Source organism: Pongo abelii, chromosome 20, assembly GCF_028885655.2.
Source record: "Pongo abelii isolate AG06213 chromosome 20, NHGRI_mPonAbe1-v2.0_pri, whole genome shotgun sequence".
NCBI lineage: Eukaryota > Metazoa > Chordata > Mammalia > Primates > Hominidae > Pongo > Pongo abelii.
In genome coordinates, this window is record NC_072005.2 from 60,757,666 (window position 1) to 60,822,408 (window position 64,743).

Consider the following 64,743-nt stretch of genomic DNA (forward strand, 5'->3'; position numbering starts at 1 on the left):
ACTAAAGAAACAATGGTTTGTGCAAACATTTGTGGACGGGGCTTCTTGGACTGAAGAGCCTGCAGACACCTAGATAGGCCTGGGATGGTGGTGGATTCTGGTCGGTGCCCTGACGGGCTTCCCTTGCCCATTTATGGTACAGAACATGGATTCTGTGAGTAGGGAAGGGTGGCCTCCTAGCCCCGTCCCTGAAGACTGGGAATCTTTTCACCATTTCCTCTTTCTGTGCATTCATGGAAGTCTACACTTTACTCTCAGGCCACTCTTAAGAGCTCCTTTTATAGCACTGAAAGACTTTACGTTTCTGTAGATCTTCATTCTTTTTGTATTTTCTATTTGCCGCAGTGCTTCCAGATAGGTAAAGGCGTGCCTTGGATCCTGAAATCTGCAGTGGCCTGCTTTGAAATTCACCTGCTCACGCTGGGGAGGAAGCTGAGAACTCCACCTCACTCTGGGGCTCCTGAGGTCATGGTGACCTCCCAGGCAAGGGGCCATCACCAAGAAGAGGAGATGGACCAAGGAATCAGGGCATGGAGTTGAGCCCGAGACTTCTCCAAATCACAGGCAAGGGAATTGCCAGTAGAAGCCAGGGCACCAGGGGGCTCCCAGGTAGAGCTAAGGTCCTGGAGAAGTTTCTTTTTTCGGGTTCTTTGGGTCAGCAAGATGTGGTCTGATAGAGAGGAAGGAGAGGTCCACAGTGTTGGCTGTAGTGTCCTCCTGGTACCAGGTGGACTCAGCCTCTCCAAGGGCGCAGATTTGTGAGTTTCCCCAGACTTCATTCTCCAGCTCAAGAGAGAGAGCCGCACTGATCACACTTCTTCAGTAAAAAGAGAATAAGATTTTCGGGTCTGTGATCTCACCATGAATGAAGGCCCATGTGCTTTATGGTTCTTGGCCTGAACTCCCCACACTCACTCACCCAACACTTGCCCAGGCTCCATGTTCTCCCTTCACAAAGATGCTCTCCTTGATCATGCTCATCTCAGGCACTTCTGAGCTCTTTTCCAACTAGCCCTGACTTCTGGGCTTCTGTGTTTGTCTCTTCCTTGTCCGACTGCAGCAAGAATCCTGCTAAGTCAGTTTAACCCTAGTTATCTGCTTACCGTTGATATGTGATCAGGTTCCTCATCCTCTACCATCCCCAGGTGATGTCTGGTCACCCTTGCTTGCCTTCAGCAAGAATCCTGGTTTAGCCAGAATCCCCATACCTATGAGGTTTCCTGATTGTAATGTTTCATCCACTGACCTCTCCCTCCCTGCTCCTTGGAATAAATTCTCCCTTGTTCATGCTGTATTTGAGGTTGAACCCATTTTATTTCCCACACTGCAAAATCCCATCACCATGGTCCCTCCATCCACAGTGATGGTCCTGAATAAAGTCCTCCTTACTATGATTTAACAAAGACCATTGGAAAATCTTTTCTTCAATACCCTGCCCAGCTGACACAGGGCTCTGAGAAAGGGAAGTCTGGACCCTTGGCATCTGTGGTGGACAGAACTCAGGAAGTGGCCCTGGAGGTTTGGGTGCTGTGGATGCCACCCATAGCATCCCTCACGTGCTCAGGGTATCTCAGCTTTGTGGTTAGAATCACTGTCCTCGGGAAAAACTCTTCTCTTTCTGTGTGAAAACAACCACCCTCAATTCCCAAAGAAACAGGAAGAAAAAGCAGCAATCAAATACCTGTGAAAACTCACCATATGCAGGGACACTAAAGCATGGTGAATACGGTAGTGCCAGGGACTAACAACGGGCGTGGTGAATAAGTAGTGCCAGGGGCTGCCTAAAAACAGGCACAGGGAATACGGTAGTGCCAAGGACCGTCTAAAAATAGGCGCGGTGAATACGGTAGGTGCCAGGGACTGCCTAAAAATAGGCACGGTGAATATGGTAGTGCCAAGGACTGTCTAAAAACAGGCACGGTGAATACGGTAGTGCCAAGGACTGTCTAAAAATAGGCGCGGTTAATACGATAGTTCCAGGGACTGCCTAAAAATAGGCATGGTGAATACGGTAGTGCCAAGGACTGTCTAAAAATAGGCGCGGTGAATACGTCGTGCCGGGGACTGCCTAAAAATAGTGAAACATTTTAAACTGTCTCTCCACGTGGGAAAGGCTGGCAGGGAGAGAGCGAGGGCACATTATCACACAAAGCGAAGGTTTTCAAGGAAGGCGTGTGCTGAGTGGGATGTGCGACAACCTATGAGTGGTTGTTGCAGGAGGGTAACGGGGCAGGCTAACTTCATAGAATATTTAAGTGAACATGCAGTTTACAAAAGGGCCTGTAAATTATTTTTTATGTTAGGAAAAAAAAAGCCAAAATATATATACATCGAAAACAGAGAGAAACGATAACAACAGTCAGCATTTATCTGGCATTTTCTATGGAACAAACTGTTTTATTTCATTGAAGCATCATTAAAAACCCAATGAGGTGTACTCCACCCCTTAAGAAATTAACAACTGAAAAATTAAATAGTACTGCGTGCAAGTGAAGGTATATGAGGTATGTGTTAGTGTGTGTGAGTGTATGTGTGTGTGTGGGTACAGGTATGTGTATGTGTGTGTGTGAGGGTGTGCATTTGTGTGGGTATATGTGTGTGTGTGAGAGTGCATGTGTGTGAGCACGTGTGTGTGTGTGGGTATATATGTGGGTGTGTGCATGGGCGTGTGTGGGTATATATGTGTGTGGGTGTATATATGTGAGTGTGTGCACATGAGTGCATGTGTGTGTGTGGGTGTATATATGTGAGTGTGTGCATGTGTGTGGGTGTGTGAGCATGTGCATGAGTGTGGGGGTGTGTGCGTGTGTATAGCTATGCATGTACGTGTGTGCACATGTGGGTATGTGTGTGTGCATGTGCATGTGTGTGAGTATATGTGTGTGCGTGTGTGCATGTGTGTGGGTGTGTATGTGCATGGGTGTGGGTATATATGTGTGTGCACGTGTGTGCACATGTGTGCATGTGTGTGGGTATATATACGTGAGTGTGTGCATGTGTGTGGGTGTGTGAGCATGTGCATGAGTGTGGGTATATGTGTGTGTGCATGTATATATGTGCATATGCGTGTGTGTATGTGTGGGTATATGTGTCTGTGTGTGCATGTGTGTGGGTATATGTGTGTGCACAAGTGCATGTGTGTGGGTAATGTATGTGCGTGTGTGGGTGTGTGTGTGCACATGTGCATGCTTGTGGGTATATGTGTGTGAGAGCATGTGCATGTGTGTGGATATATATGTGTGTACATGTGTGCGTGTGTGTGGGATATATGTGTGTGCACGTGTGTGTATATGTGTGTGCCCATGTATGCACGTGTGTGTGGGTATATATGTGTGTGCATGTGTGTGGGTATATAGGTGTGTGCATATGTGTGTGTATACATGTGTGCGCCCATGTGTGCATGTGTGTGAGTATATATGTGCATGTGCATATGTGTATGTGTGCGTGTTTATGTGTGCATGCCCATGTGGGCCTGTGTGTGGGTATGTGTGTGTGCATGTGTGTGTATATGTGTGTGTGCATGTGTGCATGTGTGTGTGGGTATATATGTGTGTGTGTGCATGTGTGTGGGGGGTGTGTGTGTGTGTGCATGTGTGTGTGGGTATGTGTGCGCATGTGTGCATGTGTGTGGGGGTATATATGTGTGCACATATGCCACATATGCGTGCATGTATGGGTATATACATGAGCACATGAGCGTTACTGTTTCTTTTTAGAAGACATGCACACAAATTAAGCTAAATGAGATGATCTTGCTCCCTAGTGTCTCACAGAGTGATTTTCTGTTTTAGTCTAAGTAGGGACAGCATCTGATGCTGTGAGTGTAGTGGGGATACCAACATGTCCCAGCTTGTGGCGGACTTGGGGCTCTCCTGATGTGTGTGTGTGTGCATGTGTGTGCATGTGGGTGTGTGCATATGTGTGCAAATGTGCATGTGTGAATGTGAGTGTATGCATACTCGTGCATGTGTGTGCAGGTGTGAGTAGGTGGGTCAACTCTCGGCCTTCACCCAGCCACACTTTACCCAGATGCCTCCTTCATTAGTCAAATATAAGTAAATTCTACTAAACTAAACCAATAGGGCAAGAATAAGAACGACAAAATTATGGTAAATAAAGGAGACAAGAAAATATTTGTGAATCCTAGATTAGCTGTGATGATGGGTCTTACATGTCCTTTTTTTTTGAGACGGAGTCTCACTGTTACCCAGGCTGGAGTGCAGTGGCGCGATCTGGGCTCACTGCAACCTCCCCGGGTTCAGGCGATTCTCCTGCCTCAGCCTCCCGAGTAGCTGGGATTACAGGCATGTGCCACCATGCCAGGCTAATTTTTGTATTTTTAGTAGAGACAGGGTTTCACCATCTTGGCCAGGCTGGTCTTAAACTCCTGATCTCGTGATCCACCCACATCAGCACCCGCCTCGGCCTCCCAAAGTACTGGGATTACAGGCGTTGAGCCACTGCGCCCACCTTACGTGTGCTTTTATAACTGCAATCATTCATGAAAAAACAAAGGCATTTTCTTTTTTCTTTTGTCAAAGTGATTTTTATGGAGGCACAATTAGAAGCTAGCTGAGGCACATCTTACTCTCTGGGAGAGTGACAGGAAAATCCTTATCCTCTGTGGCTGGGATCTTAGCCATCAGAACAAACCATGTGTTCAATGCTTAAGGGCTGAGAGGAGCAACAGTTTTGAAAAGCTCTGGCTTTAGATCCCAATGGATCGGGAACGGATGAAAAGGGACAGGGGCTAAGAAAGCACTTTTAAATATGGTTAAGTTTCAGAGTTGCTTTTATTGGACATGAATGCATTTATAATTCCTGATTATTCCTGCTCCCTAAGCCTTGACAACTCTTAGTCACCTTTTGTAAGAAGGATATTTCTCTCTCTCTAAATAGAAGGTAGAGTTTACTTTCTTCACACTGATCTCAGAAATTGTCTAGAGACATAAATTATTGGGAAATAAAGTGCATCCTGTTCCCCAGAGTGCATAAGAGAGGAGATGAAAGTGTACGGTTTTGCTTGCATTACAGAAAGTTTTCAGAGGTGTACAGCCATGGCCAGCCAAAGCACTACATGCTACCACCATGGATCCTTTAAATGTCCTAAGCAGCAGTTGCCATTAGACCACAGGTATGTGAGCAGGAGCCAGGAGCTGAGCATACTCTTACCCCTCTGATAAGCAGGAGAGCTAAGACTGTGAGGCTTGGCATATTCATTCAGAGAGCCCATTTCAGATGCGCCATGACAGAGAAGGTAAGCAAGACATGCCCTTAGCCCTGGGTGGGAAGGTTGGAGTTATTCTGTCCCAGGAACTCCCAGAAAATATCCCTGCCACATGTCTGGTTTTTTTTTTAAGTTCTGTTCATAAGAATGTGTACATTTCGTCTAATTTAAAGAATTCTTCAACTACTTTAATTATTTTTAAATGAAGTCTTTGATTCATTTATATTTCTTTTTTATTTTTATTTTTTATTTATTTTTATTTTTATTTTTGAGACGGAGTCTTGCTCTGTCGCCCAGTCTGGAGTGCAGTGGCACAATCTCGGCTCACTGCAAGCTCCACCTCCCAGGTTCACGCCATTCTCCTGCCTCAGCCTCCTGAGTAGCTGGGACTACAGGCGCCCGCCACCACGCCCGGTTAATTTTTTTGTATTTTTTTAGTAGAGACGGGGTTTCACTGTGTTAGCCAGGATGGTCTCGATCTCCTGATCTCATAATCCACCTGCCTCGGCCTCCCAAAGTGCTGGAATTACAGGCATGAGCCACTGCGCCCGGTCAACCACATGTCTGTTTTTTCTATGCTCAGTTTTGACGGCAGGAGAAACATACTGACATGTCCACACAATACTTTTTGTAACAAATATTCTACTTCTCTAAGCATATAGTTCTCTGCCTAAAAAGAAGGCCCACTTACCAAATGCCTTTCCTTGATGGGGCAGTAGCTGCTGTGGTCACGGTCTGAGCACTGTGCAAAAGGAGGCATCTTATCCTTGAGATAAAGGTTTGGGACACCATGAGGTCATCTTTTTGCTGGTAAGTGATTATCATTTCATCAGTAAGTACAGTAACAGTGTTTCCGTAGGGATTTGAGATGATCTCAGAAAAACATTTGCGAAAGGTTCAAATTACTGAAAACTACTTAGTAGCTATCAGTTATAATTGACTGAAAAGGTTTGGGCAAGAGAGAGAAGCAGAAACAGAGAGATAGAGATAGAGAAAAACAGAAAGATAGAAACAGAGAGAGACAGTAAGATTATGCGAGGGAAATAAGCAAGGGAACACTTATCTGAGATGCCTGGGGAAGACCAGGTAGATATAGCAGATTAGGATGCTGAGGTCTGCAGGGGGGCAAAAGGTGGGTGAGAATAAGGCTGTGTTAACAGTGGAGGGTGTCCAGGTTCTTGGCATCTTGAGCAAAGAACTGGACAAAATGCACAAACAAAGCAAGGAAAGAATGAAGTAACAAAAGCAGAGATGTATTGAAAACGAAGATACAGTCCACAGGGTGGGAGCAGACCTGAGCACAGGGGGCTCAAGAGCCCAGTTTCAGAATTTTCAGGGGTTAAAATATCCTCTAGAGGTTTCCACTGGTTACTTGGTGAACACCCTATGTAAATGAAGAGGATGAATTAAAGTTACAAAGTCATTTACTCAGGGTGCACCCTATGTAAATAAGGGGGATGAAGTAAAGTTACAAAGTCATTTACTCAGTGTACACCCTATGTAAATAAAGAAGATAAAGTTACAAAGTCATTTGCTAAGTGTATCTCATATGTAAGTGAAGAGGATGAAGTAAAGTTACAAAATCATTTACTCAGGGTACACCCTGTGTAAATGAAGACGCTGAAGTTACAAAGTCATTTACTCAGTGAACACCCTATATAAATGAAGAGGCTGAAGTTACAAAGTCATTTACTCAATGTACACCCCATGTAAATGAAGAGGCTATTTCCTGTCATAGCTGAAGTGTTTCCATTTGATTTAGTTCTAGGAAGTCCTTAGGTTCCCTGCCTTCAGGCCCTATTCTCCTGCCTCAGCTGGGATTTGTTTCTTGACAGCCTTAGGGTTTTGACTCCCAGATAATATTATTCAATTCTGAGAACTTTTCACAAAAGGCAGGCTGGAAAGGAGAAGAAAAGGAAGAACAAAGCAGAAACAATTTGCCCCAGTGTTAGAAGTGAATTTGGAGGAAGTGAGCTGTTACAGTTAATGGTGCATCTTGAGGAGCTAGAAGTGGTTTCAACAGTGTAAACTAAACTAAGCTTCTACACCCCCTCAACCATCTAAATGAACTTCCTCCTCAGCCAGGGCTCTTAAAATTTAACCTGACGCTGGGTGCAGTGGCTCATCTCTGTAATCCCAGCACTTTGGGAGGCCGAGGCAGGTGGATCACCTGAGGTCAGGAGTTCGAGACCAGCCTGGCCAACATGGCGAAACCCTCTCTACTAAAAACAGAAAAATTAGCCGGGCATGGTGGTGCATGCCTGTAATCCCAGCTACTCCAGAGGCTGAGGCAGGAGAATCACTTGAACCTGGGAGGTGGAGGTTGAGATGAGCCGAGATTGTGCTGCGGCACTCCAGCCTGGGCGACAGAGTGAGACTCTGTCTCAAAAATAAAAATAAAAATAAAAATAATGTAACCTGAGAGACTGTTTCAGGCCATGACGGGAAGTGTGCCTCTCCAGCATTAATGTCAGCAGACTTTATGTCTGATAAGAAACACTTTGCATCCTCTTCTCTCTGAAGCCTATTACATGAAGGCTTTCTCTGCAAAAGAGAACTTGTATCTCCACAATCCTTTATTTTTATTTTGTTCTATTTTTATTTTATTTTATTTTTTTGAGGTGGAGTCTTGCTCTGTCACCAGGCTGGAGTGCAGTGGCACGATTTCGTCTCACAGCAGCCTCTGCCTCCTGGGTTCAAGTGATTCTCCTGCCTCAGCCTCCCGAGTAGCTGGGACTACAGGCGCCCGCCACCACGCCTGGCGAATTTTTGTATTTTTAGTAGAGACGGCGTTTCATCATGTTGACCAGGATTGTCTTGATCTCTTCATCTCATGATCTGCCCACCTCAGCCTCCCAAAGTGCTGGGATTACAGGTGTGAGCCACCGCGCCCGGCCCACAATCCTTTATCTTAACCAAGACATTCCTTTCTATCCTTCCCAGTTCTTTAGATAAACTCAACCAATTTTCAACCAGAAAAAATTTTAAATCTACCTATAAGCTGGAAGCCCCGCACCCTGCCTGCTGCTTCGAGTTGTCCCACCTTTCTGAGACAAACCAATGTATTTCTTAAATGTATTTGATTGAGGTCTCATGCCTCCCTAAAATGTATAAAACCAAGCTGTACCCCTGTAATGCCCAACCTCGTTTTTACTAACCCTGTTTTTAGACTCCTTTTCCTTTAATCACCTAGCCTTGTTTCCACCTGAATGGACTCTCCCTTAGCTAAGAGAACCAGACAGACTCCATCTTGGCAATTTCACTGGCAGCCCCTTCCTCAAGGACTTAACTTTTGCAAGCTGACTCCCAAGAATGCAATTAACTGATAAGATATTGTGGCAACCTATATCCTCAGTTCCCAAGAATTCGTCTGGTTGATAATGCCCAAAGCCCCGCGTCTATCACCTTGTAATTGACTTAGAGCCCCTGCACCTGGAACTATTTACTTTCCTGTAACCATTTATCCTTTTAACCTTTTTGCCTACTTTACTTCTGTAAAATTGTTTTAACTAGACCCCCTTTCCCCTTTCTAAACCAAAGTATAAAAGAAAATCTAGCCCCTTCTTCGTGGCCAAGAGAATTTTGAACGTTAGCCATCTCTTGGTCGCCGGCTAATAAACGGACTCTTAATTCGTCTTAAAGTGTGGTGTTTTCTCTAACTCGCTCAGGTGCAACACCCCAACCACCTTGGATACATGTTCTCAAGACCTCCTGAGGGCTGTGTCATGAGCCATGGTCACTCATATTTGGCTCAGAATAAATCTCTTAAAATATTTTATAGGGTCCGACACTTTTCGTTGACTGCGGGTTTCTGGTTGATTGGCTGAGACACGGAGCCAAAGGTGGCCCACAGTCAATGAACTCAGAGGGCCATACTTGACTTGTTTTACTGTAGAAGAAGGAGTTTAAGGTCTCAGGGATCTTGGAATGTGAGAGAGAAGTTTTCATTCAAGACTGACTTATCCACCATCAGTCTTCCACTCAACACTGTTTCTGATCGAGAAACTCACTTCACTGCAGCTGAAGCGCAGCAGTGGGCCCTTGCTCATGAGTTCACTGATCTCACATGTCATCCATCATCCTGAAGCAGGTGGTGCGACAGAGCAGTGGGATGGTTCCCAGGCTGAACAGAGAGTCGGGCTGCTTATTCTCATGGCCCAGTAACAAGATGCAGATGAAATGAGAAAGAAGAGAGTTTCAGTGAGAACACACGGACACGGGGAGGGAACATCACACACTGGGGCCTTTTGGAGGGTGGGGGTTTGGGGGAGGGGTAGCATTAGGAGAAATACCTCATGTAGATGATGAGTTGATGGTTCAGCAAACCACCATGGCACGTGTGTATCTGTGTAACAAACCTGCACGTTCTGCACGTGTATCCCAGAACTTAAATTATAATAAAAAAATTTTTTGGCCAGGCGCAGTGGCTCACGCCTGTAATCCCAGCACTTTGGGAGGCCGAGGCGGGCAGATCACGAGGTCAGGAGATCGACACTATCCTGGCCAACACGGTGAAACCCTATCACTACAAGCCGGGTGCGGTGGCTCACGCCTATAATCCCAGTACTTTGGGAGGCCAAGGTGGGCAGATCACGAGGTCAGGAGATCGAGACTATCCTGGCCAACATGATGAAACCCAATCACTATATGCCGGGCGCGGTGGCTCACGCCTGTAATCCCAGCACTTTGGGAGGCTGTGGCGGGCAGATCATGAGGTCATGAGATCGAGACTATCCTGGCCAACATGGTGAAACCCTGTCACTACTAAAAATACAAACATTAGCTTGGCATGGTGGCGTGCACCTGTAGTCCCAGCTACTTGGGAGGCTGAGGCAGGAGAGTCACTTGAACTCGGGAAGTGGAGGTTGCAGTGAGCCGAGATCGCGCCACTACACTCCAGCCTGGGTGACAAAGCGAGACTCCATCTCAAAAAAAAAAAAAAAAGAGTGAATGGGGCTTGAAGGCTGCAGACAGGAGGTTAGGATGCCATTTTGGATTTATCTTTTCCTGGAGGGGATGTGATCTTCTCCCATGGATTTAGTTACTGGTTCAGGTGTGGAACTCTGAACTGAAGAGATGGAGGCTCAGTAAAGCACACAGGGAGTGTGATAATGAGAAGTGAAGTGGACTGTGTGACACGCCAAGGACCAGAGCATGCAGGTGTGCGGAGATGTGGACCCAGCGCTGCCTGCCATGTGGGATGTAGCCTCATGTCTCGGGCTGGGAAGAGAAGGGAACCCAACAAAGGGAAGTCAACATTAATAGAAAGGAAAGGTGTCATATTTTAATGGTCCTCCATGGATCACCCCAGACCAGTGTCCCCGCACTCAAACACCCATTCCTCCCTCTAGAAATTGCCAGAGGCTGAGGCAGGAGAATCACTTGAACCCGAGAGGCGGAGGTTGCACTGAGCCCAGATTGCGCCACTGCATTCCAGCCTGGCGACAGAGCAAGACTCCGTCTCAAAAAAAAGAAAGAAAGAAATTGCCGGCAGACAGTCCAGATGGCATAGGCCTCAGATGGTCTTCCCGAACCTCCTAGGACCATCAGATTCACTTCCAAGGCTCCAGCATTCAATGGTGCATTGTCCTTTCTTCTGTTCACCTCCCAGCTGCAGCTTGGGGGCTTCTCTGGCTGTACCAATCCTGAAATATCAGAATCCCAAGGACCACCAGGATCAAGCCGGCCACGCCCATGCGGATGAGATTCTCTACTGTGTAATCCCGGGGGTGTGAGGCTGGGGATGGTGGACAAAGAGGTCGCAGAGGTCAGGGTGGATCAATATCACCCAGGACCCCTAGATGTCCCCCCAGGGCACCCGCATCATCTTGACAGGACCTGACCCTCTGTGCCAGTTCCATAACTGAGAGCATCTCCTCACTCACCAGTCCCAGAGTCAGACTTGTTTTGTGACGGGCTGAGGTTATCAGCTGCTCCTGAAAATCAAAACAGGGGAATGGGAAGGAGAAGTTCTTGAAGAGATCTGGGCCCAGCCTCTCCCCTGCGCTCTGCATTCTCCTAGTTCCCTATGCCTCTCAACGTGACTTTTATGGAGTTCCTCCATAAACCATCCCTCTGCTGGAGCAGGGTTCCCTCCAGTCTCCTCACTGAATTATTTCAGCTTTCCTTTGTTCTTTGAATTTAAACTTTGCTCCTGAGTCATTTGGGAAAGAGCTTTCCTGCACCATGAAAGCTCAGGATCTGCAAGGAAAGTGGCCCCCAGAAGTTACTGAGCGCTTTGTGCTCCTACATGCAGCCTGGGACACAGGAGCACATAAGCCAATTCCCCCAGAGACGAGAGTTTCACGGATCCACCAGCTGAGGACCCAGGCTCCATGGAGGAGGGGTTGGTCCTCAGGGGCTCCTGAATGTCAGAAGCACAAACAGCTGCCTCCCCTTCATGCCACCTCAACCACCTCACCTGGTGTTTCATCATACAGTAAGTCTCTAGTCAGCTAATTATTCATATAGTCAGTCATATAGATATGTATGTATATAAGTGTGTGTGTGTGTGTGTGTGTGTATGGTGTTACAGAGGCTCATAAAACAATTTCTGCTTTTAGGGCCAGGCGTGGTGGCTCATGCCTGTAATCCCAGCACTTTGGGAGGCCAAGGCAGGCAGATCACGAGGTCAGGAGTTCGAGACCAGCCTGGCCAACATGGTGAAACCCCGTCTCTACTAAAAATAAAAAAATGAGCTGGGCATGGTGGCACCTGCCTGTAATCCCAGCTACTTGGGAGGCTGAGACAGGAGAATCGCTTGAACCTAGGAGGCAGAGGTTGCAGTGAGCCCAGGTAATGACATTGCACTCCAGCTTGGGCAACAGGGCAAGAGACTCCATCTCAAACAAACAAACAAACAAACAAAAATTTCTGCTTTTATAAAGTGTGAATCTAGGTGAGAAGACCAATAACAAACATGTAAAAGCCCTCCATGTCAAATATATTAAGCATGTAGATATACATATAAAAAATATATGCAGATATACCTACAGTTATATTCAGACGTAACATATAACCATACATAAATATGTATATATGTAAAACTTTAGATATTTATTTAAGATGCAGTTACATGCATATTAATACTTGAAGTGACAAAAATTGATATGCAGTTTAGAAATAAAAAATAAAATTTCAATTTTCTTATAGTTAATATAAATTTTATCAGTAAATTTGGGGAGATCAGTTGAAAGATAATTGAAAGGGAAAAATGTTATAGCAAGCTAAAATGAAATTAAATGAATATACTCAAACTAAAAGCTTTCTCATGTGTATATCTTACTTAGAAATATAAATGAATCAGGCTGGGCACAGTGGCTCACGCCTGTAATCCCAGCACTTTGGGAGGCCGAGGTGGGTGGATCACGAGGTCAGGAGATCGAGACCATCCTGGCTAACACAGTGAAACCCCATCGCTACTAAAAATACAAAAAAATTAGCCGGGCATGGTGGCGGGCGCCTGTAGTCCCAGCTATTCGGGAGGCTGAGGCAGGACAATGGCGTGAACCCAGGAGGCGGAGCTTGCAGTGAGCCGAGATCGCGCCACTGCACTCCAGGCTGGGCGACAGAGCAAGACTCCATCTCAAAAACAAAAACAAACAAACAAAAAAAAGAAATATACATGAATCAAATACTTCACTTAAAAATAATTAAAGTAGTTGAAGAATTATTTAAATTAGACTAAATGTACACATTCTTATGAACGGAACTTGAAAACACTTATTAACTTCATTAATAAACTTCAATTTTATATATTAATAATAGAAATACTTGCTATTAACAACTAATTTTATACAGCAAATGTAAATATTGAATTATGACCCCAGGACAATGGGAGTGGAATTACTCATTTTTAAATCATAAATCCATATATCTTAAAGAGACAAATTTAAATATTCAAATATTGTTTTAAAAGATTCAGAAGAACAGAGAAAAAATAGACAAGTATGCCCAGAAAATGCAGAGTAGCAATGAACAGCAGACAAGATGTGCTGTGAATAAGTTCCTAACTTCCTCCAGGGAGCAGGTGCGCGGCCCCTCCTTTGTCTCAGGGGTGTCCTGAGCACAGAGGCCTCCAGGTGAGCACAAGAGGGGCCTTGTGAGTGGCACCCACAGCAGGGGTGCTTCTCTCTAAAGGAGCAGGTCTGGCGTGGACTCCAGCCTCATCACAGTCAGATCCCACTGAGGCCTGAGCGGCCTCCTCCCCTGTCCTGAGTGGGCTCAGGGACCCCGCAGGTGTGGGTGAGGGGCTCCATCCTCAGGTTCTCATGGAAATGAGAAGTGAGAGCTGCCAAGGGAGCGTCCGTCTGTCCTCTGTCCAACTCGCCTGCCTCTCTTCCTCCTCCATCAGCCCCAGCATCTTCCCCATGTTCCAAGTCAGGCCTGGACCCCAAATCCTGCTGACCAGGTCTGTTCTCCTTCCTCTACTCATCACTCATCCCACAGGACAGGGTAGGGGCCTGGGAGTCTTGTAAAGCTGCATGGTTTTTAGTAGAAAATCTGAAACACTCCGTGTGATGTGTGAGAGAGGGGAGATTCTAAACAGTGGGGTTTTTACACGTCTTTGCTTTCTCATAATATTGTGACTTCATCTCACGAATCTCAGACCCCAGCACTGATGGATACGATTACATGTACCTGCAGCTGCCCCTCTTGGCTTTCTAGACCTTGCGAGGCATAGCTATTGGCAAGAGCAGACCAGGTCTTAGGGTTAGTGATGGGAGCTGCTTTTCTAGGTCTAGGATGAGCCACATCTCAGATGCCCCACAAGGTCAGAAATCAGGGGGATTTGGGGGTCACTTCCAAGCTCAGGGGGAAGTCAGCCTGGAAGAGCCCAGCCTGGGGCTGCCGGCCAGTGGAGGAGGTCATGTCTGTCCTCTTTGTATAGAGCAAACCTGTCATAGCCAACATCAGAGTGACACTGGAGGGTCAGGTTCTCTCCAGGGACCACAACAGGGCCCTGTGGGGTCAGGAGGGAGGGCTTTCTAGACACACCTGGAAGGAAAAAGGAGCCGGGACTGCAGGGGCTGGTTCCTCCTATAAACCTCCTTCTGGAGTCTCCGTTGCTCTGTTTTTCTTTGTCTTTGTCTTTTTTTTTTTTTTTGAGACAGAGTCTCGCTCTGTCACCCAGGCCAGAGTGCAATGACACAATCTTGGCTCACTGCAACCTCCGCCTCCCGGGTTTGAGCGATTCTCCTGCCTCAGCCTCCCAAGTAGCTGGGATTACAGGTGTGTGCCACCACGCCCAGCTAATTTTTGTATTTTTAGTAGAAATGGGGTTTCACCATGTTGGCCAGGCTGGTCTTGAACTCCTGACATCAGGTGATCCACCTGCCTCGGCCTCCCAAAGTGCTGAGATTACAGGCGTGAGCCACTGCGCCTGGCCCTTGCTCTGTTTTTCTCAACCTGAATTTGTGTCCCTAGGATTTCTGTGTTCTCCTTCCCCTTTTTTTCTTTCTTAGCAGGGGCTGCCCTGCAGGTAAGGCTCTCCACAACCTGTCTGGCTTCCCTAAATTGTACTAGAGAAGGCTGTGGCTTCCTCACCTGACACCAGAATCTCCAGGAGGTCACTGGGTTCTGACCACACCTGCAGGATATGCCTGCGAGAGCCATAGCATCTGAGCATCCACCTGTGGCTGGGGGTGACGGGGCCCACAGGGAACAGGGCCTGGAACTGCCCACTGGGGGTCAGCTGTGAGTCCAGGGTCCAGGAGAGCTTGTGGTCTCCTTCCTCAGTCAGAATGAACCTGTCGAATCTCAGCCGTGAGCCACACTGGAGGGTCACATTCTCTCCTGAGGTCACCACAGGGCTGGGCACGGCTGAGAGGGTGGGTTTGTTGTAGAATCCTAGGAGAGAAGGATGCACCGTGTTAAATGGGGCTCACACCTCCCACATCATCCTCACGGCTGGGCTGTGAGAGGGAGACGCCCCTGAGAGCCGACCCCCTTCCCGAGGGCAGAGCCTGGGGCTGGGACCCTGGAGTGTCCTCTCACCTGTCACCACCAGCTCCAGGGGGTCGCTGGGCTCTGACCAGCCTGCAGGGCTGACATAGTAACAGCAGTATCTCCCTGCATGGTGCTCTGTCATGGATGGGATGGAGAATCTGGCCTTGTTCTTGGGCTCCAGTGGGTTCTGTGTGTCCCGGGGTTCTGGGCTTCCCTCTTTATCCAGATGGTATTCCTGGGCCTCCAGGGTCCCCTGACACCAGATGGTCACAGAGTTCCCCCGGCTGATCACAGAGCCTGGCTCAGCCCAGAGGATGGGTTTGGAGAGGTTCCCTGGATGGAAATCAGAGTCTGGGCTCTAAGACCTCCCCACCCCTCAGATCCCAGCTCTCAGCCCCAGGACCCTCCAGACATCCCCATCAGTCACCCAGAACTGCGGTCTCCACTCCCAGCTGCCCATGGGTGGCCCTTTGTCCCCAGTGAGGAGGAGGGACCTGGGACAGCTGGGGACAGACTCACCTGCCTGCACGTGGGTCCTGGGGCCCAGACTCAGCCCTGGAAGAGAGTTCCCTGTGAGGGATTTGCCTCTGAAGCCTGGGCAGGCCCTCCCCTGCCTGGGAACCTCCTAACACCCTGGAGTTTCCTGATAGACGAGGGCCTGGTTATGGGGTGGGGTCCCTCCCAGACTAGGGTGCCCCTTCCCTGAGGCTTCCAATCTCACCGAGGCAGAGCAGCGCCATGAGGGCAGGGCTCACGGCATCTCCTCCCACTGGCTGCAGCTGTGCAGATGGATGAGACCATGGTGCCTGGCAGGACAGAGAGACACAGAGAGTGTGGCCGCTCGGAGGCTGGGTTCTTCTTGTCATAGGATTTTCTCATTCTCAGCCCACAGAAAGGGGAACGGCCCTCCCCAGGAGCCTGGCTCTCATTTCCTCAGGGCTGAAGTGAAGTAGCTGGGACTACAGGCACCAGGCTCTCTGCAGACATTTCAGACAGAAATGGGGTCTCCCTTCCCCCGGGCCACTGTCGCCTGATTTATCTTTATCTCACTGAGAGCCGGGACACAACAGCAAATAGACCCGGTGCCTTCCTGAGTCAGCCCCTTTCAGGCGAGGGTGACCTCCTCCCTCTCAGAGCCTCCCCATGGGGTCTCCCTCCCTCCTTCAGCCCGTCCATGAGCTCAGCATTGCGGGGTCCTTACCATGGTCAGTGATTCTTCAGCCCTGGAGATGCTTCAGGGAAGATGCAGGTCCATGCTGCAGGCAGACTCAGATCAGCAGAGACGCACCTGACACCTGGCTGTGTAGCCCAGGCTGAGCTGCGTGTGGCAATGAGCACAGAGGAGTGATGCAGGGAAATAGGGGAGGAAATCATGACCCTTTAGTGGCCCTGGAGTGTTTTCTTTCTAACCAATAGTACTCTGTTTCTTGTACTTCCCTTAATTTTTTTTTTTTTTTTTTTTTTTTTTGCAACAGTGTCCACCTCCACCCCACCTCCAGTAACAAACCTCTGAATCGTTTCTGCCTCCACTGTGCCTTCTGTTTCTTTGGGCTTCCCTCTACACCTCAATCCGTGTTCAACATTTTCAGAGTAATTACTTAGGCTTTGTTTTAAAATTTTCATTCTTATGTATCTATTTATTTTTTAATTTTTGTGGGTACATTACTTAGGTTTGGGCTCTGGTTTGCTGAGTGAGGAGTTGATTTCTTCCTTTTTTTTTTTTTTTTTTTTTTGAGACAGAGTCTCATTCTGTTGCCCAGGCTGGAGTGCAGTGGCGCAATCTTGGCTCACTGCAAGCTCTGCCTCCCAGGTTCATGCCATTCTCCTGCCTCAGCCTCCCGAGTAGCTGGGACTACAGGCACCCGCCACCATGCCTGGCTAATTTTTTTGTATTTTTATTAGAGACAGGGTTTCACCATGTTAGCCAGGATGGTCTCGATCTCCTGACCTCATGATCCACCCGCGTCAGCCTCCCAAAGTGCTGGGATTACAGGCGTGAGCCACCGCACCCGGCCAGTGGGGAGGTGATTTCTATGTCATTCCTGATTATTATCTACGGCTTGTGTGATCTTGGGCAGTACTGTCTCATCTCTGAGCCTCAGTTTCCCTGTGTGGAGCCTGTTGTCATGAACCTCTCTCATCACAGCGGTTGTGAGGGCCAGCCATGCTTGGGTCATGGGACAGGCTCAGTCACGGTTCATGTCTAGACTAGATTAAGACATGAGGGGTTGGGACATGAGAGGATTCTGGTTTCAGACTAGATTAAGACATGAGGGGTTGGGACATGAGAGGATTCTGGTTTCAGTCTCTATGATTATGTCATAGAGGTGCAGAAAAAGCATTTGATAAAATCCTGCATCCCTTCATGATAAAAATTCTCAACAAACAAGGCACAGAGGGACATACCTCAAACTACTAAAGGCCAAAGGTGATGAAATCCCAGCCAATATAGCAAACAGGGAAAAGTAGAAAGCATTCCCCCTAAGAACTGGAGCACGACGAAGATGTGCATCATCACCACTCTTCAGCGTAGTACTGGAGGTCCTCGCCCAGAGCAATCAGGCGAGACAAAGAAATAAAACACATCTAAATTGGAAAAAAAAAGTGAAATTATTTCTGTTCGTGATGATATTATCTTATACCTCAAAAACCCTAAAGACTCAGCCAAAACACTCTTAGATTTGATAAAGAAATCCAGTAAAGTTTCAGGATATAAAATCAACGTACAGAAATCAGTAGCATTTCTGTACACCAATAATGACGAAGCTGAGAACCAAGTCAAGAAGGCAATCCCATTGACAGTGGGTGCACAAAAATAAAATACCTGGGAATATATTTAACCAAGGAGGTGAAAGATTTCTACAAGGAAAACTTCAAACCAGTGATGAAAGAAATTGTAGATGACACAAACAGATGGAAAAATATCCCATTCTCATAAATCAGAATAATTACTATGATTAAAATGAGCACACTGCCCAAAGCAATCTACAGATTTAATGCAATCCTTACAAAAATACCTTCATTTTTCACAGACTTAGAAAAAGAAACCTTAAAAGTTACATTGAGCCAAAAAAAGAGCCCAAACAGCCATAGCAATCCTAAGCAAAAAGAGCAAAGCTAGAGACATCACATTAACTCACTCAAAGTTTACAAGGCTATACTAACCAAAAAAGCATGACACTGGTATAAAAATACACATACAGGCTGGGTGCAGTGGCTCATGCCTCTAATCCCAGCACTTTGGGAGGCTGAGGCAGGTGGATTATGAGGTGTCAGGAGTTCAAGACCAGCTTGGCCAACATGGTGAAACCCCGTCTCTGCTAAAAAAACAAAAAAATTAGCCAGGCATGGTGATGGGTGCCTGTAATTCCAACTACTCAGGAGGCTGAGGCAGGAGAATTGCTTGAACCTGGGCAGCAGAGGTTGCAGTGAGCCGAGATTGCACCACTGCACTCCCGCCTGGGTAACAGAGTGAGACTCCAACTCAGAAAAAAAAAAAAGACATATAAACCAATGGAACAGAATAAAGAACCCCAAAATGAAGCCACATATCTACAGCCAGCTGATCTTTGACAAATCTGACAAGAACATACACTGGGGAAAGGGCACCCTTATCAATAAATGCTGCTGGGAAGATTGGCTGGCCGTATGCAGAAGAATAAACCTGGACCCCTATTTTTCACCATATATGAAAATGAATTCATGATGCATTAAACACTTATACGTAAGACGTGAAACTATTTTTTTAAGAAACTAGAAAAAAAACTATGGAAAATTGTTTTGGACATTGGCTGAGGCAAGGAATTTATGACTAAGACCTCAAAAGAACAAGTGTCAAAACAGAGAAATGGAACTTAATTAAACTAAAAGTTTTCTTCACAGCAAAAGAAATAATCAAACTGAGTGAGTGAACAGAAAACCTGCAGAATGGGAGAAAGTATTTGCAAACTATGCATCCAACATCGGACTAATATACAATATTTACGAGGAACTCGACTCAAAAAACAGCAATGAAGAACACCATTAAAAAGTGGGCAAAGAGCCCTATTTGCAATAGCAAAGACTTGGAACCAACCCAAATGCCCATCAATGTTAGACTGGATAAAGAAAATGTGGCACATATACACCATGGAATATTATGCAGCCATAAAGAAGAATGAATTCATGTCCTTTGCAGGGACATGGATGAAGCTGGAAACCATCATCCTCTGTGAACTAACACAAGAACAGAAAACCAAACACCTCATGCTCTCACTCATAAGTGGGAGTTGAACAATGAGATCACATGGACACAGGGAGGGGAACACCACACACCGGGGCCTGTTGGGGGATGGGGGCAAGAAGAGGGAAGCATTAGGACAAATACCTAATGCATGTGGGGCTTAAAACTTAGATGATGGGTTGATGGATGCAGCAAACCACCATGGCACATGTATACCTATGTAACAAACCTGCACATTCAGCACATCTATCTAGGAACTCAAAGTTAAATTTAAAAAAAGAAAAGAAATGAACAAAATCTCTAAGAAATATGGGATTATATAAAGAGACTGAATCTACAACTCATTGGCATCCCTGAAAGAGATGGGGAGAAGGGAAGCAACTTGGAAAACATATTTTAGGATATAATCCATGAGAACTTCCCTAGTCTAGCTAGAGAATTCAACATTAAAATTTAAGAAATATAGAAAACCCTTATGAAATAATTCAAAAGAAGATCATCCATGAAACACATAATCATCAGATTCTCGAAGGTCAAAATGAAACAGAAAAATGTTAAAGGCAGCTAGAGAGAAGGGGCAGATCACCTACAAAGGGAAACCTATTAGACTAACAGCAGATCATTCAGCAGAAACCCTACAAGCCAGAAGAAATTGGAAGCCTATATTCAGCATTCTGAAATTCCAACCAAGAATTTCATATCTGGCCAAACTAAGCTTCATAATCATGGGAGAAATAAGAGCCTTATCACACAAACAAATGCTGAGGAAATTTGCTATTAGACCTGCCTTACAAGAGCTCCTGAAAGAAGCACTAAATATGGAAAGGAAAGACCATTACCAGCCACCACAAAACACACTTAAGTGCACAAACCAGTGACACTATAAGCAATTGCACAATCATGTTGGCATAATAAACAGCTAATGACACAAAGACAGGATCAAATGCACATTATAACAATACTAACCTCAAATGTAAATGGGCTAAATGCTCCAATTAAAAGGCACAGAATGGCAAGGTAGATAAAGCAGCAAGACCCATTGGTATGCCGTCTTCAAGAGACCCATCTCACATGCAATGACATCCATAGGCTCAAAATAAAGAGATGGAGAAAAATCTACCAAGTAAATAGAAAACAGAAAGAAGCAGGCATTGCAATTCTAATTTCAGGCAAAACAGAGTTTGAACCAACAAAGATCAAAAAAGGCAAAGAAGGGCATTATATAATGGTAAAGGATTCAATTCAAGAAGAAGACCTAACTATTCTAAATATATATGCACCCAATACAGGGGGACCCAGATTTATAAAGCAAGTTCTTGGAGACTTACAAAGAGACTTAGACTCATACACAATAACAATGTGAGACTTCAACACCCCAATGAAAGTATTAGATGGAGCATTGAGGCAGAAAATTACCAAAGATATTCAGGACCTGAACTCAACACTGGACCAAATGGATCTGATCGATACTTACAGAACTCTTTACCCAAAAAACAAGAAAATATACATTCCTATCATCTGTACGTGGCCCATACTCTAAAACTGACCACACAAGCAGACATAAAACAATCCTCAGTGAATACAAAAGAACCAAAATCATAACAACTACTTGTATAGACCACAGCACAATACAAATAAAATTCAAAACTAAGATAATCACTCACTCAAAAAACATATGATTACATAGAAATTAAACAACCTGCTCTTGAATGACTTTTGGGTAAATAATGAAATGAAAGCAGAAAAAAGAAGTTATCTGAGACTAATGAAAACCAAGTTACAATCTACCAGAATCTCTGGGACACAGCTAAGACAGTGTTAAGATAGAAATTTATAACAGCAGACACTCACATCGAAGAGTTAGAAAGATCTCAAATTAACAACCTAACATCACAACTAAAAGAACTAGGGAAGAATCAGCCTGGTGTGGTGGCTCACACGTGTAATTCCAGCACTTTGGGAGGCTGAGGCGGGTGGATCACAAGGTCAGGAGATCGAGACCATCTTGGCTAACATGGTGAAACCCTGTCTCTACTGAAAACACAAAAAATTAGCCGGGCATGTTGGCGGGCGCCTGTAGTCCCAGCTACTCGAGAGGCTGAGGCAGGAGAATGGCGTGAACCTGGGAGGCGGAGCTTGCAGTGAGCTGAGATCACACCACTGCACTCCAGCCTGGGAGACAGCAATTGGCATGCAATTTAGAAATACAGTGAAATTTCAACTTTCTTGTGAGTTATGTACATTTTATTAGTAAATTAGAGGGATCAATTGAAAATAATTGGAATTAAGAAATTCTGTAGTAAGTTGGTATAAAATAAAATAAATGTACTCAAACCAATTACTGTATCATGTATACCTAGCTTTTATTTATAAGGAATCAAAGGCCTCATTTACAGATTATTCAAGTGATTGAATAATTGTTTAAACTGAAATAAATATATAAAATTCTTATAAATAAAATTTCAAGACACTTCTTAGGTTCATCAATAAACCTCAATTTTAAAATTTAGGAAAACTTAACATAAATAAGAAACTATTTCCTAAAGCAAATATATAAATGAAATCAAGTCCCAAATTAAAACGATAAGTTTATGTATTTATGTATTGCTTTAAATGTTTCAGAAGAACAGAGAGTAACAATAGACAGGTGTGCACAGAAAAGGCAGGGTAGAAATGAATGACACACAAGCCGCACTGTGAATAATTCCCTAACTCATCCAAGGAGCAGGTGCGCGGCCCCTCCTTACTCTCAGGGGTTCCCTGAGCACAGAGGCCTCCAGGTGAGCACAGGAGGAGCTGTGTGAGTGGCACCCACAGCTGGGATGCTTCTCTCTAAAGGAGCACGTCTGGGGTGGACTCCAGCCTCATCACAGTCAGATCCCACTGAGGCTGGAGCAGCCTGCTCTCTTGTCTTGAGATGGCCCAGGGACCCCGCAGGTGTGGGTGAGGGGCTCATACTCAGGGGCTCTTGGAAATGAGAAATGAGAGCTGCCAATAGACTGCCCATCTGTCCTCTCTCCAACTTGCCTGCCTCTCTTCCTCCTCCATCAGTCCCAGCATCTTCCCCACGTCCAAGTCAGGCTGGACCCCAAAGCCTCCTGATCCAGCCTGTTCTCCTTCCTCTACTCATCACACATCCTGCAGGACAGGGTAGGGGTCTGGGAGTCAAGCATAGCTGTGCTGGGTGTTGCTTTTAGTAGAAAATCTGCAACACTGTGTGATGTGTGAGAGAGGGGAGATTCTAAACAGTGGGGTTTTTACAAATCTTTGACTTCTCATAATACTGTGGCTTCGTCTCACGAATCTCAGACCCCAACATTGATGGATACAATTACAATTACACGTACCTGCAGCTGCCTCTCCTGGCTTTCTAACCCTTGCAACACAGTTATTGGTAGGAGCCGACCAGGCCAAGGGAGGGCTGGAGATGGAACAGGTCTAGGATGAGCCACAACCCAGATGCCCCAGAAGGTCAGAAATGAAAGGGCTTTGGGGGTCACTTCCAGGCAGCTCCTTCTTATTCAGATGGGAAAGCCCAGGGTGGAAGGGGAAAAGGCTTTCTCAGAAGTTCTGAGGTAGGATGTGGGACTTTGGAGGCGGGGACTCAGACACCACACCAGATTGAAAACTAGCTAAAACAGGGCGGGGGGTGGAAGCAGCTCTTCTTAAGACACCCCCACCAGTGTGGCATCCCAGTTTACCTTTGCCATGGTAACCCCTGGAAGGTACCGCCCTTTTCCACAGCAATGACCCACTGACTCGAAGTTACTGCCCTTTTTCTAGGAATTTCTGCATACCTGACCTTTAATTTGCATATAATTAGAAGCAGGTACAAGTGTGGCTGCAGCTGTGTTTCTGAGCTGCTATTCTGGGTACACTGCCTGTGGGGCAGCCCTGCTACCCTAGGAGCAGCACCTCTGCTGCTGCTGTGCACAGCCATTTGACTAGAGGTTGGCGTAACCCTTAAGGGGTTATGTAACACCAGCTCACCCTTACATTTTTTTTTTTTTTTTTTTTTTGAGACGGAGTTTCACTCTGTCACCCAGGCTGAAGTGCAATGGCGCCATCTCGGCTTGCTGCAATCTCCGCCTCCGGGGTTCAAGCGATTCTCCTGCCTCAGCTCCTAAGGAGCTGGGATTACAGGCACCCACCACCACGCCCTGCTAATTTTTGTAGTCTTTAGTAGAGACGGGGTTTCACCGTGTTGGCCAGGTTGGTCTCGGACTCCTGACCTCAAGTGATCTGCCCGCCTCAGCCTCCCAAAGTGCTGGGATGACAGGTGTGAACCACTGCGACCGGCCTAAATTCTTTCTTAGGCAAAGCCAAGAACTCTTCTGGGCTATGCCCCGATTTGGGAGCTCACCATCCCCGCATCATCTAGTTACCAGGAAGGGGTGATGAGGACAGCGAGTGAGAGGCAGCGAGACTTTCCGCAGAGGCAGGGACAATTAGCAGAGAGGCGAGATAGCTAGACAGCAGAGATGGTGACAGTCAGTGATCAGCGGAGGGGTGGCAATGGGTGAAAGACATGGAGAGGTGGCACTGGGCTAGACAGCAAGAGGTTGCTGAGATAGTTGGAGAGACAGCAGGGCGGGGCAGTCTGTGATCAGGGCTCAAAGAGTGGTCACACTGAGGCTGTAATAATAAACAGCTGCTAATACTGCAGAGCTGTCATACTAACAAAAGGCTTTGCTTTTGGCGCCTTCATCTTTCCTTGGATAGTGGTGGAGCTCAGCGATGGGCAAGGAGGTGAGACCCCCGCTCCAACCGACAGGCCCATGGGTTACCAGTCCCTGCACTGGACCCCTGGGTGACAGCTGAGCCCACCCAAGCTGGGGGATCCTGCAGAGACCTTCACCTGGGCCCCAGGTGAAGATTTTCAATGTTATTTAGGCTTTTGGGGATGGGGGAGTGTCCCCTCTGCCTCCCCCATAATATCTGATAAGCTGTATGGGTAATGCGAGCACTAGACACCTAAACCTCACCAGAACGCAATGCATCCATGTAAGGAACCTGCGCATGTAGCACCTGAATCTAAAAAAATAGAGTAACATTAAAAACAGCAACAACAACAACAACAACAAAAAAGCCGGGTGAGGTGGCTCACGCCTGTAATCTCAGAACTTTGGGAGGCCGAAGCGGATGGATCACCTGAGGTCAGGAGTTTGAGACCAGCCTGGCCAACATGGTGAAATACCATCTCTACTGAAAATACAAAAACTTAGCTGGGCATAGTGGTGAGTGCCTGTAATCCCAGCTATTCATGAATTATCATGAAGAGAAAATGGGCCAGGTGTGGTGACTCGCACCTGTAATCCTAGCACTTTGGGAGGCCAAGGCGGGCAGATCACCTGCGGTCAGGAGTTCGAGACCAGCCTGGCCAACATGGTGAAACCCCATCTCTACTAAAAATATAAAAATCAGCCGGGCATGGTGGTGAGCACCTGTAATCCCAGCTACTGGGGAGTCTGAGGCAGGAGAATCACTTGAACCCAGGAGGTGAAGGTTGCAGTGAGCCAAGATGGTGCCACTGCATTCCAGCCTAGGCGACAGAGAGAAACTTCGTCTCAAAAAAAAAAAGAAGAGAAAAAATGGTCCACAATAAAATAACAAGTGGTTATTGTACCTGAATTTATCAGTAAAAAATTGAATTTTTTCTTTTATTGCCTAGAGTCCACCTTCTATCAATGTCACAAGCATGACACTCAGAACAGAGAGGAAAAGATTATATTTGAAGTCCTAATATAAATTTAATTTACCATATTGATGTATAAGTATTTTAGAGTTGCTTCATGAATTTTTTGCTAAAATCTAAAAAGAAAACCCACAAAAAAACCCTAAATGTAATGACGTTAATGCAGTTCCTGACATTGACTTTTAGCCCTTCTGCAAACTTTTGTTTCGTTGCTTTCCTGACCATATGACGCAATGAAATTTGAATTTGCTTTAATTTCTGCTTCCTCTTTCCCTATGTTTCAGTTCTGAAGGTATGAGCTTCTCTCATCTTTTTATTTTATTTTCTTTTCTTTTACTTTGAGACGGAGTCTTGCTCTGTCACCCAGGCTGGAGTGCAACGACCTGACCTCAGCTCACTGCAACCTGTGCCTCCCATGTTCAAGTGAGTCTACTGTCTCAGCCTCCCGAGTAGCTGGGATGACAGGCATGAGCCACCACGCCCAGTTAATTTTTGTATTTTTAGTAGAGACAGGATTTCACCATGTTGATCAGGCTGGTCTCGAATTCCTCACCTCAGGTGATCCACCTGCTTTGGCCTCCCAAAGTGCTGGGATTACAGGTGTGAGCCACTGTGCCTGGCCAGGATATTTTTTTCTTTAGAGCACTTACTTCACTTTCTTTGAGTGAAGTTAGATGGGTTACAGCCATTGTGGTGTTACAAAGAACAATTCTGAGAGAAATATCGTTATTTGTTGGTAAAATAAAAGTGTCTTAAGTTAAAAGTTTCCTTTGACACCCAATAAAGAAATTAGTATTACTACATAATGCATTTATTTACAAGTCTTTTTTTGCATGTCCATTGTAAATTTAATATTTTAATTTACAATGAGTTTACAAATAATTTTTACAAATAAATGTTACAAATAAAGACAATTTACAATGAGTAAATGAGTTGGAATTAATTTACATGCTTATGGCTGCCTTTGATTAAACTTCTTCCAAAAACTCTGTCCAGATGTTGGTTTTATTATACTTAATTTGATTTTAATTTTATTTCATGTGAGATTACTTGAATACAAGTTGTTGCATAATTGCTACCAAGTGGAGTCTTTGCTGTGCATTTGGATACCCCAGAGTGGGAGGTTTGGGGATTCTGAATAGCCAGGGCAGCGTGTGGGTGGACCTTCACAGGCCCAATATGTGAGCCTTCAAACACTGGAGTGGGGTTATTAATTAAATAAAGGATGCAATGGTCTGGAGGCAATTTATAGCCCAGAGACCATACTTGGAGCATTTCTCTTCCTTATCTAGCACACAAAGTAGAACCGTGACACTCGGGCGTCACTGACAATGAACACAGAGGGGCTGAATGTCGGGAATCCTGCAGACGCCAGGAAAGAGGTACTTCTCAGCCATTGGCTTGGGTTCTGAATCTGGGTTACACACAATGATAAAATATCAGCTAGAGCATGAGAGGAGACAAACATGCTCACCAGGACGAGGATAGTGTGTGTGGCTCTGGTTTCATGAGACGTTCTGTGGGAGAGGTTGCAGCTGTGAACGTGTTGGACTCTCTGTTTGTGCCTATGAAGGATGAGGACCATGGAGCTGCTGGTGCAGATCATGAGGCAGACACATATACCATCTGTGCAGCAGTAAATGACTGCAACTATTACACACAGCAATCTTCCTGGATAGGGTGAGGAGCAGTATCTATACATTTTTTCCACACGCATGTTTCTGCTCTTTATTGGGTCAGTTATATACTTTGCGGTATAAATACTTACAACAAGATTCAAGATCCACCAGAGGAAACAGCAGAAAACTATAAACTTTGGGGATCTAATTCGGAGTTCCATCTTCCGAGAGATACTGGGGTGAAGCTTCATGGCTTGGAAGCCACTGAGGAGGCAGGTGGTGCTGAGGGAAACCCCTCTGGCCACTCTGTGTAGGTAAAAGACAAGTTTACATCCAGCCTCATCCAGGAAAGGTTTCAATCCAAAAGCTGCCATTGTCTGAGGGATCCCTTTAGAGAAAAGAACCAGGTTGTTGGCTAAGACCAGCTGGCTGAGAATCAGGTCTCTGGGTCTCACTATTTGTGTGGGGACAAAAGTAAAGCTATAAAGTAAAGAAGTAGACAATTTCCAAGGATTCCAGCAGCAGTCTGAATGAGAAAGGTAATACCGCAATTTAAGTTAACAGAAAACAGTCCATCCATTTAGAGGAGATGTTGGAGTTTGATTCTATTTTCATCAGAGGAATCTGTAGACTGAAAAATACAATTGAGTGTTTTCACTGTACCCAGTTTCATGCGCGTCCATGTGAAGAGACCACTAAACAGGCTTTGTGTGAGCAATAAAGCTTTTAATCACCTGGGTGCAGGCGGGCTGAGTCCAAAAAGAGTCAGCGAAGGGAGATAGGGGTGGGGCCGTTTTACAGGATTTGGGTAGGTAAAGGAAAAAGGGGGGTTGTTCTCTGGCAGGCAGAGTGGGGGTCACAAGGTGCTCAGTGGGGGAGCTTTTGAGCCAGGATGAGCCAGGAGAAGGGATTTCACAAGACAATGTCATCAGTTAAGGCAGGAACAGGCCATTTTCACTTCTTTTGTGGTGGAATGTCATCAGTTAAGGCAGGAACTGGCCATCTGGATGTGTACGTGCAGGTCACAGGGGATATGATGGCTTAGCTTGGGCTCAGAGGCCTGACACCCAGAAAATGCCTTTTTCTCACAAAACTCATTATTCCAGGTGAATACAAACATTAAGAACAAATTTGTACAATTACAAAGCTATTTATTCCAAAATTATGATTTGTAAAACCACAATGACTTGAACCCACTTAATTTCAATCAAAGAAAGACTCAATAAATTCCTGTGCCTCTCCACAGTGGAGCCCTGGGCAGCTGTGGATGAGATGAATGAGTTATCTTGAAGGCTGACCTTCCAAGACACATAGTTGTGTGGTTGGGGTGGCAGGGAGAAAAGAAAAAGAAAGATTCAGGACATCATCAACAGTTTATTTTACTCAGAACCAGAGAAAAATGGTATAGTGTTATGTCATTGTGTGTGTATTTTTTAATCTATTTTTAAAAATGAAAGATTAATCAAAACCTTTAAAAGTGGGTAGTTGAGAGAGAGAGAAAAAACAGTTCAGAGGAGACAGAATAAAGCTAGACTGACATCATTGCGTCTTGTTTCTTGTTTTGGTATAGAAATATAAACATATCTTTGGGAGGCTGAGGTGGGCGGATCACGAGATCAGGAGTTCAAGACCAGCCTGGCCAACATGGTGAAACCCCACCTCTACTAAAAATAAAAAAATTAGCTGGGCATGGTGGCACACTCCTGTAATCCCAGCTACTTGGGAGGCTGAGGCAGGAGAACTGCTTGAACCCGGGAGGTGGAGGTTGCAGTGAGCTGAGACTGCACCACTGCATTCCAGCCTGGGCGACAGAGCAAGACTCCATTTAAAAAAAAAAAAAAGAAATATATATTCTTGAATGTCTATACTATAAAATATTTTTAAATATAACTTACAGATCTAAAGATAATACCTTAAAAAAGGAAATAGAATTCAGTTCCTATCAAATTAGGGCATTACTAAACAAGGAGGAGTTATTTGTACTAGAATGTAAGCAAAATTATTTGACCATATATTTTATAATGAATATATTATTTATCAAATTATATAATAAATGTATACTTTTTAATCAAATTATATATTATGTAGTGACATATAGTTAATATTATATAATTTTGACTATATATAGTAGAACATAAATGAATACACCCTCAAAAAAATGTTTAATTCTTAAAATATGTATGGTCAAAAATTCTAAATTTCATCCTAGAGAAACAGCTGACTCCACATTTAGACAGAAAATATAGGAGATGAAGTTGGAACTTCTTATCATACAAGAAAGCAAAGACATCACCTCATACCATCAGATTCATGTTACCTGAACATAAAGTCTATCATGAAAAGTTCCCAAGGGCGAAATGTGGAATATTTATAGAATCAAATAATATAGGTAGTGTATTAAAACTAATGAATACGTTCAAAGCCTATCTGTTTACAACTGTTAAAAACAAAATTAAAAAACAAAAAACCCCTCAAATATGAGGAATGGTAAAGAACCAAATCCCCACATCAAAAACGTAGAAATGAAGGCAAGAAGCAAGATCTCTTTTGTTTATCTGAAGTGTTACACAGGAAACATTCTTTTCTGTAGAATGTTTCTACATAATAATAAGTATAGTAATAGCTATAGTAATGTTTTTGCCTAAGAATAGCTGTAGAGTTTTTGCATAATAATAGTTAACCCTGCAAAGCTTGGATAACCTGTGCATTGAGTATACAAGAAATAAACATCAATGGCTGCCAAAACCCTTAGGCTGAAGGTTGATAGTGAATATAGTAATGAGTGGATCCTGCTGATGGTACAGCCATCGGTACAGAGTGGCAATCTGGAGAATGCAAGACACAAGCAAATGAGCCATTGTCTCTCACTTCTGACATTTTCTAAGCATCTTTGTTACCATACCCTCAAATCTAGACCGTTACCTGGCTGGGTGTCTCTGTATTTCTTGTATTTGTGAGTCAAACTCTCTAGCGAGTTTAGGAAAATATTCATGGACTATATCCTCAAATATATTTTCCAAGTTGCTTACTCTCTCTTCCCCTTTCAGGAATGCTGACGAGTCATACATTTGGTGTCTTTAGATAATATCATATTTCTCAGAGATTTTGTTCACTTTTAAAAATATTTTTTCCTTATATTTGACTGATTTGATTCGAACAAGTCTTCAAGCTTTGAAATTCTTTTCCCCAGTTTGGTCTATTCTGCTGTTATTGCTTCTCATCGTATTATGAAATTCGTGTCATGAATTTTTCAGCTCAAGAAGTTCAGTTTGGGTCTTTCTTAAAGTTTAATCGTTCATGTCATTAATCATTTTATTGGATTGCTTGGCTTCCTTGGATTGAGTTTCGACTTTGCTCTTGATTTGAATGACCTTCCTTGCCATCCAGATTCCAAATTCTATGTTTGTCATTTCAGACAATTCATACCGATTAAGAACAATTTCTGGGGAGCTCGTGGGCTGGTTTGGAGATAATAGGAGTTATTTCCCTGATTTTTTTCTCATCTGGGAGGGTTGCTATTCCTCTCATTGCAAGGGTAGAAACTGAGTATAGTCTGTTGGCTTTGTTTCTGGAAGTTTTCAGAGGACTAAGGCTCTGTACAGGGTCTTTGTTGATGAATTCTTGCTCTTGGTTTTCCAGGCGGTAGAATTTAGTAGTGATTTTTGGTGTTGTAGTGTGGCTGCGATCCAGTAGATGGCGCTTGAGAGCAACAGGCAATAGACAGGCTCCTACTCCACTGCGTGGTGCCTTTGCTTATCTTTGTTCTTGACCTTGATACTTTTGAAAAGGTCAGAGCAGTTTTTTTGTTTTTGTTTTTTGAGACAGGGTCTCACTTTGTCACCCAGGGTGGAGTGCAGTGGCACGATCTTGGATCACTGCAGCCTCAACCTTCCCAGGCTCAGGTAGGTGATCCTCCCACCTCAGCCCCCCAAGTAGCTGGGACTACAGGCGTGTGCTACTACACTCAACTAATTTTTGTATTGCTTGTCTGGAAAAAGGCTTCATTTCTCCTTCATGTATTAAACTTATTCCGGCATGATATAAAATTCATGATTGGTAGGGTTTTTTTCCTTTGACAGTTTTTTTTCTTTATCCTAATATCTTGTCTTCTAAGGTTTTCGCTGAGAAGTGCTGTTAATCTTATGAGGTTCCCTTTATAGGTGACTGGACACTTTCCTCTTGCTGATTTTAGGAGTTTTCCTTTACTTTGTCTTTAGGTAGTCTGGTGGCTATATGTTATGTTGAGGTACTTCTTACAGTGTATTTACCTGGATTTCATTGGAACTCTTGTATGTGTACGTCTAAGTCTCTTGCTAGACTAGGGAAGTTTTCATCAGTTATTTCCTTTGTTTTTCTAATTTTTTTATTATTTTTTCTTCCTTGGGAATACTTATTATGCATAAATTTGCCTGTTTTATGTGGTACCATACATTTCAAATACTTTTTTCATATTTTTTGTTCGTTATTTATTTTTCTGACTGGGTTAATCCAAAAGTCTTGTCTTCAGGTTCTAAGATTGTCTCTTCTACATGGTCTAGTCTATTGTTAAAGATTTCAACTGTATTTTGTAATTCCTTCAAAGAATTTTTTCCAGAATTTCTGTGTTTCTGGTTTTATTTTTAAGATCTCTATCGCCCTGATACATTTCTCATTCATATCCTGAATTAGTTTTCTAATTTCATTGTATAGGTTTCCAGCTTTCTCTTGTTTCCTATTAAACTTCTTTAAAGCCAGTATTTTGAATTTTTTATCTGGCATCTCAAAGACTTCTTTTTGGTAAGACCCATTGACAGATAAATACTGTATTCCTTTGGGGATGTCATAGCACCTTGTTTTTTCAAACTTCAAATATCATTATGCTGATTTCTTCACATTTGGTGTGACAGTCATTTCTTCTTACTTTTGAAATTACTTTCATTGGGATGACACTTTTTATTCTGTAAGGATGTAACCATGATGTATATTGAGTAGAGCTACTTGTCTTTGCTTCTGGGTGCATTCATTGGCATAAATTCTGCATGATCTCCTTGGTTATAAGTAGCCTTAGTGTGGTGGCTTTCTCAAATGCTTGTTGTAGTATCAATGTACTGAGACAGAGCAGGCAAGTGAACTTAAGGCCTCCTCCTTGGCAATCTGGTCTCAAGTAGGGGACAGGTCCCCACAGACAGAACTGAGAGGCAAGTGTGGCATGGGTTCCAGACACCAAACACTGGAGTTAGACACCTCTCCTTTGCAGAAAAGTTTAGCCTTTCCTCAAGCAGTTCTGCAAAGGAGAGGTGTAGCTGGGGTCGCGTGGGCAATGGTGGTGGCAGAGTTTGTGTGAAGCTTGTCTCTTCCCCAATCACTGTCACTTGTTTCAGGAGACGTTGTAATGTGCTATATGGTTTGACCTCCAGGCCAGTAGGTGGCACTTGCTGGTGAGAGCCAGTTGTAGTGCTGGCAGTGGGCTTTATGTTTGACCTTTGTTAACCGGAAGTATTCAGGTATCCTAAGTAATGGGTTGGGTTGTGGAAACCTCAGTGGTCTTGATCAGTGCTCTGCCTCCAAGGCAGGGAAATGAAGGTAGGTGTGGCTGGTCCAGGCAAGCCTGTACTCAGGCCCAGTGGTAGGCACCAGCTCTGTCCCCACAGGGGCTCCGTGTGCAGTTCTCAGTTCCCTGGAGAGACACTCAAGCACTGAGTAGAGCAATGACTATTATGCCAAAGTTACAGCAGAGTTCCCCAGAGGGGCACATTGGGTTCCAAGCCTAGAAAATGGCAGTGGGACTCACTTTAATCTAATGCTCCCAACCCAGCAGAGCTCCTCCCTGTGGCCCAATGCTGGAAGCAATTTCAGACAGTCAAATCACATGCGGTTTGACGTCAGACCACTCAACTACCCCAGGCCACAGATCTTACCTCCTGGGTAAAATCCATGCCTCTCAGGCTAAAACTTTTCCCATGCGGTTCTGCAAAAGAGAGGTGTCCAACTCCAGTGCTTAGTGTCTGGAGCCCATGCCACACTTGCCTCTCAGTTCTGTCCATGGGGACCTGTCTTCTACTTGAGCCCAGATTGTCAATCTCTGGCCCAAGACTCTCCAAAGTAGTGACCCTCACCCATGCTTGATGTCAAGTTCTTTTTTTTTGAGACGGAGTCTCGCTCTGTCACCCAGGCTGGAGTGCAGTGGTGCAATCTCGGCTCACTGCAAGCTCCGCCTCCTGGGTTCGCGCCATTCTCCTGCCTCAGCCTCTCGAGTAGCTGGGACTACAGGCACCTGCCACTGCACCTGGCTAATTTTTTGTATTTTTAGTAGAGACGGGGTTTCACCGTGTTAGCCAGGATGATCTTGATCTCCTGATCTCGTGATCCACCCGCCTTGGCCTCCCAAATTGCTGGGATTACAGGCGTGAGCCACCACGCCTGGCCAATGTCAAGTTCTTGCACTCTCCACTAAGGGTTAGGATCAGGAATGGCCTCTTTCTATCAGCATCCAGGTCTGGGAGCACGCATGGAGCACTTCCCTGGGCCCTTCCTTTTCGCAGTCCTCCCACTGTTCCCTAAGTCAGATCCAGCGCTTAGGTCGGTCAAAGAGCTCCCCAGTGGCCTGGATTGCCTGGCTCCCCACTGAGAATGGGTATCATGTGGTCTCATAATTTCCCTCTCAGGCGCTGGAAGTTCACTCATGGTTTTCTGCCAGGCCTTGCTGCATGAGCTGCTGCCTGCCTTCTTTTTAGCATATCTGAGATTTCCTTCACTTTCATATTGAACTCCTGTATTAGTCCGTTTTCAGGCTACTGATAAAGACATACCCGAGACTGGGTAATTTATAAGAAAAAGAGGTTTAATTGACTCACAGTTCCACATGGCTGCAGAGGCCTCACAATCATGGTGGAAGGTGAAAGCAACATCTCACATGGTGGCAGGTAAAGAGGAAATGAGAGAGCCAAGCAAAAGGGGAAACTCCTTATAAAATTATCAGATCTTGTGAGACTTATTCACGACCACAAGAACAGTATGGGAGAAACTGCCTCCATGATTCAGTTATCTCCCACCGGCTCCCACAGCACATGGGAATTATGGGAGCTACAATTGAAGATGAGATTTGGATGGGGACACAGCCAACCATATCACCTCCCATGTTCTTTCTTGGATGCAAGAATGCAGAATGAATCTCTACACACCATTTTGGTATTTTCACCACCTCGGAAAACATAACAATGTATTATATCCTTAAAAATCGTTATAAAAGTAGATTTTAAGGGTTCTTACCACACAAAAATTAGAAGTATGTAAAGTAATGTATATGTTAATTAGATTGATTTGCCCAACAGACAAGTATATATATTTCAAAACTACATACTTTACACAATAAGTATATACAATTTAGGAATTTTTCTTTTTTTTTTTTTTTGATGGAGTCTCACTCTGTCGCCAAGCTGGAGTGCACTGGTGCGATCTTGGCTCACTGCAATCTCTTCCTCCCGGGTTCAAGCGATTCCCCTGCCTTAGCCTCCCAAGTAGCTGGGACTACAGGCACGCACCACCACGCCTGGCTAATTTTTTGTATTTTAGTAGAGACGGGGTTTCACCATGTTGGCCAGGATGGTCTCGATCTCCTGACCTTGTGATCCAAAGCTGTGTTGCGAACATGAAGTTCTAAACACATTTTCTTGTATGTTCACACATCTCATTCCAGCCTCAATGCTCATGGGGTAGGATCTCCTTACCTGAGACCACAAACCCTGGGAGTCCCTGGGGTGTGAAAACAGGTAGGGGGAGGTGCTCCATAAGACATAGCACCTGTAGGTCCTCCCAGAATTCATGGAGAATTCCACCTGTACTGCTGAGCTTGGTACTTTGATATTAGACACAAAGGTAGGGATCTGCTGCTCCCTTCTTTGAAATAAGAAAAGTGTCACTGATGTAGCAGGACCGTGTTCTTTCCTGAGGCCACCATGGAGCCCGGCTGTACCAACAGGGAATATCCCTCAGGCAGCTGTCCTAGAGAGAGGCAGGATGGGTGAGGGGCTGCCCCCACCTTGTTCTCAGCAGAGACCTTTCCAGGGCCTCTCTCTAGGACCCTCAGTCTCTCTGTCATTCACTGTTTCCTCTGAGTCTCTTCCTCTCCCTCCCATCCCCCTTGCCCCCTGCCTCTTTCCCTCTCTAAAGAACCTTATCCATTGACATGGTTTGGCTGTGTCCCCACCCAAATCTCATCTTGAATTGTAGCTCCCATAATTCCCACATGTTGTGGGAGGAACCTGGTGGGAGATAATTGAATCATGGAGAGGGGTGGGTGGTTTCCCCCATACTGTTCTCCTGGTAGTAAGTCTCACGAGATCTGATGGTTTTATAAGGGGAAACCCCTTTCACTTGGCTCTCATTTCTCTTGTCTGCCACCATGTAAGATGTGCCTTTTGCCTTCCACCATGATTGTGAGGCCTCCCCAGCCACATGGAACTGTGAGTCCATTAAACCTCTTTTTCTTTATAAATCACCCAGCCTTGGGGATGTCTTTATCAGCAGCATGAAAACAGACTACTATACTCATCATGCTGGTCATCACCACCTGCAGATCCCCAGCAGGCCCTGTGTAGAATCTGGGTCCCTGAGTGAACCTGCTGGACCCCTCACCTGCAATAGCATATCCAGGGGATCCAGGGGACCAAACAATCAGAAAAGACATTGTGGGCTGGGCGCAGTGACTCATGCCTGTAATCCCAGCACTTTGGGAGGCCGAGGGGGTGGATCACCTGAGGTCAGGAGTTCAAGACCAGGCTGGCTAACATGGCAAAACCCAGTCTCTACTAAAAATACTAAAAAAAAAAAAAAAAAAAAAAAATTAGCCAGGCATGGTAGTGTATGCCTGTAATCCCAGGTACTTGGGAGGCTGAGGCAGGAGAATTACTTGAATCCGGGAGGTGGAGGTTGCAGTGAGCTGAGATCACACTCCAGCCTGGGCAACAAGAGCGAAACTCCATCTCAAAAAAAAAAAAAAAAAAAGAAAGAAAAGAAAAAGAAAAAAAAAGACGTTGCGTTTAGCACAGCATTTGTCCTGGCTCCCATAGGAGCCACTCCAAGGAAACGTCAGCCTGACAGAGCCCAGCCTGGGGCTGCCAGCCATGGTGCTGGGGTGGTCATGTCCCCTCTTCGCAGACAGGAAAAGTCTCTGGTAGCCAACATCAGAGCAACACTGGAAGGTCAGACTCTCTCCAGAGATTAGGAGGGGCCCCTGTTTGGTCCCGTGCAGGGAGTCCTAGACACACCTAGAGGGAAAAACAAGTCAGGACTTTGGGGGCTGGTTCCCCTCAAATACATCCCTTGCCCTCCTCTGGCTCTGCAGATCTCACTGTCACTTACACTCTATGTCTCTGGCCCCAGAAGCCCTCGTTCCCCTCATTCCACCCTCACACTTGGGATTTGCCTGGGAGCAAGATCCACAGCAACCTGTCTGATGCTTCAAATAATGTTTGGGGTAAAGATGGGACTTCCTCACCTGAGAACAGGAGCTTCAGGGAGTCGCTGAGGTCCGACCACACCTGAAGGGTGTTGCGACTTCCTCACCTGAGAACAGGAGCTTCAGGGAGTCGCTGAGTTCTGACCACACCTGAAGGGTGTTCCGACTTCCTCACCTGAGAACAGGAGCTTCAGGGAGTCGCTGAGTTCCGACCACACCTGAAGGGTGTTCCTGTTATTGCCATGACATCTGAACATCCACCTGTGGCTGAGGGTCATGGGGCCCACAGGGAACAGCTTGGGACTCTCCACTAGGGTGTTGCTGAAAGTCTAGGGTGCAGGAGAGATAGTTCTCCTTCTTCAGTCAGAATGAATCTGTCCAATTGCAGCCGTGAGCCACACTGGAGGGTCCTCTCCTAAAGTCACAACAGGCTCAGGGGGGCTGAGAAGGTAGATTTGCTGTAGAATCCTAGGAGAGAAGGAGGCAGTGTGATCACTGAGGCTCAAACCTCCCACCTTATCCCTTAGGGCTGGGCTGTGAGGGAGAGACACCCCTGAGAGCAGACCCCTTTCCTGAGGGCAGAGCCTGGGGCTGGGACCCCAAGGTGTCCTCCCACCTGTCACCACCAGCTCCAGGGAGTCAGTGAGCTCTGACAAGCCATTGGGGCTGAAATAGTGACAGTAATGTCATCCTACATATTCATTTGTCATGGATGTGATGGGGGAACTCAGCCTTGTCTCCAGGCTGCAGTGGGCTCTGTCTGTCCCAGGGCACTGGGCTTCCCTCTTTTTTTTTTTTAGATGGAGTCTTCCTCTGTCACCAGGCTGGAGTGCACTGGCACAATCTCAGCTCATTGCAACTTCCGCCTCCCGGGTTCAAGTGATTCTCCCGCCTCAGCCTCCCAAGTAGCTGGGACTACAGGTGCACACCACCACACCCAGCTATTTTTTGTATTTTTAGTAGAGATGGGGTTTCACCATGTTGGCCAGGATGGTCTCGATCTCTTGACCTCATGATCCGCCCGCCTTGGCCTCTCAAAGTGCTGGGATTACAGGTGTGAGCCACCGCGCCCAGCCCTGGGCTTCCCTCTATCCAGTCGGTATTCCTGGGTCTCCAGGTTCCCCTGACACCAGAGGGTCACAGGCCTCTCTTAGGTGATCACAGAGCCTGTCTCAACCCGTGGGGAGGGTTTGGGAAATGGCCCTGAAATGGAACCAGAAGCTGAGTCCCAAGATCTCTTTCACTCCTGGTTCTCCAGCTTAGTCCAAAATCCCTCTCTGTTTTGTCACCCTCAGCCCAGAATGACTGTGCCTCCCAACCCTGAGATCCCAGGGGCTGGAGTAAGAGGGAGGCTCGTGGGGAACCTGGTAGCCCCTTCTCCCTCCATCACTGACTGAGGCAGAGAAGCACAAACATCGTGTTGCCTGCTCTAGGGGCTCCAGCTGTGGGAGAGGAGACCACAGGGCCCTCCAGGACAGAGAGACACACAGATGTGGTCACTCAGAGCCTGCTGCTACCCGTCCAGGTCCCCACAGCTGTGGACCCACAGGAAGGGAAACTGCTTTTCCCTGGGCCTGGCTCTGGTTTTCCCTGGGTGTAGGGGCTCAGGAGGACCCCAGGCTCTCTGGACACATGAGCCTCTGCTCCCCTCCCCTGCTCCAGGTCACTGTCTCTGCTGCAGGTGGGACAGGACAGGCCCCTATGGAATCGGGTCTGGGAGGCTTCCCTGGGAGGTCTCCTCTCCTAGGAGGTCACAGCTGGGAGTCAGAGCTGAAAGGAACTTTCCCACCCGGAGGCCTCTCACCTTTACACTTGGAGAAACTGAGGCCCAGGCAGAGGAGGGGCCTCTCCACGTCACCATCACCAGAGGAGCCTCAAATCGGTGACAGAACTCAGCCCTTCCTCCCCTGGACCCCGTCCACCTCCCACTCAAAGCCCCTCACTCAGCCCTCTGGGGGCCTGACGCTGTGGGGTTGAGGAGCTGGTCCTCAAGGCCTGCTGAGTCAGGATGGGGAGGTGAGGGCTGGGGCTGCCCTGCTCCCCACGTCAGCCCAGTTGCTCCTCCCCCAGGCTGGGCCCCAACATCTCTCTCTGCCTCGACCCCCCGCCCCTCACCAGCCCAGCCTCAGAGCCCCGGGGAGCCTGTGGCCCCTCCTCTGGCTCTGCCTCAGCTCCCTGGAGGGAAACTCGTGCTTGGTCCTTGAGGGGAATGGGATCATCTGGGAGACTGAGGACTGCCCTGGGGGAGGCTGCCCTCCCTCCTAGCCCAGAGGCCTCAATTACTCACCAGGTGTGGAGGAGGAGCCTGTGGGTGGGGGGCTGGGGCCCCTGGAGGGTCCTGGGAATGAGCACAGAAAGGGAGTGAGGAATTGGAGCTATCCTGGAGTCCCCACCTCCACTCAAAGCTCTCCTCTCCATCTGCCCGGTGGCCTCTCCAAGACCATCCCTCTTCCCACCTAGCACCTTCTGGACTCCAGGTGAAGGAGAAGAGGGAGAACTCCTGTTGGCTTCTTCTCCTCTGAGGGGTGAATTCCTCTGTGGCTGAGCCTCCCTCAGAGCCCCCTTCACTCCATCTCTGCCCAGAGCTCTCCTGGGGGCAGGGCCTGAGCTGAGTCTTTGAGCTTAGAGAGGACAGGGTCAGGGCCTTTCACCCAAGACCACCAGCTCCAACTAGGGTGTGACAGCAGGTTGGGGGAGGTGCAGCCATGGGAGAATCTTGAAGCTGCCCATGAAGGGAGTGTTTATACCACAGTCATCAACAAATTCCACAAATAAATGCTTTTTAGAAAACTTTTTTGTGGTTCATGAAGCCAATCTATGGGCACAACAGCAGGCTTTCCCATCAAACACTTCTCTTTTGATTCCTAGTGACCATATTTCTGAAGAAACTACAGACGAAGAGTGGCAGGTGATAAGGCATCACTTTGAACTTAAATTTTCCAAACACGAGTCTGATTTTTGCCCGTGGATTTAATTCTCAAAAGCAAATTCCATGTTATGAGCTGAAGAGATAGACCCAGTAATACACATTAGAAAATGCAGTAGTTAGAAATAAAGAAAGATGTATTACCTGAAAGTGGAGCAGAGCATGAGGTCACAGAGGGGCGGACCCAAACCCACCATAGGGGTGAAGCCTTACTTCATAGGGAAGAAAAACGAAGGGAGGGGCAGTCAAGGAGAGTTGACAATGAGGAGGAAAGCACCACAGTTTAAGGGAGGAAGCATCTTCTACAGACACCCAGACATCTTCCTGCACCTGACCCATGCTTCTTCCCCTTGATAATCTCAGCAGACACTTCCCCAACTGCTGCCCCAGTCTTCCAGAACTTTCTGAGATCATCAGATCTGTTCCCAGGGCTCCACCACTCTGAAGGGTGCATTGTCCTCTCTGCTGTTTGCCTCCTGGCTGCACCTTGGGGGGCTTCTCTGGCTGTGATGAGCCTCAAATAACAGAATCCCAAGGAACACCAGGACCAAGCCAGCCAAGCCCATGTGGATGAGATTCTCCACTGTGTAATCTTGGGGGTGTGAGGCTGGGGATGGTGTACAAAGAGGTCACAGAGGTCAGGGCAGATCACAATTACCCAGGACCCCTGGATGTCCACCCAGGGTACCCACCTCCCCTTGACAGGACCTGACCCTCTGTGCCCAGCCCCATAAGTGGGAGCATCTCCTCACGCACCAGTCTTGGAATCTGACTTCTTTTGTGCTGGATTGAGGGTCTCAGTTGCTCCTAAGAATCAAAGAATAAGGATGTTGGTGAGAAGCTGAAGAGCCTCTCCCCTGGGCAATGCATTCTTATATTCTTCCATCTCTCATGGAGTGACTTTATGTAGATCCTTAGTGAACACATTCTCTGCTCTTGCAGTCCTCCCCTGGTATGTCATTGGGTTTTTCAACCTCTGTGCTCTGGCAATTCAGATCTTGTGTCTGAGTTACTTTGGAACAAAGTTTACTTGATCCCAAGAGCTCTGCTCTAGCAGGGTTCCCCTGGTACCTCACTGGATTCCTCAGCCTCTCTGTGCTCTGGGAATTCAGATCTTGTGTCTGAGTCACTTTAGAACAAAGTTTACTTGAGCCCAAGAGCTCAGGATTGTGAGAAGAATGATCTCCCAACTAGAAAGAATTGAGCTCTTGTGTGCTGTCTTGGATGCGCAATCTTGTGCAACAAGAACACAACAACTAATTCCCCCAGAGATCGAAATTTCCATTTTTCAGTGGATGAGGACCCAGTGTCTGTGGATGAGGAGTTGGTCCTCAGCCACTCTTGGAAGTCAGGAGCACAAGGGCTGGAGGCTGCAATGGCCCCCACTGTGTGCTGCCTCAGACAGCTCCCCTGCAGTTTCATCATCCATTTAATGTCTTGTTAACTAATTCTTCATATAGGTAGGAACACCTACAATGTGATATACTTAAACATGAAAATGTATTTTTTTCTAAATGATAATGACTGAGTGGGACAGGAAAACATCATTTCTGCTTTTTTGAAGTATGAACCTAGATTGGAAGGTGAAAAGCGAATATTTAAAAACATACCTGAACTTAAAGTAAAATAAAAAATAAAGGCCAGGCGCAGTGGCTCACGCCTGTAATCCCAGCACTTTGGGAGGCTGAGGCGGGGCGGATCATGAGATCAGGAGATTGAGACCATCCTGGCTAACACAGTGAAACCCCATCTCTACTAAAAATACAAAAAAAAAAAAAAATTAGCCTGGCATGGTGGTGGGCTCCTGTAGTCCCAGCTACTTGGGAGGCTGAGGCAAGAGAACGGCGTGAACCCGGGAGGCGGAGCTTGCAGTGAGCTGAGATCGCACCACTGCACTACAGCCTGGGCGACAGAGTGAGACTCCATCTCAAAAAAAATAAAAATAATTAAAAAAAATAAAAAATAAAAACAAATAAATATTTAAAAATCTGAAGAAAAATATTAAGCATAGGAGTGAATACTTGAATGTATGTTTGTGTCTATATATGTACATAGCACATGTATTCGTGTAAAATATATGTGATTAGCATGCTTTGCATTTGTGTCTCTCTCAAATCTCCTGTTGGATTGTAATCCCCAATGTTGGAGGAGAGGCCCAATGGGAGGTGATTGGCTTGTAGGAGCCGACTTCCCCCTGGCTGCTCTCATGATAGTGAGTTGTCACGAGATCTTGTTATTTAAAAGTGGGTAGCACCTCCCCCTTCTCTCTCTTCCTCCTATTCCAGCCATAGAAGAAGTTCCTGCTTTCCCTCCGCCTTCTGTCATGATTGTAAGTTTCCCGAGGCCTCCCCAGCCATGCTTCCCGTATGGCCTGCGGAACTGTGAGCCAATTAAACCTCTTTCCTTTCTAAATTATCCAGTCTCAGGTAGGTGTTTGTTTGTTTTTGGGACAGAGTCTTGCTCTGTCCCCCAGGCTGGAGTGCAGTGGTGCGATCTCAGCTCGCTGCAGCCTCTGCCTCCTGGGTTCCAGTGATTCTCCTGCCTCAGCCTCCGGGGTAGTTGGGATTACAGGCGCTCGCCACCACACCCAGCTAATTTTTGTATTTTTAGTAGAGACGGGGTTTCGCCATGTTGGCCAGGCTGGTCTTTAACTCCTGACCTCAGGTGATCCGCTCACCTCAGCCTCCCAAAGTGCGGGGATTACAGGCGTGAGCCATTGTGCCCGGCCTCAGGTAGTTCTTTATAGCAGTGTGAGAACAGATGAATACAATGATTATAGATACATATGTATATGTGGCTTTAGATATTTGTTTTAAAAATATATATGTAACTATATATATATTCATATTTGAGGTGAGAAAGATGGGCTTACAATTTGAAAATATAAACATGAAATTCCAATTTTTTATGGCTGATATAAACATCAGCCCCAGCATCTTCCCCTTGTCCACGTCCGGCCTGGACCCCCGGACCCCAAATCCTGCTCAGGTAGGGGAGGACAGACCTGGCTCCTCCACCCGTCATCGCTGCTCCCTCCTCTCCCTCCTTCCTGCCTGGTCCTAGGACACCTCCCTCCCCTCTGACCACCACAGAGGGGACACCTGCTCCATCCTTGGAGCCCCAGAACACCTGCTCCATCCTTGGAGCCCCAGGAAGCCACGTGGACCACGCCCTTATTGTCCACTCTCCCCTCTGCTCCTCTGGGGAACAGACCCCTTTCCTGAATATTGGAGATAAGGTTGAGACGAGTCTAGAATATTATACTGGGTCAGAGTAACTGCGCTTTCATCTCCCATGGGGTCAGGACTTAGAGGTTGGGGACACCTAGACGTTGATTCTGAGATGGAGACATCAGGAGGGGAGCAGGTGGGGCCTCCATCTTCCACCCTCAGTCTAATCTCATCTCCTCTAAGGCTCACCTCCACCTCCTTGCAGCCCTCTCCACTCTTTACCCTACTGAGACTTCAGGGGTGGGAGCCCAGGGTGGGAAGTCCTCATCTATTTCCACCCTCCCATGGGCTGGACCCTCCCCTGGGTGGGAGGTTCCCGTGTATTTCCACCTTCCCATGGGCTGGGCCCTCCCCTGTGGACCCTCCCCCTTCACTGTCCTGTTTTCTTAGTGTCCTGAACTCTCCTGGGGGCCGGGCCTGAGCTGAGAGAGGCTCAGGGCTCAGAGAGGCCAGGGCTGATGGAGGAAGAAGTGTGGGGACAAGTGAGACAGACGGATGGACACTCCCTTGGAAGCTCTCCTTTTTCATTTCCAAGAACCCCTTTGAGCTCAGAGAGGACAGGGTCAGGGGCCTCACCTGAGACCACGAGCTCCAGGGGCTCACTGGGGTGAGACAGCAGGTGGGGGTTGGAGCTGCGTGAGCCGTAGCACCTGTAGGTCCCCGCGTGGGCCGAGGTCACAGGACTCATGGGGAATTCAGCCTGGTACTGCTGAGCTCTGTAAGTGGATCTGAGACGCAGCGGGGCATCAGCTGCCCCCTCCTTGGTCAGCAGGAAAGTGAACATCGGGCCCCATGACTGACACAGCAGGGTCACCTTCTCTCCTGAGGTCACTGTGGGGCCCAGCTGCACCGAGAGGGAGGGTCTGTCAGAGATCTGTCCTAGAGACAAGAAGGATGGGTAAGGGGCTGCCCCACCTTGTTCTGAGCTGAGACTTCTTCACCAGGCCTCTCTCTGGGACCCTCAGTCTCTCTGTCTCTGTTTTCTCTGAGTCTTCCCTCCCCGCCCATCCCCTGTCTCTCTCTGTGTCTTTCTCCCTTAGGACCCTCACCCCTCATCCCGGCCATCACCACCTGGGCTCCCCCGGCAGGACCTGTGCAGAGCCTGGGTCCCTGACTGAACCCGCTGGGCTCCTCACCTGCGATCAGGATGTCCAGGGGGTCACTGGGGGCCGACCACTCGGAGGAGAGGTTGTGTGCACCGTAACATCTGTACTGGCCCCCGTGGGAGCCCCTCACAGGGCTCAGGGTGAAGCTGGCCTGGGAGAGCCCAGCCTGGGGCTGCTGGCCAGGGCGCTGGGGGAGGTCATCGCCCCCCTCCTTGTACAGAGCGTATCTGATGTAGCCAACATCAGAGCCACACTGGAGGGTCAGATTCTCTCCGGGGGTCACGACAGGGCCCTGCAGGGTCAGGAGGGAGGGCTTCCTAGACACGCCTGGAGGGAAAGACGAGTCGGGACTCGGAGCAGCTGGTTCCTCCCACGCCCCTTCCTTCTGTAGCCTTCCTCACTAGGGTTTCCAGCGTCCTTGTTCTTTTCTCATTCTGTATTTGTGTCCCCAGGGCCCCTGTCTTCCCCTCGTCTTTTCTTCTTGCGTGGGCTAGCCTGAGGGTAAGGCTCCCAACAGCTCACCCGGTGCCCTGACTTTGTATAAGGAAAGGCTACGGCTTCCTCACCTGACACCAGTAGCTGCAGGGGGTCACTGGGTTCTGACCACACGTACGGGGTGTTGTTTTCATAGCCGTAGCATCTGAATGTACCCCTGTTGCTGAAGGTCAGGGGGCCCATGGGGAACAGGGCCTGGAACTTTCCGTGGTTGTGTTGGTGTGAGTCCAGGGTCCAGGAGAGCCTGTGGTCTCCTTCCTCAATCAGAGTGAACCTGCCCAGTCCCAGCCGTGAGGCACACCGGAGGGTCACATTCACTCCTGAGGTCACCACAGGGCTCGGCAGGGCAGACAGGGTGGGTCTGCTGTAGGCTTTCCGGAGATAAAAAGGCAGCCGTGTTTAAATGGGGCTCACACCTCCCACCTTATCCCACAAGGCTGGGCTGTGAGAAGGGAGACCCCTGGAGAGCTGAGAGCTGAGCCCCTTCCCAAGGGCAGAGCCTGGGGCTGGGACCCCTGAGTGTCCTCTCACCTGTCACCACCAGCTCCAGGGGGTCGCTGGGCTCTGACCAGCCTGCAGGGCTCTGATAGTAACAGTGATATCGCCCTGCGTGTTCCCACATCATGGATGGGATGGAGAATTTGACCTTGTTTTCGGACTCCAGTGTTTTTAATATGTGCCTCGACATTGAGTTTCCCTCTTTATCTAGACGGTACTCCTGGGCCTCCAGGGTGCCCTGACACCAGATGGTCACAGGCTTACTCCAGGTGATCACGGGACCTGGCTCGGCCCACAGGAAGGGTTTGAGTAGGTTCTCTGGAAGGAAATCACAGGTTAGGTCCCAAGATGTCCTCAACCCTCAGATCCCAGCTCTCAGCCCCAGGACCCCCCTCATCCCCATCACTCAGCCCAGAACTGCCGTCGTCACCCCCAGCCACCCAGGGGTGGCCCTTGTCCCCAGAGAGGAGGAGGGACCTAAGACAGCTGGGGACAGACTCACCTGCCTGCACCCGGGTCCTGGGGCCCAGGCTCAGCCCTGGAAGAGAGTTCCCCGTGAAAGATTTGCCCCCAAAGCCTGAGCAGGTCTTCTTCCTTTCCTTGAGCCCCTGGGGTGCCCTAATTGACCAGGGCCTGGCTATGGATTGGGGTCTCTCTCCTAGACTAGGGTCTGTCCTCCCCGTCTTAAGATCTCACCAAAGAAGAGCAGGGTTGTGAGAATGGGGGTCATGGCATCTCCTCCTCCTGGCCCTGGCTGTGCAGGCAGATGTGACCACAGTGCCCGTAGACACAGACAGACACATGGTGTGCGGGCACACGGAGGCTGGGTCCTCCCCATCACGAGGTCGTCCCATCAGCAGCCCCACAGAAAGAGGAACTACCCCTCCCCAGGACCCTGGCTCTCATTTCCCAGGGCTTGTCCTGGGGGTGAGCACCAGGCTCTCTGCTGATATTTCAGACACAAATGGGGATTCACAAGGGGGTCGTTAAGAAGGACATTTTCGGCCGGGCACTGTGGCTCACACCTGTCATCCCAGCACTTTGGGAGGCCAAGGTGGGTGGATCACTTGAGGTCAGGAGTTCGAGACCAGCCTGGCCAACATGGCAAAACCCCGTCTCTACTAAAAATACAAAAATGAGCTGGGCGTGGTGGCACATGCCTGTAATCCTAGCTACTCGGGAGGCTGAGGCAGGAGAATCACTTGAACTTGGGAGGCAGAGGTTGCAGTGAGCCAAGATCATGCCATTGCTCTCCAGCCTGGGCAACAAGAACAAAACTCCATCTCAAAAAAAAAAAAAAAAAGAAGGACATTTCCACCTCTATGCGGCACAGAAAAGGAGGTCCGGGTTCCTCACAGACAGTGAGGAATCAGGACTCCAGGTGAAGGTGGGATGCTGTGGCTCCCCCCCGTTCTGTGTTTACACATGGGCACTGCCATCTCTCTGCTTCCTTGTGGGAGCCCATGAGGGGCAGAAAGAGGAACTGCCCCTCTCCAGGAGCCCGGCTCTCATTTTCCCAGGGCTTGTCCTGGGGGTGAACACCAGGCTCTCTGGAGATATTACAGACAGAAATGGGCTCTCCCCTCACTTTGGCTGCATCTATCTAATCTGTCCTCATCTCACCAAGGGCCAGGATGTAGCAGCAAACAGACCCGGTGCCTTCTTGATTCACCCCCTTCCAGGTGAGAGGGACTGACGGCTCCTCCTTCCCTCTCAGAGCCTCCCCATGGAGGAGGTTCCATCTCCCCTGTGTGTGTGAAAAACAGGCTGTCTGTGGTATTGTCACACCTGGACATCTGTCCCACACATGAGTGGGAGGTCACATTGGACTCCGCCTTGCCAGCCACAACCTTGGGCAGATGCTAAGTTTGGAAGAGTTGATGCTCCTGGATAGGAGCAGCTGCAACCACCCCCTCCGGACAGGCCTGATTTCTGAGTTGTCTCTGGGAGAAATGTTCTTTATAAGATCACGTGCATGAGGGTAGATGGACAGCATGCAGTATATTTGAGAAGAGATAGCCAACTAGAAACTACACAGGCAGATGTTGCTGTCGTGAAAAATAGTAGGTAGAATTAACACACTTAAAAATCCATTCTATGGCCGGGCACGGTGACTCACGCCAGTAATCCCAGCACTTTGGGAGGCCCAGGCAGGCAGATCACCTGAGGTCAGGAGTTCAAGACCAGCCTGGCCAACCTGGTGAAACCCCATCTCTATACTAAAAATAACAAAAATTAGCCTATTTTTGAAACCCCTTAAACATTACCAGCCCATAAATGTCTGCTCTTTGGATTAGTCTTTGAATTCAGTATTAACATCTTTCCCGTTCCCTCATTAATAGTAAGCTAAATAAAAACTTGTGTCCATTTTATCCTTCTAGAAGAGTAATTTTTTTTTTTATCTTTTTGGAAAAAAAAAAAAAACTTTACCAAAATATATTTAAGATCAAGAATGCTGGTCATAAGCTGGGAAAATCTGTGTCTTGTCTTAATCATTCCATCAGCATAAAAAAATGTAGCAATGCATGTGAAGTGTTGGTTCCGGGCAAACCTGCTCAAGACTCAATGTTCAAGGTTGTTATTAGGTGGGGACCATATAAGCATAATGGTCAGTCACAGGGAAACCAGGGAAAAGCTAGTGTTCATCAGCATTTTTTTTTTTTTTACTAGCTCATCAACAACGAGCTACATTGTTTGCAGAAACGGGCTTGGTCAAGACACGGTAGAATTGAATGCTGCAGTCACAGAACACCAGCTTATCTCTTAGGAACATAGGGAACATTCCAGGAGCCATATTTAGGAACTAGATGCCCGCTAAGGACCAACTTTGCAAGCAAACCCTCCAACGTTATCACCCTTGCAGCTGTGAGATTAACTCCTTCTTACACACCCTGCACCTGAAAAAAATGATAGTCCTCTTGAGTGCAGCAGCACGGTGTTCACCCGGAACACGGCTCCAGCTCCTCCAGATTCTTCCGGCCCTATCTCAGTTTTTTTCTGCAGATTCTCCAAGGTTCTGCAAACTGTAAGTAGTAAATCCACACTCATCTTGAGTTTTCATGAGGGAAGCCATCTGGGGCCTTCTCTGGCTGTGCTGAGCCGGAACGAGCATGCCCCAGAGACCACCAGGATCAAGGCAGCATGGTCACTGGGAAGAGATTCTCCATGGCAGAGTCTGGAGGGGCGTGGTCAGTAGACAGAATGGAGCATTTGCTGAGGGCCAGACTGGCCACACTCACCTTGGAAGCCTTGGATGGGTGTTTACACATCTACACTCCCGAAAGGGGAGTTCCAGTTATTCCTCACTATGGGTCTATACTTGGTGGAGGATGGTTGAGAGGATCAGGGACTCTGTACGATTCTGTTCTCACTCTGCTATGAAGAACTACCCAAGACTGGGTAATTTATAAGAAAAGAGGTTTAGTTGACTCACAGTTCCACATGTCTGGGGAGGCCTCATGATGGTGGAAGACACCTCTTCATAGGGCGGCAGGAGAGAGAATGAGAGTGGAACGAAGGGGGACGCCCCTTATAAAACCATCAGATCTCGTGAGAACTCACTCATTATCACGAGAACAGTACAGGGGAAACCGCCCCCATGATTCAATAATCTCCACCTGGTGCCGCCCTTGACACGTGGGGATTATTATAATCCAAGGTGGGATTTGGGTGGAGACACAGAGCCGAACCATATCAGACGCCAAAGAATAAGAATGAGGTGGGGCATGAGTAGCCAGACCACCATTGTATCCCCCCACTAGGGTGTATAACCCACCATTGTATCCCCCCACCAGGGCACGTAACCCACCTTTGTATCCTCCCCACCTCCAGGGCATGTAACCCACCACTGTGTCCCCCTACCAGGGTGTGTAACCCACCACTGTATCCCCCCCAGGGCGTGTAACTGACTATGCCCTGGCTCCTTCACAACTCTCCTCCCTTCTCATGGGAGAATTGTATGAGATCCTTGCTGACACCAACTCCCAGCTCGGACTTAGAACCCTGTGGTCCCTTCCTCAAATATGTTCAGATTCCTGGGCCTTGTTGAAGTCACAAACAACTTCTCAGCTGCAGAGATATTGCGGGTTTGGTTTTACAACAGCTCGGGGACAGAGGACAAAAATCTCCAACCTCTGGGATGCTTAACTCTGCTCTTCCCTCGTCTCAGATTAGTCCCAAAATTAGCTAAACCCAAGCCTCACCCTTTGACCTCTAGTAATGCATCAGCTGTCAATATGGAATCCATAGATCTGCATGTGGGACTCCTGGTGTCCCAGGGCCAGGAATATGAAACAGCCAAAGGCTGTGACTGCCTTTTCTTTTCTTTCTTTCCTTTTTTTTTTTTTTTTGAGATGGAGTCTCGCTCTGTCGCCCGGGCTGGAGTGCAGTGGTGCAATCTCGGCTCACTGCAAGCTCTGCATCCCGGGTTCACGCCATTCGCCTGCCTCAGCCTCCCAAGTAGCTGGGTCTACAGGAGCCCGCCACCATGCCCGGCTAATTTTTTGTATTTTTAGTAGGGACAAGGTTTCACTGTGTTAGCCAGGATGGTCTTGATCTCCTGACCTTGTGATCCGCCCGCCTCTGCCTCCCAAAGTGCTGGGATTACAGGCGTGAGCCACCATGCCTGGCCTTTTTTTTTTTTTTTTTTTTTTTTTTTTTTTTGGGCAGGGAGTCTTGCTCTGTCGCCCAGGCTGGAGTGCAGTGGTGCAATCTTAGCTCACTGCAACCTCCGCCTCCCAGGTTCAAGCGATTCTCCTGCCTCAGCCTCCTGAGTAGCTGGGACTATAGGCATGTGCCACCATGCCTGGCTAATTTTCTGTATTTTTAGAACAGATGGGACTTCATGTTAGCCAGGATGGTCTTTATCTCCTGACCGCGTGATCCGCTTGCCTCGGCCTCCCAAAGTGCTGGGATTACAGGCCTGAGCCACCGCGCCCGGCCCCCTTTTCTTTTTTTGTACCTCACTCAGCCCTCTGCATTCTCTGATTCAACTTAATAGTACTCCTAATAATCCAAGTAATAATCTCACTATCTATTCTTCTGTCCATTTATCTGTTTTGTTTTACAATTAATGAGAGAATAGTCATAGATTCCAGGTAACTTTTTCAGGAATAAGAAACACTATAGTGAACAAAACCTCCCATTGTTCATTCAATTTATAATAGAAATGGAGAAAGTCAGATGAATTAAGCAAAAATACAAAAGAGATGAACTATTATTTAAAAACAACACACAGAGGGATAAACGGACAAAATGTAAGCTACCTAGAGGTCTTGAATGTGTGTTGCCCTTATAAAAAAAAATACCAGTGCCAGCCTGGCCAACATGGTGAAACCCTGTTTCTACTAAAAATACAAAAATTAGTTGGGCCTAGTGGCGTGCACCTGGAATCCCAGCTACTCAGGAGGCTGAGGCAGGAGAATCGCCTGAATCCAGGAGGGAGAGATTGCAGTGAGCCAAGATCTTGCCACTGCACTCCATCCTGGGTGACAGAGGGAGATTCTGTTAAAAAAAAAAAAAAAAAAAAAAAAAAAAGCAGTGAGTACTATGGGCAAAGATCACCCAGTTTGTCATAAAAAAAAAAAAAAATGTTTTTGAGGATGTGGCAGGTTAAGTAAAGACTGAACAATGAGCAAGAGGTGGATCCAGAAAGGTAATATTGCCCAACATAGGAGCAGATGATTGTGGTATTTTGATACCAAAAAATGCAGAAATGTTCCTAGTGTGTCTAAAATATATTTGAGAATGAGGAAACAGAAAAAGTGGTATAGAGCTGTATTTCCAGATGTGCAAACAGACATATGAACATCGACGTGTGCAATAAATTGTTAACTGAAAATCAATACAGAAATAAAGTGAGAAATAAAAACACTTATCTGCAATACAGCCATGAGTCTCAGAACACGGCGTGTGGAGAAATGTACATACACTGGGTATCTCTGAGAGGAAACAGAATAAAGAGGTACTTGACCGCCTCTGGAGATGGAAATTGAGAAGATGGGAGGAAGGATCACCTCTATGCCCACTGGTAAATATATATTTGTGTGTGTGTGTGTGTTTCTTTTTTTTGAGGGAACAAGGATCACCTGTGTGCCCATTGGTAAATATATTTGTGTGTGGGTTTTTTTTGTTTTTGTTTTTTAGATGAAGTCTGACTCTTGTTGCCCAGGCTGGAGTGCAGTGGGGTGATCTCGGCTCATTGCAACCTCTGCCTCCGCCTCCCAGGTTCGAGTGCTTCTCCTGCCTCACCTCCCGAGTAGCTGGGATTACAGGCGCCCGCCACTGTGCCCGGCTAATTTTTTATATTTTTAGTAGAGACGGGGTTTCACTATGTTGGCCAGGCTGGTCTCAAACTCCTGACCTCAGGTGATCCACCCTCTTTGGCCTCCCAAAGTGCTGGGATTACAGGCATGAGTGAGCCTGCACCCAGCCCGTATTTTTTTTTTTTTTTTCAGTAGAGATGGGGTTTCACCATGTTAGCCAGGCTGGTCTTGAACTCCTGACCTCAGGTGATTCGCCCACCTCGGCCTGCAAAACTGCTGGGATTACAGGCGTGAGCCACTGCACAAATATATTTGTGTTTTTATATTGCATTAATGAACATGAAGAGGATAAATTGGCTTTACTGGGGGAAATGAATTTCAGGAGAACATGAGGAAGCAACAGATGGAGGTCATTGGTAGGAGAACTGATCTGGTGAGAAATGACAGGTGCTTGGATCAGGTTGATGCAGGAAGCAGTGGAGGTCCTGGGGGTTTTGAGATATGTGTGTGATTAGAGTCATCAGAACTTGAAGAACCTCTAGATTCGATTTTTAAAGTGAAAGATCTGTGAATGGACTCACCTTTTTTTTTTTTTTTTTTTTTTGAGATGGACTCTCGCTCTGTTGCCACGGCGCGATGTCGGCTCACTGCGAACTCCGCCTCCCGGGTTCAAGCGATTCTCCTGCCTCAGCCTCCCGAGTAGCTGGGACTACAGGTGCCCGCAAACGCCTGGCTAAATTTTTTTTTGATTTTTGGTAGAGACGGGGATTCACCGTGTTAGCCAGGATGGTCTCGATCTCCTGACCTCGTGATCCGCCCGCCTCAGCCTCCCAAAGTGCTGGGATTACAGGCGTGAGCCACCGTGCCTGACCCCAACTTTTTTTTTTTAATCAAGTGAGTGAGAAGAGGATTCATCTTTTCTTCAAGCCTCAGAAGTCCAAGTGATGATTCTGGTTAGAAAGAGCTGTCCATGGTTGGGTCACAAGGTCAGGAGTTCAAGACCAGCCTAGCCAAGAAGGTGAAACCCCATCTTTCCTAAAAATATGAAAAGTAGCCAGGTGTGGTGGCGGGCACCTGTAATCCCAGCTACTCGGGAGGCTGAGGGAGATAATTGCAGTGAGCCGAGATTGTGCCACTGCACTCCAACCTGGGTGACAGAGTGAGACTCCGTCTCAAAAAAAAAAAAAAGAAAGAAAGAGCTGTCCGGAGTTAAATTCAGACCAGAGGCTGGGCGCGGTGGCTCACGCCTGTAATCCCAGCACTTTGGGAGGCCGAGGCAGGCGGATCACGAGGTCAGGAGATCGAGACCATCCTGGCTAACACGGGGAAACCCCATCTCTACTAAAAATACAAAAAATTAGCCGGGCATGGTGGCTGGTGCCTGTAGTCCCAGCTACTCGGGAGGCTGAGGCAGGAGAATGGCATGAACCCAGGAGGCAGAGCTTGCAATGAGCCGAGATCGCACCACTGCACTCCAGCCTGGGCGACAGAGCGAGACTCCGTCTCAAAAACAAACAAACAAACACACAAAAACAAATCCAGACCAGCAGTGATTTTCCCTAAAATGAGAATCCTGAGATAGGAGCTTCCGTACTCATCACAATTGGAATCAACTTACATGCAGACCTCAAGATGTCCAAGTACTTTCCATATAAGTGTTCCTGCTAAAAAATAAAATAATAATAATACAAACTCCAGGCCTCTTGGATTCTAAAAACGGGAATTGTGTATCTCTTTTTTCTCCAAATTTAGCCTGGCCTCTCATTCTTGAGTTGTCTACAGCAGGTTCCATGAGTTCCCAGTGTGGTTGAAATCATAAATATTCCTTCTCTTTCATTTCCCTTTTTCAAAAATCCCCAAACCCACGTGGTGGTTCAGCTGGGGAGCTATATTTCCTTGGGGAGGAAAGTGAGATTTTGAGGAAAGTAGCACAGTGGGTGTCATACCCAGGGGAGATTAACTTTCAGGTCCTGCAGTTGCCCCTACCAGGGCGAGAACCTGGTGCTCATAGAAACCTGCTCAGAAAATCTCTTTCTTGCTTTTGTTCTTTCCTCAACACAATGGCCACGGTTACTGGTGGAGACAAAATGTACGGAGTGGACTGAGTCCAAGAAAAGGTACATCGGGCATTCCTTGCCTAGGAAGTCACTGGCACAGAAGTTCAGAAATGAGCGAAATTTTGAAAACAAGAATAGGCCGGGTGCGGTGGCTCATGCCTGGAATCCCAGCACTTTGGGAGGCCGAGGCAGGCACATCATCTGAGGTCAGGAGTTCAAGACCAGCCTGGCCAACATGGGGAAACCCCGTCTCTACCAAAAATAAAAAAATTAGGCGGGCGTGGTGGTGCAGGGCTGTAATCCCAGCTACTCTGGAGGCTGAGACAGCAGATCTCTTGAACCCTGGAGGTGGAGGCTGCAGTGAGCCGAGATTGTGCCACTGCACTCCAGCCTAGGTGACAGAGCAAGACTTTGTCTCGACACACACACACACTCATGCATACACACACACATACATGCACACACTCACAGACACGAATGACATTCTGCGTTTGATAAATGGGAGAACAACATCCCAGATTTATTTCGAGTTTGCTAAAGGTGTTTATCTTAAGAGCAGCTGAGCAAACTCAACTTTGAACTACCACTCTCCATGAGTTCCCCAACCTCCCTGTCCCTTAGAATAAAAGACTCCTCTTATTCTAGTCTTCAAATTGGGGCCTGATTCCATCAGTTCTGGGGATGTCTCTTTGCAATTCCAAAAAAAAAAAAAAATTGGCACCACCAGCAAGAGCAAGGAATACGGTCTGTTCTCTCTCTCCCCATTTCAGGTGGGCCTCTTATCCTTCACATATCTCCTTCCACAATGACCACCCAAGAGGCACCAATGACCCCAATACTGCTTGAAAAATAAATCTCTGCTTCCTCCCTACCCCTTCTGGAAGCAACCCCTTCTGTAAAGATTTCATGGCCAGGCATGGTGGCTCATGCCTGTAATCCCAGCATTTTGGGAGGCTGAGGCGGGCGGATCACAAGGTCAGGAGATCGAGACCAGCCTGGCCAACATGGTGAAACCCCGTCTCTACTAAAAATACAAAAATTACTCGGGCTTGGTGGTGTGTGCCTGTAGTCCCACCTACTCAGGAGGCTAAGGCAGGAGAATCACTTGAACCTGGGAGGCGGAGGTTGCAGTGAGCCAAGATTGAGACACTGCACTGGAGCCTGGTGACAGAGCGAGACTGCATCTCAAAACAAAAACAAAAACAAACAGACAAAAAAAGATTTCTTGTGCAGGATAAGCTGAGAAACTCAGCTCAGGACTTGGGGAGACTGTGACTCCTCTAGGATCCTCTTACTCAGCAGATGTGAAGTGTGTTCATGAGGGTGAAGGGCTGCAGACCCCACATGCTGCTTGGGACGTGACAAGAAAAACATGTAGGGCTTTGGTTCCTTTTGTTCTGTCCCTCACCTCCGTCTCCTTTCCTCAAAGGTCAGCTTCCAACATTGTTAATCTTCTTCCTTCACTCGCCAAGAACTTTCTGTGACCCCCCCAGTGAGGTAAGGCATGGGGTGAGAGTGAGAATAACCATCTGTTTTATCCTTCTCTGGGCTGGGATTGCCCTGTGCCTAATCCTCTCTTCTACTCCTTCCTTCCCATTCCAACCCAGGGCTCTCTGGCACAGGGATGCATGCTGAGGGCCTGGAATTTCCATGCACATGGGCCTTGGAGCTCCTGTCCTGAGAACACAAACACTGGGGTCACTGGGGTGTGCGACAGGCAGGAGGAGTGTAGTAGTTTGTTTTCACACTGCTAATAGACACACCCGAGACTGGGTAATTTACAAAGGAAAGAGGTTTAATGGACTGCCAGTTCCACATGGCTGGGGAGGTGCCTCACAATCATGGCAGAAGGCAAAGGAGAAGCAAATGCATGTCTTACGTGGCGGCAGGCAAGAGAGCGTGTGCAGGGGAACTCCCCTTTATAAAACCATCAGATCTCCTGAGACTTACTATCACGACAACAGCACAGGAAAAACCTGCCCCCATGATTCAATTATCTCCCACAGGGTCCCTCCCATGACAAGTGGGTATTATGGGAGCTACAATTCAAGATGAGATTTGGGTGGGGACAAACCATATCAAGGGGGGTACTGTATAAACCACAGTACTGGTAGGTTCCCATGTGGGCTGAGGTTGCAGAACTCAGTGTAAAGTTGGCCTAAGAGAGTGAAGCCATGTCTTGCAAACAGTGGTTTTGGGGAGATGCAGCTAGCTTCTTGGACAGATGGAAGGTACCCAGTGAGATCTCTGAGTAGTAACACTGCAGGGTCAAGTTCTGTCCCAAGGGCACCGAGAGCCCTGGCTGAGCCAAAAGAGAGGATGTCTCATACATTCCTAGGAGAGAGGAAGGCCATGTTGTGTGTCGGGGCAGCCTCTCCCCACCACCTTTGACCCTTAGCTGAGGGACCCCATCCACCCCCAGGGATTCACCTGTGACTGCCTCTTTTTTTTTTTTATTTTATTAATTATTTTTATTTTTATTTTGTTTATTATTATTATACTTTAGGTTTTATGGTACATGTGCGCAATGTGCAGGTAAGTTACATATGTATACCTGTGCCATGCTGGTGTGCTTCACCCACTAACTCGTCATCTAGCATTAGGTATATCTCCCAATGCTATCCCTCCCCCCTCCCCCCACCCCACAACAGTCCCCGAAGTGTGATGTTCCCCTTCCTGTGTCCATGTGTTCTCATTGTTCAATTCCCACCTATGAGTGAGAATATGTGGTGTTTGGTTTTTTGTTCTTGCGATAGTTTACTGAGAATGATGATTTCCAATTTCATCCATGTCCCTACAAAGGACATGAACTCATCATTTTTTATGGCTGCATAGTATTCCATGGTGTATATGTGCCACATTTTCTTAATCCAGTCTATCATTGTTGGACATTTGGGTTGGTTCCAAGTCTTTGCTATTGTGAATAATGCCACAATAAACATACGTGTGCATGTGTCTTTATAGCAGCATGATTTATAGTCCTTTGGGTATATACCCAGTAATGGGATGGCTGGGTCAAATGGAATTTCTAGTTCTAGATCCCTGAGGAATCGCCACACTGACTTCCACAAGGGTTGAACTAGTTTACAGTCCCACCAACAGTGTAAAAGTGTTCCTATTTCTCCACATCCTCTCCAGCACCTGTTGTTTCCTGACTTTTTAATGATTGCCATTCTAACTGGTGTGAGATGGTATCTCATTGTGGTTTTGATTTGCATTTCTCTGATGGCCAGTGATGATGAGCATCTTTTCATGTGTTTTTTGGCTGCATAAATGTCTTCTTTTGAGAAGTGTCTGTTCATGTCCTTTGCCCACTTTTTGATGGGGTTGTTTTTTTTTTCTTGTAAATTTGTTGGAGTTCATTGTAGATTCTGGATATTAGCCCTTTGTCAGATAAGTAGGTTGCAAAAATTTTCTCCCATTTTGTAGGTTGCCTGTTCACTCTGATGGTAGTTTCTTTTGCTGTTCAGAAGCTCTTGAGTTTAATTAGATCCCATTTGTCAATTTTGGCTTTTGTTGCCATTGCTTTTGGTGTTTTAGACATGAAGTCCTTGCCCATGCCTATGTCCTGAATGGTAATGCCTAGGTTTTCTTCTAGGGTTTTTATGGTTTTAGGTCTAACATTTAAGTCTTTAATCCATCTTGAATTGATTTTTGTATAAGGTGTAAGGAAGGGATCCAGTTTCAGCTTTCTACATATGGCTAGCCAGTTTTCCCAGCACCATTTATTAAATAGGGAATCCTTTCCCCATTGCTTGTTTTTGTCAGGTTTGTCAAAGATCAGATAGTTGTAGATATGTGGCATTATTTCTGACGGCTCTGTTCTGTTCCATTGATCTATATCTCTGTTTTGGTACCAGTACCATGCTGTTTTGGTTACTGTAGCCTTGTAGTATAGTTTGAAGTCAGGTAGTGTGATGCCTCCAGCTTTGTTCTTTTGGCTTAGGATTGACTTGGCGATGCGGGCTCTTTTTTGGTTCCATATGAACTTTAGTTTTTTCCAATTCTGTGAAGAAAGTCATTGGTAGCTTGATGGGGATGGCATTGAATCTGTAAATTACCTTGGGAAGGATGGCCATTTTCACGATATTGATTCTTCCTACCCATGAGCATGGAATGTTCTTCCATTTGTTTGTATCCTCTTTTATTTCCTTGAGCAGTGGTTTGTAGTTCTCCCTGAAGAGGTCCTTCACATCCCTTGTAAGTTGGATTCCCAGGTTTTTTATTCTCTTTGAAGCAATTGTGAATGGGAGTTCACTCATGATTTGGCTCTCTGTTTGTCTGTTATTGATGTATAAGAATGCTTGTGATTTTTGTACATTGATTTTGTATCCTGAGACTTTGCTGAAGTTGCTTATCAGCTTAAGGAGATTTCGGGCTGAGACAATGGGGTTTTCTAGATATACAGTCATGTCATCTGCAAACAGGGACAATTTGACTTCCTCTTTTCCTAATTGAATACCCTTTATTTCCTTCTCCTGCCTAATTGCCCTGGCCAGAACTTCCAACACTATGTTGAATAGAAGTGGTGAGAGAGGGCATCCCTGTCTTGTGCCAGTTTTCAAAGGGAATGCTTCCATTTTTTGCCCATTCAGTATGATATTGGCTGTGGGTTTGTCATAGATAGCTCTTATTATTTTGAGACACGTCCCATCAATACCTAATTTATTGAGAGTTTTTAGCATGAAGGGTTGTTGAATTTTGTCAAAGGCCTTTTCTGCATCTATTGAGATAATCATGTGGTTTTTGTCTTTGGTTCTGTTTATATGCTGGATTACATTTATTAATTTGCACATATCGAACCAGCCTTGCATCCCAGGGATGAAGCCCACTTGATCATGGTGGATAAGCTTTTTGATGTGCTGCTGGATTCTGTTTGCCAGTATTTTATTGAGGATTTTTGCATCAATGTTCATCAAGGATATTGGTCTAAAATTCTCTCTTTTTGTTGTGTCTCTGCCAGGCTTTGGTATCAGGATGATGCTGGCCTCATAAAATGAGTTAGGGAGGATTCCCTCTTTTTCTATTGATTGGAATAGTTTCAGAAGGAATGGTACCAGTTCCTCCTTGTACCTCTGGTAGAATTCGGCTGTGAACCCATCTGGTCCTGGACTTTTTTTGGTTGGTAAGCTATTGATTATTGCCACAATTTCAGCTCCTGTTATTGGTCTATTCAGAGATTCAACTTCTTCCTGGTTTAGTCTTGGGAGGGTGTATGTGTTGAGGAATTTATCCATTTCTTCTAGATTTTCTAGTTTATTTGCGTAGAGGTGTTTGTAGTATTCTCTGACAGTAGTTTGTATTTCTGTGGGACTGGTGGTGATATCCCGTTTATCATTTTTTATAGCATCTATTTGATTCTTCTCTCTTTTTTTCTTTATTAATCTTGCTAGCGGTCTATCAATTTTGTTGATCCTGTCAAAAAACCAGCTCCTGGATTCATTAATTTTTTGAAGGGTTTTTTGTGTCTCTATTTCCTTCAGTTCTGCTCTGATTTTAGTTATTTCTTGCCTTCTGCTAGCTTTTGAATGTGTTTGCTCTTGCTTTTCTAGTTCTTTTAATTGTGATGTTAGGGTGTCAATTTTGGATCTTTCCTGCTTTCTCTTGTGGGCATTTAGTGCTATAAATTTCTCTCTACACACTGCTTTGAATGCATTCCAGAGATTCTGGTATGTTGTGTCTTGGTTCTCGTTGGTTTCAAAGAACATCTTTATTTCTGCCTTCATTTCATTATGTACCCAGTAGTCATTCAGGAGCAGGTTGTTCAGTTTCCATGTAGTTGAGCAGTTTTGAGTGAGATTCTTAATCCTGAGTTCTAGCTTGATTGCACTGTGATCTGAGAGATAGTTTGTTATAATTTCTGTTCTTTTACATTTACTGAGGAGAGCTTTACTTCCAAGTATGTGGTCAATTTTGGAATAGGTGTGGTGTGGTGCTGAAAAAAATGTATATTCTGTTGATTTGGGGTGGAGAGTTCTGTAGATGTCTATTAGGTCCGCTTGGTGCAGAGCTGAGTTCAATTCCTGGGTATCCTTGTTGACTTTCTGTCTCGTTGATCTGTCTAATATTGACAGTGGGGTGTTAAAGTCTCCCATTATTAATGTGTGGGAGTCTAAGTCTCTTTGTAGGTCAGTCAGGACTTGCTTTATGAATCTGGGTGCTCCTGTATTGGGTGCATATATATTTAGGATAGTCAGCTCTTCTTGTTGAATTAATCCCTTTACCATTATGTAATGGCCTTCTTTGTCTCTTTTGATCTTTGTTGGTTTAAAGTCTGTTTTATCAGAGACTAGGATTGCAACCCCTGCTTTTTTTGTTTTCCATTTGCTTGGTAGATCTTCCTCCATCTTTTTATTTTGAGCCTATGTGTGTCTCTGCACGTGAGATGGGTTTCCTGAATACAGCACACTGATGGGTCTTGAGTCTTTATCCAATTTGCCAGTCTGTGTCTTTTAATTGGAGCATTTAGTCCATTTACATTTAAAGTTAATATTGTTATGTGTGAATTTGATCCTGTCATTATGATGTTAGCTGGTTATTTTGCTCATTAGTTGGTGCAGTCTCTTCCTAGTCTCGATGGTCTTTACATTTTGGCATGATTTTGCAGTGGCTGGTACCGGTTGTGCCTTTCCATGTTTAGCGCTTCCTTCAGGAGCTCTTTTAGGGCAGGCCTGGTGGTGACAAAATCTCTCAGCATTTGCTTGTCTGTAAAGTATTTTATTTCTCCTTCACTTATGAAGCTTAGTTTGGCTGGATATGAAATTCTGGGTTGAAAATTCTTTTCTTTAAGAATGTTGAATATTGGCCCCCACTCTCTTCTGGCTTGTAGGGTTTCTGCCGAGAGATCCGCTGTTAGTCTGATGGGCTTCCCTTTGATGGTAACCCGACCTTTCTCTCTGGCTGCCTTTAACATTTTTTCCTTCATTTCAACTTTGGTGAATCTGACAATTATGTGTCTTGGAGTTGCTCTTCTCGAGGAGTATCTTTGTGGCGTTCTCTGTATTTCCTGAATCTGAATGTTGGCCTGCCTTGCTAGATTGGGGAAGTTCTCCTGGATAATATCCTGCAGAGTGTTTTCCAACTTGTTTCCATTCTCCCCGTCGCTTTCAGGTACACCAATCAGACGTAGATTTGGTCTTTTCACATAGTCCCACATTTCTTGGAGGCTTTGCTCATTTCTTTTTATTCTTTTTTCTCTAAACTTCCCTTCTCGCTTCATTTCATTCATTTCATCTTCCAGGGCTGATACCCTTTCTTCCATTTGATCGCATCGGCTCCTGAGGCTTCTGCATTCTTCACGTAGTTCTCGAGCCTTGGTTTTCAGCTCCATCAGCTCCTTTAAGCACTTCTCTGTATTGGTTATTCTAGTTATACATTCTTCTAAATTTTTTTCAAAGTTTTCAACTTCTTTGCCTTTGGTTTGAATATCCTTCCGTAGCTCGGAGTAATTTGATCGTCTGAAAACTTCTTCTCTCAGCTCGTCAAAGTCATTCTCTGTCCAGCTTTGTTCCGTTGCTGGTGAGGAACTGCATTCCTTTGGATGAAGAGAGGTACTCTGCTTTTTAGAGTTTCCAGTTTTTCTGCTCTGTTTTTTCCCCATCTTTGTGGTTTTATCTACTTTTGGTCTTTGATGATGGTGATGTACAGATGGGTTTTTGGTGTGGATGTCCTTTCTGTTAGTTTTCCTTCTAACAGACAGGACCCTCAGCTGCAGGTCTGTTGGAGTACCTGGCCGGCCGTGTGAGGTGTCAGTCTGCCCCTGCTGGGGGGTGCCTCCCAGTTAGGCTGCTCGGGGGTCAGGGGTCAGGGACCCACTTGAGGAGGCAGTCTGCCCTTTCTCAGATCTCCACCTGCGTGCTGGGAGAACCACTGCTCTCCTCAAAGCTGTCAGACAGGGACATTTAAGTCTGCAGAGGTTACTGCTGTCTTTTTGTTTGTCTGTGCCCTGCCCCCAGAGGTGGAGCCTACAGAGGCAGGCAGGCCTCCTTGAGCTGTAGTGGGCTCCACCCAGTTCGAGCTTCCTGGCTGCTTTGTTTACCTAAGCAAGCCTGGGCAATGGCGGGCACCCCTTCCCCAGCCTCGCTGCTGACTTGCTGTTTGATCTCAGACTGCTGTGCTAGCAATCAGCGAGACTCCGTGGGCGTAGGACCCTCTGAGCCAGGTGCGGGCTATAATCTCCTGGGGCACCGTTTCCTAAGCCCGTCAGAAAAGCACAGCCCGTCGGAAAAGCCCATCGGAAAAGCACTTCGGGTGGGAGTGGCCCGATTTTCCAGGTGCCGTCTGTCACCCCTGGAAAGGGAACTCCCTGACCCCTTGCACTTCCCGAGTGAGGCAATGCTTCGCCCCTGCTTCAGCTGGCGCACGGTGCACTCACCCACTGACCTGTGCCCACTGTCTGGCACTCCCTAGTGAGATGAACACGGTACCTCAGATGGAAATGCAGAAATCACCCGTCTTCTGCGTCGCTGGGAGCTGTAGACCGGAGCTGTTCCTATTCGGCCATCTTGGCTCCTCCCCCGTGACTGCCTCTTTCAGCTCTTTTTAGACTCTCAGTGTGGGTCTGTTTAATCTCCAAGCCTCTCACTCTCCCTATCTTTGTTACTGTCCTTAAACTACTGCCCCATCTCATCCTCTACTCCAGAACCCTTTCCCTGGACCCTCATCACCAGAGGCAACCCTGGGCCCAGTTCCCTGAGCAGGTAACCAGGACAGGGGCTGAGCAGGGGCTCTTCATCTGCAACCAGGATGTTCAGTGCACCCAGGAAGCTGACCATGAGAAGGAGACGTTTTGTCCACTCTAGAATTTGTGCTGCCCCTGAAAGGTGTGGCTCACAGGGCCCCAGGGCAAGTCAGTGCAGTGCTGCCCATCTAGGCCTGGAAGGGATGTGAGCCCATCATGGGTGGTGAGCAGAATTTGTGAAAACTGAACTCCAAATGACGTCTCCTGAGAGCACCAGTGGGCCTGGCCGGGTTTAAGGGAGTAGTGAGGGCTGTCTCCTGAGATCAAGAGACGGTGTTCGCTGGGCGCGGTGGCTCACACCTGTAATTCCAGCACTTTGGGAGGCCGAGGCGGGCGGATCACGAGGTCAGGAGATCGAGACCATCCTGGCCAACACGGTGAAACCCTGTCTCTACTAAAAATACAAAAAATTAGCTGGGCGTGGTGGCGGGCGCCTGTAGTCCCAGCTACTCGGGAGGCTGAGGCAGGAGAATGGCGTGAACCCAGGAGGCAGAGCTTGCAGTGAGCCGAGATCGCGCCACTGCACTCCAGCCTGGGCGACAAAGCGAGATTCCATCTCAAAAAAAAAAAAACAAGAGATGGTGTTATTTCAGGAGATGCATGGCCCATGTTGCTCACTAGGACATGGGGGGAGAGAGAGAGAGAGAGAGAGAGTTAGTTCTCAGTGGTCTCCTCTCGATGTCTCCCACTCTGAGTTTCTGTCCCCAAGACGCCAGTGAGACTGAATGTCTCCTCCCACCTTCAGATGTCCCTGGGCACCCAGCTTAGAACAGTCATTCTTAGGCCCTTACAGAGAGATGTCGCCAAACAGAGGCTCCCATGTATTAGCCCTTTTCCAAGGGAGACGTTGAGATGCAGAGGGTCCCTGGGTGTGACTCTTCAAAGGGGTAGCCACTAGAAGAGCGACAGCATCTGTGGTTTCCGCCATGGGTGCTGTTCTCGGGCCCCACAGGGAAGAGGGCCTGGCTCCTCTCATGAGAGAATCTCAATTCCTCATGCCGGGGCAGGTCGGTGCCTCCCTCCTTCAGCAGATGGAAAATGCCCAGTGTTTGCAATGGGTTACATGAGAGGGACTCATTCCCTTCTGACACCTCCACGGGGCCTGGGTGGGCTGAGAGGGAGGGAGCCCTGGGTGGTCCTGAGGGAGAAGAAGGGAGCCATGTTAAAGGGGGACCGTCACCCTGCATAACCCAGGTGTGAAGTACAGCGTGTGAGGCCCCCTGAGGACACACTCAGCTCCCGTCTGCCTGTGAGGAGGAGCCACAATGGGGAGGGGACCCGGGTCCTCCCTCCTACCTGTCATCACCAAGGGCAGGGGTCACTGCACTTGGGCCAGTCATTCCATCTGTGATTCACACACGGGCACAGCCCTGCAGTGTGTGAGTTCATGGATTCACAGAAGAAGTCAGCGTAGTCACTGGAGGTCTGCGGATCTTGTGTATCCAAGGGTTGAGAGACTCCCACCTTGTGCAGATGGTGGACATCAGCCCTCAGAGACCCCTGACACCAGGTGATCACTGGGTGAGCATGGAGCCTGCTCAGTCACCAGAGAAGGTTAAGGAGGACTCTGAACAGGAAGCTGAGCTGGGGGTCCTAGGGGTGCCTGTTCCCTCAGTTCCCCCAGCTGTCACCCCAAGGCCCCTCCAGACTGGTCTCCAACAGCCCAAATCCTTGTGCCTCTGGTCTCTGCCCAAAACTATCCAGGTTGGTCCAGTGGGTTGAACGAGGAAGGCTGGGAGGATGCACCTGCCTGTGCTGCTGGTCCCATTGGTCCCGACGCAGCCCTGGAGGAGAGGGCCCTGTGAGAGCTCACCTCCCACCCACACATAGAAGCTGCTCCGGGCTCGGCCTGGGCGCCTGAGAGCCAGCGGTACAGATGGAGCTGAGCACATTCTCTCCTTCCCCAGGGGTCAACCTCCCCTTAGTCTCCTGAGGCCCTGGGGTCTCCCAAGGGACCATCACCTGGGAGTGGAGAAGGAACTCCACCCCTCCTCTTTCCCCAAAGTTCCCCAAGGCAGAGAAGGGCAGAGAGGGTCAAGATTGCGGTGCTGTCTCCCTGGTCCCAAAGATACAGATGAATTATAAAGATGGCAGAGCCCAGCAGGACAAGTGGATGCACATGTGCTATGAAGCAGCAGCATCTGTCTGGGGTAATACTCAAGATTTGTGGCCTCATACCAAGGAAATCAAGGACACAGACACACATGGAGTGAGGTTAAGAGCAGAGGTTTAATAGGCAAAAGAGGCCAGGTGCGGTGGCTCACTTCTGTAATCTCAGCACTTCAGAAGGCTGAGGCGGGTGTATCACCTGAGATCAGGAGTTCGAGACCAGCCTGGCCAACATGGTGAAACCCTGTCTCTACTAAAAATACAAAATTAACCGGGCTTGGTGACACATGCCTGTAATCCCAACTACTCAGGAGGCTGAGGCAGGAGAATTGCTTGAACCCGGGAGGCCGAGTTTACAGTGAGCCAAGATCGCACCACTGCCCTCCAGCCTGGGCAATGAACAACAAAACTCTGTCTCAAAAAAAAAGCAAAAGAAAGAGAAAGGAGAATCTCTCTCCCTCCTGCAGAGAGAAAGGGGCTCCTGAGTGGGTCTTCTGGCCCCCCATAGAGTGCAGTTTCATAGACAGACTTGAGGAGGCGGTGTCTGATTTACATAAGGCCCAAAGACCGATTGGACCAAGTGTGACGTTCACTTGGTGCGTGAAGAAGCTGGCCACCCCACCCTAATCTTTTTTTTTTTTTTGAGATGGAGTCTCACTCTGTCACTCAGCCTGGAGTGCAGTGGCACGATCTTGACTCACTGCAAGCTCTGCCTCCTGGGTTCACGCCATTCTCCTGCCTCAGCCTCCCACGTAGCTGGGACTACAGGCACCTGCCACCATGCCCGGCTAATTTTTTTTTCTTTTTTCTTTTGTATTTTTAGTAGAGACAGGGTTTCACCGAGTTAGCCAGGATGGTTTCGATCTCCTGACCTCGTGATCCGCCCATCTCAGCCTCCCAAAGTGCTGGTATTACAGGAATGAGCCACCGCGCCCAGCCCACCCTAATCTTTTTATTAAGCAAATGGGTTTTCTACTTGGCTGGCCATGCGGTCTGCTCCCTCCTGCACACGTGGTTGGCAAGGAAAAGGGAACATGGAGCCGCCATGTTGGACATGCCTGGCCCCAGGTAGCCTTTTCCTATTGGCACGGCTACCGTCACTCACCCGTGCAAGCTTCCAGCTGGCTTGTCTATGTCTGCAGCTTGATTTTACAGGCCGCTCTTTGTTAGAA

General features: G+C 47.1%; 2 protein-coding genes and 1 pseudogene across 4 annotated transcripts; all 3 read right to left on the reverse strand.

Annotated features, from left to right (window-relative positions):
- Nucleotides 1-10,489: 10,489 nt before the first annotated feature.
- LILRA5 (leukocyte immunoglobulin like receptor A5) lies at nucleotides 10,490-16,574 on the reverse strand. 2 transcript variants are annotated; one of them, XM_003779253.4, is made up of 7 exons: nucleotides 16,377-16,574; nucleotides 15,897-15,981; nucleotides 15,695-15,730; nucleotides 15,224-15,508; nucleotides 14,774-15,076; nucleotides 11,113-11,163; nucleotides 10,490-10,964 (listed from the first exon to the last, which is right to left on the reverse strand). In XM_003779253.4, the coding sequence occupies exons 1-7, from the start codon at nucleotides 16,377-16,379 to the stop codon at nucleotides 10,828-10,830; spliced, it is 900 nt and encodes a 299-aa protein (XP_003779301.2). In that variant the 5' UTR covers nucleotides 16,380-16,574; the 3' UTR covers nucleotides 10,490-10,827. The 2 variants fall into 2 exon arrangements, with proteins under 2 accessions (XP_003779301.2, XP_002829785.2); XM_002829739.6 differs by lacking the exon at nucleotides 15,695-15,730.
- Nucleotides 16,575-22,146: 5,572 nt separating this feature from the next.
- Nucleotides 22,147-45,132, reverse strand: LILRA4 (leukocyte immunoglobulin like receptor A4). 2 transcript variants are annotated; one of them, XM_002829737.3, is made up of 8 exons: nucleotides 45,099-45,132; nucleotides 44,905-44,940; nucleotides 44,436-44,720; nucleotides 43,976-44,275; nucleotides 43,440-43,736; nucleotides 42,880-43,182; nucleotides 39,830-39,880; nucleotides 39,414-39,680 (listed from the first exon to the last, which is right to left on the reverse strand). In XM_002829737.3, the coding sequence occupies exons 1-8, from the start codon at nucleotides 45,130-45,132 to the stop codon at nucleotides 39,487-39,489; spliced, it is 1,500 nt and encodes a 499-aa protein (XP_002829783.2). In that variant the 3' UTR covers nucleotides 39,414-39,486. The 2 variants fall into 2 exon arrangements, with proteins under 2 accessions (XP_009231371.2, XP_002829783.2); XM_009233096.2 differs by lacking the exons at nucleotides 39,414-39,680; nucleotides 39,830-39,880 and adding an exon at nucleotides 22,147-22,364 and having other exon boundaries at nucleotides 44,418-44,720.
- Nucleotides 26,381-27,291, reverse strand: PONPYGV1R-PS1922 (vomeronasal 1 receptor ponPygV1R-ps1922 pseudogene; annotated as a pseudogene).
- Nucleotides 45,133-64,743: the final 19,611 nt, after the last annotated feature.

Coding starts and splice junctions, on each gene's coding strand:
- LILRA5 (XM_003779253.4), bottom strand. Junction 15,731..15,896: donor CATGGCGCTGCTCTGCCTCG/GTGAGATTGGAA, acceptor ACTCTCTTCCAG/GGCTGAGTCTGGGCCCCAGG. Junction 15,077..15,223: donor CCTGGAGCTGGTGGTGACAG/GTGAGAGGACAC, acceptor CTTCTCTCCTAG/GATTCTACAACAAACCCACC.
- LILRA4 (XM_002829737.3), bottom strand. CDS start 45,132: ATGACCCCCATTCTCACAACCCTGCTCTTCTTTG. Junction 44,941..45,098: donor CACAACCCTGCTCTTCTTTG/GTGAGATCTTAA, acceptor ACTCTCTTCCAG/GGCTGAGCCTGGGCCCCAGG. Junction 43,183..43,439: donor CCTGGACATCCTGATCGCAG/GTGAGGAGCCCA, acceptor TCTTGTCTCTAG/GACAGATCTCTGACAGACCC.